Raw genomic sequence first — 60,948 nt, forward strand, 5'->3', positions numbered from 1 at the left:
ATATGTTGAACATTTTATATCAATGCTGGAGTGAGAATAAGCAGTTATTTTTTGGCCTTTATGAAGAATATTATTTGGTACATACTGAAATATTTGTTGAGATAAGTGAAACAGTTTGATCTTGAAAAATCAATTAATCATATCGTTGTCTTTAATGAGTTATTTAGTACCTCGAAATGAGTCTTGTGGTTGAACAATGAAGAGTCAATAAACATGCATTATTAGTAGGGAAGTAACTAACAAATGTTTAAAACTTGACTCCTAAGGACTTGAGGATTTTAGTTGGGCAAGTCAACAACACTGGTATCGAATTCCCGTTATTGGGAAAAAGGTGCACCAAGGTCATGAAAGCATACTTAGAGGATATGTTTTGGTGTTGAGAACAGAAAGACATCTTAGGCAAAATCCCGGACAAATGGATTAGATAGAAGAGAGGGGATATTATGACATCAATACGGGGAATGGGAATGAATTTAATGTACTTAATAATTTTTAATTAGTTATTGCAAGACAATCATGCATGTGTACTTTAAAGTATTGTTTTTAAATGGTACAACAGGATAAACTTCGCTAAAATGGTTGGAAAAATCATTTAGTCCTTATATTTTATATTTTCCTCATATTAGAGTATCCTAATGTTCCTACATGTATATGTCTATATCACCACTAATTTCCTATAGAGATAAGTCTAGAAATTGTTAAATATTTAAATATCTAAATGTGATATAACTAAAAAATCTGTAAAATGATATATGACTTGAAATGTGACATGACTCATTTGAGATATCAAAGGCTCACAAAATAGCGATGTGAAGAGAGAGGGATACGGCATTCTACCTTGACAGTGGCAGTAGTGTATCATAGACGTAGGACCGGTAAGGAGCCTTGGTAGTGATAACTATTAGATATAAGAAGCTAGAAACTAATCTAGCCTCCAAGCACCAGACATGTGATGTTCACTCAGTAGAAAGTAAACTTATGGGATACACCCTACCTCAATCATTCAAGATGCAACACAGGTTAGAAGGATTAGTGATTAGAGAGTTTTGGTGATATTCAAATAAGGGATACACCTTCCGGATGAGATGAGACAATAAATCCTTAATGAGGATGATTATGATGCGCATTCTGATTCATCTTACCATCGCTCTCCCACATCATTGTACACTTTCTCAATTATAAATTCAGATATCAGGCACCAAACCTTGATACGGTGTTTTGATACTAATAAGCATAAATAAATCTAAAGCTTTCATTACACGGTCAAATTATATGTTGAACCAAAACAAAAAATCATAGGTAATAATAAAACTTCCTGTTTTTTTATTTCTAATATCAACATGGTCTGAAATGTGGTCTACACAGGCAACATTGGGCGACATAAAATGTTGAAACATCTTATTAATTGTTGGTCTCTACATAAAATGGTAAAACTTATAATATCAAAAGCTAGGTACATGTACCTATATTTTGATGTTATAATTTTGAGCATCAAAATTCCTATGTATGTGTTTTGATGAATGTTCGAAGTATATTATGCCAACCCTTATTTAAAGGTTTTAGATTAATTTAGACATGTTAATGCATATAAATAATTATTTAAATGAGTATAATCAAGTTTATATGGCTCAAATATGCAACTTAAGCATGCATTGAATCACTGACTACCTTCCTCTATAAAAGACATAATGTTCGACCATCTGCTCAAGGGGGCAAATCATTGACTTAGACCTCGATATCCTATGAAAAAGTTGATAACCGGGTCATGTGTCAATCGTCACATGATAACATGCAAATAAGAGCTAATAAAGGGCTAAATTCATCATATTTTTGGGCTTTTAATGCTTAAAAACATTAATTTTTAGTGCATGTTGTCATGATTTTAGGTTAAAAGAAGAATTTTATTAAATTTCAAGTTAAGCAACACTTTGGACGAATAGTTAGGTCAACTAATACATTTTAAACATTTTTAAAATTATGTTTATAAGAAAATAAATATTTTAATTGATCTATTACTATAAATAAAAAGAAAGTAGAAATAAATTTTATTTTAGAAGTTAATAAAGCATCTTTTTTGCATTAATAAATGTTTTTTACAATTTATTCCAGTTAATTTTGAGTACAAATTGTTTTTTTGGTTGAAACTGGCCCTTATTGGGCCAGTTTAAGCAATAATGGTGTTGTTAAGTGGCGCAGGGTGTACGAGAACCCACAGACCAACCAGAAGGCGCATTCGCGCACTACATGGAGCCATGGGAAGCACAAAATGGACCAATCACGAAGCTCCATGCGAACTGCGTACAAAGTAAAAAATACAAATTTAGTAACAGAATCAAAAGAACATGTTCTTCTGATCCGGCAGCGATAAAAAGGGAAAAACACAAATTGAAAAGGCATTCTAGATTTTTAAGCTCAAGGAAAGAATGATTAGATTCTTGAAGAATCAAGAATCAACTTGGAGCGATTTGGAGCTTGATTTGGGCAGTAATTTTGCAGATCCATCGCCGCATCCTCCCCCAAATTCAAGCCAAAATTCATGGGAAACTTGGGTGTTCGTTGGGGGTAATTAGCCCAGATCGATTCACTGATCATTCCTGGTATTTCTAGGCTTGTTTTGAATGCATTTTACACTTGATTTGGTGTTCAGTTTTAGCAATTTTATAGTTTTGTTCATGTTCGAAGTTTATTCCTAATTCTGATTTAATCTTTTTAATTCTGAAATTTACCTCATTTTCGAATCAAAATATTCATTAAGTTTCGATTAACCATTTTGATGACAATTGGCCTTTAAATCACTCATTTTAGTCCTTTATTTCTTAAATTAGCAAATCGTAGTCACGATTTGCTAATTTAAGATATCTTTGCCATTTCGAAATAAATTAGGATGAAATAAAAAAATATCTTTGCCATTACGTGTTTATATATGTCGTTATTAGGGGTTTTTCGAACTTATTCAATAAAATTTGTTTATCCCTTAGTGCTTAAGTAAGGGATCAAACCCTAGGGAGGCGATGGTGAAATTCATTTTTTATCGAATTAGGGATTAGCATTCTAAATTTAACAAATATAAATTCTTTTTACTCGAGTGATAGAAGAGGCGTGTAACTTGTAACTATTCTTCTAAATTTTTCAATTCAAACTATCTCAATTAATCTGAGATTTAATTTCTAAAATTTTTATCAATGAGAATCAGATTTATGATTAGTTAGCAATTCTTGATAAGAATTACTAACTAATCCTCTAACGAGATTGTCTATGTGTCCAGTTGATCTTAGATTTTTAGGATGTTAGCATTAAAAAACCTAGATCAAAAGTTGCCCCTTTATCATGCTTCATTTATTTTACCCAAAGACTTAATTCATTCTGAATTATGTTTTTAGGTTATCTAGTTAATTGGAAATTGTTAGGGAAGTTATTACTCCTAATTGCTTGATTAATTTTTTTTCAAATCTAATCTTATTTTCTCACGGATTTGAAATGATAACCAGGTCATGTGTCAATCGTCACATATTCATGTGAATCAGGCACCATCTGGCTTGGAAACATGATGGCCAACATGAACTTGTCTACCTACCTTCGATATTTAGAAATTATTTATTTATTTATTTTATAAAGCTTAAATATGGGTGAAAAAATAAATCTTTATAAATATTTTTATAATGTGATTTTAGATTTCTAAAATATTTGTTATAAAAATTTTTGATGTCAATTCAATGAAGAAAATGTAATTATTGGATTTATCTTTTATGATTTATGAAGTGAATGACAAAGTTGTAAGTTTGCCAATTCAAAATTGAAGCAGTTATTGTGTGTTATTTCTCTCTCAGATTAAAATTTTCATTTCTTTATTTTTTGAAAATTAGAGACTTAACCCTTTCACTTTTGAAGCCTCTATAAGCTGATCTAGCTGTATTTTAAAATTACCTTCTCCCTCTCTTGGTGAAAATTATACCACAAAGAGGTAGCTTCATATTCGGGCCCTCTACTGAAATTTACATGCTATTTTTTAGAGGTCTTTTAACTCCAAGTTAGCATCTAAAATAATCATATATCCATAGGAGTTGTAATCATATATTTTTCTGAAGGTCTGAATAAGTCAGAAGGAAAATTAGTGTGCCTTATAATTCACACTATCAATTACCTTAGTTGGAATATTATTATTGGAAGATTTTGGTTAACTTTTTTAATTGTTAATGAGATTGAAATTTATAAGCATATTACATTCACTATAATGAATATATTATAATGATGAACAAATGGAATGTGTGATTAGATTTCTGGCCACATAATTCCACCAATATCATGATTAGGTACTCGTAAACCGTACTGAAAACATGTGTTTATTGATAACCACAAACATACACATTGATGTTGCAGCCATTAGTGTGGAGATACTAGATAGATAGTGGGTGTTCTTCAGAAAAAATAGTTCACTTAATTGATATGTATGAATCCCTGAATGGTGCATGATAACACCCTAAATTCAGGCTTTATTTCATGCTATTAGCACAATTTTATGCATTTAAAAAACTTAAAATGGGTTTGTTATCATATAATTTCATAAATTTAATGTTTCCAAGTGATTTCTGATTTTTCCCTAATTTTCTGTTAATTTTATGAATTGTTTGGGATTTATTTGAGCTTGAAATAATTATTTTTAAATTAAAATGGCAGGTTAAAAATTTAATTTCGAGCTTAATTATTATGGGGTTGAAATACTAAATTTTCTAGAATTGTCTGGAAATTTCTAGAATTTATTTAGGATTTAATTGGATTTTTTAGATTTATTTAAGTGAGAAATGAACTTTTAGAGAGGAAAAGGATAAATTTATAATGAGAAAATGAGTTTTCAAGCAATTTTTACTCTTCTAGGGGCTTTTCGTAATTACGAGTTGCAATTATATACTTAAAACAGCTCTTGGTAGTGGCATAGACACATTACGTAACTTTGGCAGGGACTTATGAGAAAATATGCATGGTATTTTTGTGATTTCGAGAAAAAGTCAGAGGAGAGAAAATGCGCAAGGTCCATATTCACAATTACTTTTGGGCGACGTTCAGGAGCAATTCCAGGATTTCGAAAAGACTTTTCTGCAAAAAAAGAGAATTCAAAATGCGCCCGCCAATGAGAGGGTGACACATCATGGCGTGTTAAAAAAAAAAGAATAAATAAATATTTAAATCCAATGGCTTAAATTGGTTTTAAATTCATTTATTAATAACTTTTGATCCTGAAGTCCGATTGAGATGATCCCTTCTTTCTATCTGTATGGTTGGATCATTCAGATCGAGCTTACATTGATAGGTAAACATTAATTACTAAACGGGGGTAAATGGTGATTTTGACCATGTAACCTAAGTATAAAAGCTAAATTTTGAGAGGGGGAGCTCATTCTTGATGGTTCTCTATCACAGCTGTAAGACAGAGAGGAGCTCCACCTTGGATCGACTTGTTTGGCACCTTTTCCTTGATTGTATTTGAATTTTTTGGTGTATTTTGGAAGTTATTAGTTGAATCTCCTAATCGTTCTTCTTAATTTCTGTCTGAACTTCTAAATGGCTTGGCTTGAGTGGCATGTACAAGCCCTGACTAGGATTGAGAGGAGTAATTGAGAGATTTAACTGGTTATTCAAGTGCATTTCAAGAAAACTATAAAAAAACAACATAAAAAGAATTAACTTTCTAGGAAATTGAATTTCCCATTCCAATCTTCAGTAGAGTAGTTTTTTTTTCCTGAATTATCAAATCTACAGAATCAACCAAAACAAATCAAAATCTTCTCAATCTCTCTAATTGAACTCTTTGATCCTTTCAAATGGATCAATTAATTCAAATTAGAGCCCCTTATTTCTTCTACTCATCTCATCTCTTCTACCCCCTTTCTATATTTCTCCTCTAATTAGGGTAATTTGATCTCTGTTGAGATTAAATTAACCCCAATTAGTTTCAAATTATTGAAGAAGAACGTCAAATTGATTCCTTACTAGCTTCCCTTGGACGATAATCGTACTTACCACTACACATCCTAAGTACAATGTTTATAAATTTTATTGTATAAGCTAAAATTGACAATGACAAGGGTTTAAAATTGCATACAATTTACCCCTATTTTTAGCTTATCAGTTCTGTACAAAACTGTCAATCAGATTGGTTCACATCAAGGTTAAGTGATCCTACGACTTAACACCAAAGACATCTTGCCAATGGGGATCTTCTTGTTCATTGCGTTCAGGTTCAAACAAGAAATTCACTAAGATGATTGATTGGTCAAGATGATTGGATGGTCTGACTTCAATATAAAAGGAGACAACTCAATAAAAATATTTTCGTGAAGTACTTGGCCAAGGTTGTGGAATATCAAAGAAGAGTTCCCCATATATTGCAAATGCATTAGTACTAATTCAAACAAACATCTAAGGTTTAACAGTTGACCATATAATACCATTAATTTTAATAGGTTCATATGATGATATTTACATGTTTATCTTGATTTAAATGATTATATTTGTCTTTTATCAAGCATAAAATGATTCAATCTATTTTTACAAGGATATTTTGAAATTTGAGAATTTCAGATTTTTTTTAGATTCTTCTAACATTATATTGTCTAAGAGAATTTTTTTATCTGAGTATGATTTTTCCTCTATTTGTTCACATTATATTCATTAACATTTGAATTTTATTATTCAGAAAATATAATTATTTATAACTTTCTTCTTCTATTTAATTTTATATGAATTTCTTTAAGTATTTTTAGGTTAATCCTTGATAGCACCGCGGGGCATGATCTGAACCATTAACAAGTAATGCATCAAGGTTTTCGCCATTGATTAAACCAGTAATCATTGTCAAAAAGTGCAATCATAGCATCATAAATCACAATACCATAGTGTCAAATGTTTACTAATGGTTTATTTAATCGCAGTGATGATGTGGCCCTATAAATATGTTGTGATTAAGTTTTTCATAAGTGCAGTCTATAGATCGATGAGAGCCATTTCAATAATATTCTTTTTATTCTTTTTGTATTCACCTTAAAAAGTGAACAACCATGGTGCACCCATGTGTTGCAAAAAACATAATGCCATGCTTACATGTGGCACATCAATGTCTTAAACGCACTAAAACTTGAAAAGCACGTTGACATGGTAGGTGTTGATGCACAACCACATCACTCAGATTTTTTTATCATTTTTTATAATTTATAATATAGCATTATTCTTGTTATTTTGTCTTTTCCTTATAGACACACGAGGCATAATGTGAGTTGTTGATGGAGAATGACACAAGACAATCATGGAAAAACATTGTATTTAATTATGTGGCAAAGATAAAACCCTAAAAACCCCATGTCAGCAACCCTAAAAACCCTCACTATCTGATGATCGAGAATACCAATTTATCTGAAATTTTGAGGGCACATTTGTCCTTTTATCCATCTATCCGTATATTGGGACTTATAAATTTACCCCCGATCTTTGTAAAATAATCTCCAAACTTGCTTCCTCCTAGAGAGATTGACTAAAAGATAGCGAGGGTTTTGAAGATCCATCAAGGCTATATTGGTGGTTTTAGTGCTTGGAGAAAGGCATTATGGATCTAGGGAGGCTCATCTGCATCAAAAAATTACGTTGATCCCAGCAAAACGTTGGTATCAAAGGTTAGTCTCTTGTATTACATTGCCATTCATCATCACATCCCTAATGTAGAAAATCTTATCACCTCTATTCCAATCCATCATCGTCATTCATCACCATCACACATCAACTAGATCATCACAATCATGACCATTTCCCTATCATCCATAAAAAGCACAAAACCCTATATCACTAATTTCCTCACCTGTACTTCTTACTCAAATTCTACACCAGTTATGTTCCTTAATATTTTCACCTACCTTACATCCTCATTTCCATTCATTAGAATTTGCCTCATCATGCCTAGTTCTCCTTTTAGGTGTCATGTGTTCATGAAATATGTAGTATCATCCTCCTTGTCTCTTTGTCTTTATCACATCATTGCCTCCTCTGGTGTACATATCCATTCTCATCGTATCCAAATCACTATCTAAAGATAAACCCTAAGATATGTTCCCTATGGACGCAAGCCACACTCACTCAGTATCTACAACTATTACATGAGTATCAGTTTATAACTTTAATTGATTAACCTCATAACCAGCAACAACCTAATTCTAACTCTAATTTGGAGTTTATTACATTTCCCCAGGCGATTTGATGGACTAGACATATATAGTAAATGATGACAAAAATCTTCTAGGAGTGACGAAATAATTTGTGAGGTCCTTGGGGCTACAATTTTGATGCATGAAAACTTATTTTTAATAGCGGAAGCATTAGATCATATTGGGGAACATTTTAGCACTTAACTTGCTACTAGGAAGAGTTTCTTCAGGCTGACCAATTGCTCAGCCTCCACTGATATCCACACGATTAGAAGGATGCTAGATCTCCTCTCCTTGTTTACCACTCCTTTATTGAACAAACTTATTAATTATTTCAACATATAGATTAATTAATAGATGATGGATTTAACCCAATTGATAGGTTAAGTTTCCAGCACATGGGGTGCCAAACTACACTCGATCTCTAGAAGATGATTGTCTGTCACCTGTTACTATACATGTATAATCCTTAATCCATGTGAGACTCACGTATGACTTATGGTATGGTTAATTGTCAAACCCTAATCCGTTATTTGGTTAGTAATGATCTGTAACAGGGATCATTGGAGAAAATCTTCTTCAATATCCTCCCAACCTTGGCCAGTGGTTTATATGCATCATCTTCTTTGAATCAATATCCCCTTATATTAAGGGTGGATGATCCCTTCTTGACCACACAACCATCTTCGTGGACTTATTGCAATATTCGAGCTAAAACTTGTTTGAATCCAATGACTGGAGACTCATAAAGTTAAAATATATCCATCCATCCACGAGATGTCCTTGGTATTGTCAACAGATCACTTATACAACAATGACACGAATCAACATGATTTATGTTTAGGTATAATACCATTCTGGGATTCCTACATATCTATTCATTGCACTCTTTTTCCAAAGAGCACCCACTATTTGTCCTCAGTGTTTCCACACTAATTGCCACAGGATCAACCACACTGATTATGTAAGTAGGATCATATAATGCAATTCTGTCAGTAAAATTCAATGCACATCTCGATAATCCATTGAATAGAAATATTTAAAATACGTGTTTAAAGACAAATGATCAATATATTATGATGTCATCGTAATTCACTAAATCATTGAAGGTATTCATAAACTTCATTATAAACTTCACACTTGAATAATAATGAAATAATGTTTTATTCATTGAACTTAAGTAAATCATGGTGGTGTGATTTGGCTTGGTGGCCACATATTATCCATCATAAACTTCTTTGTACCTTCTAAGATAGGAGGTGTAGGGGATTAAATTAAATGATGATATGGGTAATTAATTTAAAAGGCCAATAGAAGTTGTCAGGTCAATAGATTCCTTACATAGACTAATACATGGAAGGGTAACACGCCAATGATATTTTGGACGTTGGAAGTTACACTTGATGTTTAGGGCTTTTTATGAAATATTCCCACATCTTATATGTGAGGCAAAGCCATAAACAAAATTTATTAATGCCAGAGGTCTTCAAGTTCCCTATCCTTCGTCTCACTTATTCACTTGGATTCTCTCTATTGTCGATGCGATCAGATATTGTTACTACAACATTGGAGCAATAATTGGGCTCGCTAAAATGATATTAAGGGATTCAACATGATGGGCATCATGTGGATATGCCTAGAGGTTATACATATGAACAACTCAACATGTATTTCTCCAAGAGCCATGATATCTTGCATCTGATATGTGCACTTGTGGTTTCATCATAAATTGTAAATTGATGTTATGATTCTATTTTACAGTCTTTGCCTTCATGAACCATTTAGATTTCATCACAATCAAGGTTCTATCACTGAAAAGACAGAGAATGAGGATATTCAATTTTATGAGGATCATGATAAATCATTTCAGGAACCAAAGGATGGAGGATTGGTGTAATGTAACTTGGTCATAATTTAATTTAGTTGAAAGATATTCTCACATTATTTTGATTTATTGAGCAAATTATTTTGGATTGTTGATCATGGTGAAGATTACGCCTTAAGGCATTTTAATAAAATATTTTATTATCTTTTTTGATGATTTTTTCAAAGTAATGCATGTTTTAATAGGGCTTGTGATCAAGCACAATAAGTCCTTAGTCAACTAGTTGACTGGTTGTAACTGAAGACCAAATAGCTTTTTTAGTTTTATTAAATGGCTACAAAGTTTGACCATAAAGTGAACAAGTGCAATCACATATTTAGGATTTGAATTTTCTATGACATGAAGTTAAACATATGATATAACACTATTCAAACAATTTTTGTGGATTTAATGACTTTGTCCAATTTCTGATTACTACCTTCAGAATTTAAGGCTGAATTTATTGATGATTTAATCAATATTAAATACATTAAGTTATTATTATCCAATGGTGACATCTTTAGTAAAATGATGTAGTAAACGTAACTAAAATTTCCAGGTTTTTTAAGGCTGAGGTTTCTAACAGGACAACTAGTTTTTACTCTAAACACTTGTGGTTTTTTGAAAATATGGCAAAATAGTACAGAAAAAAATTTTAATTAGATGATAACTCTTTCATATTTTCCAATCATAATCAATACATACGACTGTTGGACTATAAGTTCATATATACAGTTTCGAGCCCTAACTTGTAAGCCCTTTCTCCCTGCTCTTTGCAAATCAGACTCCAAAAGCTCAAGATATCTTTCGCTCCCTGAAGAAATTTTGAAGCATTTTTCCAGAAGTTTTGTAAGCGAATATGAGTTACTAACATAAATTCAAGTCCATAGAATTTTGAATCATATTTTTTTATTGCAAGATGATTCAAGATTCAAAGAAAATAAAGCTGGCCTCAAAAATTTTCTCGTCCTGGACTCTTGTGTTAATTTTGCCATATATAATAGAACTTTTAAGTTGATTTTGAGTTTTTTCCACTTATAACCAGTTTTTAACATTATAATGAATCTATTGAACTCGGAATCACATTTTTTGTTTGAATTTTGAAATAGTAAGAGGGGTTTTAACTTAGATGGGGAGGAATCGGGCAACTGATTAAGAATGTGGTAAGGTTGATCTCTGGAGATTGATCCAATTCAAATCTGAATATTTTGTCAGCAATAACAGTTGTTGCTAACCATGTTACAAATCCATACGAGGTAAATCATGCCATTTTTTTCAGGAATGAAGAAGATATTTTAGGTTTAACCACCAAAGTTCTAACATGAATCAATGGATTACATCCAAAGAGAAACATGGAGGAGAAGAGGACAAGAGGAAAGAGCAACCACAAACAGGGAGGTATTGCTTGAGGGAATTCATAATCACATTCACTAATTTTTATCTCTGAGTTAACAAATTTCTGATCAAATATTGTTCTTATTATATCTTTGCGGTCAGTTAGGTTTAGACTTTAGGGTCATAAGACGAAGGCTTTGGGGGCCAAAGTAGAGAAGGTTTCAAGATCTAGGTTGAAGCAGGTCAAGCTCCGTCACTCCGTGGAAGACTTTGGGAGCCAAAGTAGAGAATACTTGAAGGGCTAAGTTGAAGTAGGTCAGGCGCCATTGCTCTCTGGAAGACTTTGGGGGTTGACGAAAACAGAGGTTCGCATACTTTTTCCCATCTGGTATCCTTGTTTACCCTATTTCCAAGTGATTTTCCCAGGGCATTTACACAAACACGGGTAGGGCATATCATCACCTCATAACATATAACCCCCAACATCTTTAAGGATTAGCCTAAGGTGTCTAGAAAAAATAACTGTCTCCCATTTCCTCTTCTTCATTTCCTAATTTGAAAATTCATAGGTTACTTAACAAATAAAAAGAAAAGATAACTAGAGAACCTAATTCACACCCCCCCCCCGGCCCCCCTTACGTAATTCCTTTGCCACTTGAACTAACCCATGGCACAGAACACCACATTATCAAGTAGTACAATGACTCAGGAATTAAATGCTTTGTTATGAAATTGAGTAAACATCATAATAAACAAGTGACTTTTTTAACCTCGCTCATTTTTGTGAAGAAAAATCATGGAAGGATTATAAGCTATCTTATTTTGGTTTTCTATTGATTTCAATTTCAATTTAGCAATGGAAGAGATTTTGTCTTTTTTATATCGACGCGTTATTATAATTTATACTAGTTAAGAAATAATTATATTTTGTATTTGAATTTTCCATATAGATAAATATTGCTTTTTCAAAGTCAGCATATTCTTATGATTTAACCATTTTTTAATGGGCATTAAATAGGTCTTTTGTATCCATTAGTCTCATAAAATTGCTTTCAACTTTTATCTTAGTTAAACACCTCTTCATATAATGTTGCAACAAATTTATGGGCCTAAAAACTCAAATTTTAGTTATGTTTATTTCAGATACGATTTATGTATTTTTTATCATTAGGCCTTATGCAAGATGCGTGTATCTCTGAAGGTTCGGATCACCTGCTAGAAAATATCATAAATAAGGGAACTTTTCTTCTAAAATTAAAGTAAAATATAATATTTTTACCAGTGAATTGGAGTAATTTCGTTTTACCATTGAAATTTTATTTATATGATGGAACCCATATAGTAGGTATCATCAATTAACTTCACTGAATATTGGGAATTATCCGTTACTTATAAAGTTAAATTGTAAAAAGCACTTAGATAATTTGAAGTGAAATTACACAAAGATGATACTATGCATGAAGTTTGGATGAATTCAAATGTCATTTGTAGCCACTTTATGGTTTGCCTGTGTAGAAACTACAAAACTAAAAGGCTTCATATCCATTAAAAGAAGATGAAACGTTCCCTCTTTCTCCCCCATGTTGATTCGATCTTTTTGATACCTCTTGGATCGATCTTATTAGGAAAAAGAAGAGAGAGCATGATTAGGGGAAGAGAGATGTAATTTCTGCGGTCAACTATTTTGATAGATGGTTACGACTGAATTTATCTAAAAGACGTAATAATATTGGTATTTAGAGACATTTTGAACTATTGAGGTGAAAACCACGTAGTTTTAGTGCACATAGGATTTGGGTTTAGTGTAGAACCAATTTCATTTCTTTTACAAATCTTCAAAATACAAATGCAAAGTCAAGATAGCATATATATTCAATGAATCAAGGGGCTCAACTTTAAAGTCTTCATTTTTATTGGATTAAAGGCATTAATTCTCAAGGTCAAAAACACCATCAATTTTCAAGGCCCCCCCGGCACTCGCGGCTCAGGTAATCGCTCAAACTATTAAAGGGTGGTCCAAAGAGTGACCAAATCTAAGGTTGGACAGGACGCCTTGGGACCAAATCGATGGTGGTATAGGACGATGACGGACATGGATCATGATTCATGACAGGACTCAAGCCATGGATGGGGATGGTGACGACACGGCGTCATCCGAAACCTGAGAGCCGTTGACGCTTAAGTCCTGAACCCTAATCCGACGACATGTTATCTCCTCCTAGTATCCCGTCTTCCGGTCCCCGCAAACGGGACTTCAGAATTTCTTGGCATCCAACCCTGTTCAGCCGTTCATTTTTAGAGAATAATGCATACATATAACTGTCTTACTGTGACATGTTATGTCCTTGTAATGTCCCTTCTTCTGGGGAAGGCAACAGATAAACGGTCCCTTGAAATAACACCTGAGAATTTCTTGGTATCCATCATTTTTCAGCCCGTCAATGTTTCGAGAATAAGGCATGCATAGAACTTTCTTACGGTGACAGATATCATCACACATTGAATTTACACGGACTGCACACGCGCAGCGTAAAACCTTATTAATAATGATGATAAGTCTCGCAAGCGGCTTGCCCCGGCGATCATCTACGGTGATCATCGACGGATTTACTCAAAATGTCGCGGATCTAGTGAAAATTTTGTTCTAGTAAATGCGCAAAAAATTTATGGCAATTAAATCAAACGAATTGTCAAAACAATTTATGGCCACTAAATGATGTAGTTGGAACAGTCCAGTTTTCTTACCACCTTACAGATAGCCGTCTCTCTTGCTTATGTTGCCCATCGACTCAGTCTCTTTGGCGAGGGATTTGAGCTTCTTACGCAATTATGAAGTGGGACCAATTTTCCTTTATTATATGAGCAACAATTTATGGCAACTAAGTCTTGTGGGCGAACGACTTTTGGCGTTGCAGTACATCTTTCTTGGCGTCTCCCCATATCGCCCTCTCTCTTGACATGGTTGACCCTGTCTGATGTGACGACGATTGTGACTTGCCTCTTCTCGTGAATGAAACATGGGCAAACAATCTTTCTCTAATCAATGGGCAAACAATAAATTTCAACAACTTGCCAAACAATAAATATCAACAACTGGGAACACGATTTATGGCAAGGAAGTGAGGGAGTTGTTGTAGTTCAGTTCCATTGTGATAAGATTGAGCCCCTAGATCCTCCTCACTAGAGATGAGACTTGCATTCATAAAAGATGGGGAGAAGTTAGGTAGGATAACGCGTTAACTTCAGTGGTTCAGAGGAACCTTTGAATTGCGTAGAGTACATTAAAAGTTTCTCCATGGCACAATGACATGGACGACTATTGTTTAGCTGTTATTTTATACTTAAAAACTCGTAAAGCTGACGTTTAGATTGTCGTGGCTAGCAAGTATTTAACATCTTCTTTCCCCACAAATTGCCAAAAATTTATATCTCTTAGTTGCCGCCGGCGTCTAATAAATGCATTCATTTCCTTTTTGGGAAATGATTCACTCTATTTATCTTTATTTATCGTCCGTCACATTGACATATATTATGTTTGGGAATAAGTGAAGAGTACGGTCATTCGTTGGATGTGGAATGCCATGGTAAACGGAAATCAGACCCCGCACATGACGAGGTACGCTAACGATCTTTCCCGACCAATCAAAAATTGGAATATAATAAGAAACATAATAGACTGGTTAGCTCCAATCTTTGACAAAGTGAACAATTGTAACCTATATAGCGACTTCTATGGTATGAGATTGGTAGAGTAGGCCGCATGCAGCATTGAGAGAGAAAAGAGAGCGAGCAGGAGAAAGGGAGAGAGAGAGAGAGAGAGCGAGCAAGAGAAAGAGAGAGAGAGAGCGACCAAGAGAAAGAGAGAGAGAGAGAGCAAGAAAAAGAGGGAGAGCGAGCAAGAGAAAGAGGGAGAGCGAGCAAGAGAGAGAGAGAGAGCCACAGAGAGAGAGAGATTTGGCCTTTGTACCATGGAAGTACAGAGAGAGCGCAAGGCTGCTTTTGCCTTCTACAACGAGCCTGTTTCACCGACTGGCCGAATTTATCTCCGACAAGAAATGGAGCTGTCTATCGATTGCTTTGTAAAATTTCAGAACCCCATCGACGTCTTCGCCGTGAAGCAAGCTCTCAAGTTCCTCGCCCAAACCTGCCCTCGACTACGCTCGGTGGTTAGAACGTCGTCACATAAACTGACTAATCCTTGATTTCCGATGGTATAAATCCCGTCATCTTTGCATTAAAATGCAGGTAGCAGAAAAGCATGGACGACCGCGCTGGAGGGAACTCCCACAGATAAACATCGATAATCTCGTGATTATCGTGCCCGAGCAAGATCAGTTTTATGTTAAGCAGCAATCAGTGATCCAGACAGATCTTCTTGAAAAGGAGAATAATAACGTTTACATCAACAAGTACATAGAAGCGCTGCCTCCAATGGCGGGGTTGAGTCGTAGTTTGCCTCTCTGGGAGGTTCACGTACTGCCTCGGCGTCAGCGTTGTCTTGTGCTACGTTTCCATCACGCTCTCGGTGACTGTGTATCACTCTTGGCGCTCGTTCTCTCTTGCTGTGACCCCCATGTCGAAGAACTTGCTGTATCTGAGGATAAGCCCAAGAGAGAAAGCCCTTGTTTTCGAGTTCCACTCGGGAAAGTCGCAAGAAGTACGTGGCGAGCGTTGAAGAGCGTACGCTACACGCTGCCCTTCGTGATAGACCTTTCAGCTCGCCCATTTTTTGGGAAAGCTAATGAGATGTTAGTCGTCCAACAAGCTATGGAAATTACCCCCAGAAAGCTGGCTTCAATCGTGTTAAGCCTGGATGACTTCAAGACTGTAAAAGACAAGCTCAACGCGGTAAACCTTCTTGAAGATTTCGAATGCGAAGTTGTGTATTAATTGCTCTTCTATGTATATTATGTTTCTGTATATTGTTTCGTAGACGGTCAATGATGTATTCGTAGGCATTGTGTCGCATGGGATTTTGAAGTATATGCGGTCCATGCTGTCGAATGGTCAGTATTTGTTAGTTTATGAATCATAATGAAGGATGTTTTTATTTTTTCCGGAAGTTTAGAATAAATCTTTTTCATGTGAACAGAGGCTTCGGAGGACACTACCGTAACCGGGTTAGTCGCGGTTAATATCAGAGGAGAAGGATCAAAGGTTTTCTGCTCCATCGTTTCTTTACTTCTTTGGGTTAGGATTTTTAGGTTGCTATTAAATAATCTAGAAGTGTTTGTTTTCGTTTTGCCGGAAATTACTTCACTTTGATTTGGGAGAAAATTTACTAACCATCATACCTTGACAGGATATCCTGAAATCTTTACGTGAAGGGAAAAAAATCGATTGGGGAAATAGGGTCGGGTACTTCACGCTGCCAATCCAACTGAAAAGCATGGATAATCCTCTGAACTACGTTAGGAAAGCTAAGGGCACTCTTACTAAAAAGAAGATATCGTACGAAGCCCAGTTTTCATATAAAATCAGCGATCTAATAACCAACCTCTTTGGCACAAAGGTAATTCCAAATGTACTTCGTTGAGACTAATTGCTAGCCCTTTCAAACGGGAAATCTGACAGTTTTTTTTTCTGAAATGGCTGATTTTTCCTTCTGGCGTACAGACCATGGCGTTGCTCGACAACAGGTTACGCCACAAGACGAACATATTCTTTTCGAATATCGTAGGTCCTTCGCGTCCCACCAGACTTGCCAAAAACCTTATCACTGATATTGGAGTAACGCTAAGCAGTTTATCTGCGGTGGGTAGGATAATCAAGGCCCTCTTCCTTTTTCTGGATGATTCGAGGAATTTTAATATTGATTTCTCTTTTAATGCGGGGGTGCAGGCAATCAACGTCCATCTGATATCCTACGATGGGAAAGCTTTCTTACAATTCCTTGTGGCGGAAGCCATCATTCCAGACCCCGAGCTCCTGTGCGTCCATGTTCGGGAGGCCCTTGCAGAGATGGTTGCTAGGGCTTTGAATGCGGAGGATTGTACAGTTTAGAAAATTGTCGTCCAATAGAATATCTTTCATTTTCCGTGCAACCCTTCACATAGGAACGACAGATGGTATTGGGAGAGGGACCGCTGTTAAGAGTGGGGGTGATGGGAAGTGCTTAACCGTTCTTTTTTCTCTCTTTCCTCTCTCTATTATGTGACTTTTCTTCCCATCTCTCTCACCTTCTTTTCTATCTCTCCTCACTCAACTCCTTTATTTGACTTTTCTTCTCCGCTCATTCTCTTTCTTCTATGCCTTCTATCATCCTTTTTAACCGCCTATAATTATTGACTATTCCACCTTTCTTTTTCTCTCTAATTTTCTCTCTTTCTCTTTTCTCTCATAACTTCCAATTTGACTTTTCTCCTAACCTCTCCCCCTCACCTTTCTCCACTACTTTCTCTACGTGGAACCACCCTTCTCTATACCATTTCTCTTCAACCACCATTCCGAATTTGACAGTTTATTTTCATTGTAACTGCATGTTTCCTTCCCTTTCAAAGGGCCATGAGCCTGCTTGTATGAACATCTTTTGCTGAAGAATTATTGTGAAGTTATTTTGTGAGAAAATAGTGATTCTTGGTGATTTCCTTTGGGGATAACGGCAGCGGGCAACAGATCGACAATGGAACGAGCTCGTAGCTTGTGTACTTCAACATTGTCAACTCCTCTTGGGTTTCTTCTTCCTCTTTCTCCATACTTCCCTATCAATAACTTACCTATCCACTTATCCCCACCATTCCCCATCATTGAACACTTTCCTTCAAATTAACCCACCATCTTCACCTAGTTCAACCATCCTTTTTCTTTATTTCACCAATTCCCACACCATGTCCCATCCAACTCCTCCAACCTCACACTTCACCTCCACTCCTTTCATCTTACCCATCAACCTTCTCTTGTGCCGATCAATGCACACATTTCCTTTTTATCCGTATTTCCACACCTTCCCTTCTCACTGTTTGCATCACTTGTGGAGCTGCAGTTCAACGTAACTCAAGGCCATTCAACATCAAGATACTCAAGCTATTGGCTCCCATCTCTCAAGTACCTTGAGACACCTTAACTTTTGAGATATATATGGTTCATGATAATTATTAATTTGCTCAAGTGAGAGTTGCTAGAATTTTCGTGTTACGCTTTAGACGACCATTTCAAATACTATATGCCCATTAGTTATCACGTTATTGTATTACCAAAGCGCCTTGTAGAGCCCCCACTCTATTTACGTAATCCCTTCCTATAGGATTATACCGACTTCAGATCACCCTCAAATAATCATAATTACCAACATATTTGTGTTATTTTACTAAATTCATGAATCTACTTTCGTGTCCCGCATCAAGTGGTATCAGAGCCGAAAGGTCTTGCTTCCTTGTTTGACTATTTTTCTCTGTCAAAAAAAAATACTTTATTGTTTGTTTCGATAGTATATATATAAATTGTACGTGCTTCTTTGTTTTACCTCATTATGACTAATCGATCGGGTCTAGATTATTCTCAAAATGATAAAGAATCCAATACTTCCATAGAAGAGTCTATCCCTTCTTGGGCAAAAGTGATTTTAGATGGCCTTAAAGATGTCACACAACTTTTAACTTCTTTAGAAAATAGTAGGCCTAAGACTCCTCCTCCACCCATAGAACATCCTAGGAATCCAACCCATGATTTTCCTAGAAACCTTCATGGTCAAACTCCAAACTTAGACAACCAAATATATGCTTTTGGGAGGAATCAAACCCAACACTCCGATAATGATTATAAGCACTTCAAAATAGATATTCCCACCTTTGAAGGTTCTACTAATCCAAAAGAATATCTGAATCGGGAATCTCAAATGAATAGCTATTTCTCATGGGTAGATATATCGGAGGCTCGTAAAGTTAGACTTGTGGAATTGAAGTCAGTTGGTCCAGCTAAAATATTATGGAGTAACCTTGTACGCCTTTTAGATAGCCGATTTCAGGAACCCATTGGTACTTGGGAGGAAGTAAAAACTAAATTAAGAGAAAAATATGTCCCTTCGAACTACCAAGATTGTCTTGTTGATCAATGGCAACGAATTCAACAAGGAAATCGTAGTGCCTTAGAATATGTGACTGAATACCTCACCTTGTCAAGGTTTCGAACCAGACTACGCGATGACATACGACGAGAAGTTATCTTAAGGAATGTTAGAACATTAGAAGAAGCATACCGAACATCCATGGACTTAGATACTTTCTTCTCTTCATCCTCGTCTATGTATCCTAAGAGAATCACCTATCCACAAGGTTCCTCAAACAGTGTTCCAGCTATCACTCATCCAAAATCACGTTGCTATCCACAATCTTCTTTTCCTCTACCTTTGAGAACATCTCCCTATGTTCCTCCAAATAGGAAAGGAAATTCAGAAAATCTTCCAGTAAATAGTCGAACAACATGCTTAAGTGTGGGAAACCAGGTCATATTTCACCCAATTGTCCTACACTAGCATTACTTATTGAGGAAAGTGGTTTGTCAATGGGAAATGAACCTCTAGATGACAATATGGAAGAGGAAGAGTATGAGGTTGACCCAGCTGTTATAGAATTTGAAGATCCAGAACAACACATCCATGTAATGCAACGGATCTTAACCCAAACATCACATGAAGATCCTCTTAGAACATCAATATTTGTCACCATTGTCAAAGTAGGTCCCTCATATTGCAAGGTCATAGAAGATAGTGGAATGATAACACCCTAAATTTAGTCTTTATTTCATTCTATTATCACAATTTTATGCATTTAAAGAGTTTAAAATGGGGTTGTTATCATATATTTACATAAATTTAATGTTTCCAAGTGATTTCTGATTTTTCCCTAATTTTCTGTTAATTTTATGAATTTCTGAGATTTATTTGAGCTTGAAATAATTATTTTTAAATGAAAATGGCAGGTTTAAAATTTAATTTCGAGCTTAATTATTATGGGGATGAAATACTGAATTTTCTAGAATTTTATGGAAATTTCTAGAATTTATTTAGGATTTAATTTGATTTTTTGAGAGGAAAAGGATATATTTATAATGAAAAAATGAGTTTTAAAGCAATTTCTACTCTTCTAGGGGCTTTTTGAAAATTTCAGTTGCAACTATGCCCTCAAAAACAGCTCTCGGTCCTGTATGCAGGCGTAAATCTATTATTTAAATAGTTACAGGGTTTTATTGCAATTATTTACCATTTTTTAATGGTTTTTATGATAAATCAGAGGAGAGAGAATGCGCAAGGGGCATATACACAATTATTTTTGGGTGGCGTTCAACAGAAATTCCAAGCTTTCTAAAGGACTTTTCCGCAAAAAGTAGAATTCAAAATGCACCCGCCAATGAGAGGACGACGTCATGGCGTGTTAAAAAAGATATGAATAAATAAATGAATTTAAATCCAATGGCTTAAATTGGTTTAAAATTCATTTATTAATAACTTTGGATCCTGAAGTTCAATTGAGATGATTTTTTATGGATTTTCTTGTCTTGATCCCCTCTTTCTATCTGTACGATTGGATCATTCAGATCAAGCCTACATTGATAGATAAAAGTTAATTACTAAACGGGGGTAAAATCATGATTTTGACCATGTAACCTAAGTATAAAAGCTAAATTTTGAGAGGGGGAGCTCATTTTTGATGGTGCTCTATCACAGCTGCAAGACAGAGAGGAGCTCCAACTTGGATCAACCTGTTTGGTATTTTTTCCTTCTTTGTATTTAAATTTTTGGTGTATTTTGGATGTTGTTAGTTGAATCTCCTAATTGTTTTTCTTGATTCTTGTCTGAACTTCTAAATCGCTTGGCTTGAGCGGCATGTGCAAGCCCGGACTAGGATTGAGAGGAGAAAGTGAGAGATTTATAGCTATTCCAAATGCATATCAAGAAAACTATAAAAAAAACTTATAAAAAATGGTTAACTTTCTAGGAGATTAAATTTCCCGTTTCATTATCTAATAGAGTAGTTATTCCTGAATTATCAAACCTACAGAACCAACCCAAAAAAATCTAAATTTTGCTTCTTAATCTCTCTAATTGAATTATTTGATCCTTTCAATTAGATCAATTAATTCAATTTAGAGCCCCTTATTTCTTCTATTCCTCTCATCTATTCTACCCCCCCTTTCTAACGTCCTTGTCTAATTAGGTTGATTTGATATTCATTGAAGATCAAATTAACTCTAATTAGGGTTGAATTACTCAAGCAAGGCATCAAATTGGATTCCTTACTAGCTTCCCATGGACGATACCTCTACTTATCATTATACATCTTAAGTTAGGTTTTATAAATTTTATTGTATAAGCTAAAATTAACAACGTCAAGTGGTTTAAAAATTACAAAATTCACCCCTATTTTTGGCTTATCATGGAAGTAGTGTGAATGCAATATCTCATGCTGCTGTAGAAAATCTTGATCTTAAAATTGCAAGTAATCCTTTGAAGCACCATCACACCAGATCATTCATAGAGCACCATCACACCAGTTCATGTGAATAGAAAAATAAAACCTGCACCCAATTATAGCTTATACTCATCATATAGGAATCAAACTTTTTGTATTACTTCCTCGAAGATTTATTTTGTCTGTATATTAACTTCCGCAATTCGCAGCTCATATCAGCTGCCTATCCTTTGAAATCCTCATGTTAATGCAATGTCGATGCTCTCCGTAAAATCCTCAAGTATTAAAATATCATTTTTACATCCAACTGCTATATAGAGCTGTTGGATTAAAATATCACTATGTATAGAAATGGCCAAAAAAATGGAACCATTGTATATCTCATTACCGGTGTGAACACTTCATTGATATCATCTACGTCCCTCTAACCAAACCTGTTTGAAACAAGACTTCTTTTGTACCATGCCTAGCCCACATTTGTCGATGATTACGGATTCAATTTTCTTACTACAGTGATTATCAATTTGAGAATAGATAAAGATGATAAAATAATAGGTGAGACAGTGATATCGAGTAAAAGGTTGTCATTTTTTATAATTCAAACTTACAATCAGCAAAGAAAAGAGGAAATGAAGGTATAAGTATGTGAAGTGTCACATGAATGAGATAGAGAATGTATCGGATACTATAATATGTTCGAGTGAGTGAACGGTATGATGATGGAAAGACGATATTATGGGGACATAAGGAGATGATGTGATAGTGAAAATATGATAATTTGCTCTAATTATCAGCATGATAAGAAGACCTATTTGCCTCTAGCACATCAGCAATATACCAAATAAGGCCAAAATAAGGCTTGACTAGAAGCTAAGTTGTTTAGGAATAGTGGAACAGTGGTGTTGAGTTGCTCTACCATTTCACATTTATTTAGTCAGTTCTATTTGTTGACAGGGATTGGGAAGGGGTATAACACAGCATTATAGTCAACTTTACATGGTAGAAAGCATCAATTCGAGCCTGATTATCCCTATACCCAATGTGAGTTTTCCTATTTTGACTTTTTCCCCTAGAGTGATCGAACAAGAATGAATAAGAGGCTCGTGGGATTGATGTGATAGGGTAGGGATGGCTAAACTTTTGGGAGAAAATTCCTGGCTTATATGAAGTGCCTGCATACAAATTATGCCTTGGAATGAAAGGCAATTCTGAATCAGCATTGTCTACGAACAAGGAAGCTAAAAGTAATGCAAGTGTGAATCTCACGGAGAGTTCGATCCGGGCTTAAGATAAATGCTGGTGGCATACTTGACACATGAAAGGTAGACAGGAAGTGGTGTTTCCAGTGGCGGGCGGATGAGTGATGTGTAATAACCTGCCCTTGGAAGGGGAACAAAACTGGAAATCGTTATTAATACACCGTAGGCTAAGGAGCAAAAGGAGGAATCATATGCAAAAATGGTAGAGATCACACATTCCCTTCACTCTCACCATGCAATAAAAAACCCTAATCTTCATGGTACCCATGCCAAAAATCTCGCAGATAGTATTGTTTCCAATAGAAACCATTGACATTCAACTCATGTAAGAGTCAAACTAGCCAGCATGCAGACACATATGATGAGAACTCCCAAATTTTTTCTACCTTTGTGACCAAGTCTAAATAGACTTCACCTTCATGATTGTATATGTTAGCCAAACTGAACTCTCCACCCGCTGCCTTACCACCTGAGTTTCAGATAATCCCTCTTCAAGTTCCCATTGTGTGGAACTTATGGCATCCTTGGTTTTTCACCCAATTTCCCCTAGGCTTAAACCAATCCTTCTTTTCTCTAGACTTTCACCTCTACTTTCTACAACCTTCTTCTTTCTTTCACTGGATGAAAATTTTTTTTGACTTTGGCCAACATCAGATGCAAAGCATCTCCAGTCAAACTCCAACAAAATAAAATTGCCTCATCAAGACTCCTTCCAATGAAGCATATTCCTCACAAGAATTCTGTACTTGGGCAAAAAAAATCAGCACGATTAATGACTCTCTCCTTAGAAAAGTCATCTCCAAACTTCTGCAATTCGACATGAAGACTAGGGAAATGATCAATATGATCATACCTGCTGAGCCAGCAATTGGGGTTAATTAATATCTTTTAAGGCATCTAAATTATGCCACAATATTTATGATATTTGTAAAAGCATAGAGTGAGGCTGAATTCCCACAAATCAATGATTGAAAAAGAAATTTCTATTTTTATGATTTCTTTTATATTTTAAAGTACAAAATATATCTCTTAATGTAACCCAATTTATCAAAATTTAAATATTTACCTTGGTCAATGTTTTGAAAATACAGGGTAATAGTATGGTGGGTTTTTTTAGTGTGAATGTAGTTAGAGGAGTTTGACCACCACACATTGCAGTAGAGATAGCTGCGGATACACACCAAAAAGCATCAGAGTAAGGCAAGTGATGTGGATTTTATTACCAATGGTAGCGATGGAGATGGAGGCAGATACACACAGACAAGTAGAGGGTTTGGAGATGGCATGCATGATAATGAAAACTTAAGCTATCGGCGACAATAAACTCAGAAACAGGAGGAAGATGTGGGTCCAAGAAAACAAACATTATGCTAACGTGATTATCACATGCCCAAAGGGCTGAGTGGTGCTTTGTCTTCATGCGTCTTGATCAGATTATTGATCTGTCAATCCTTCACACTTAGAACACATGACCAACCAAAAAAACATTTTGAATGTGAATAACTTATTATAATTAGGATTAAAATATAAGCGTCATTTCTATTATATGGGAGTCTATTTATATATCTGAGATGGTGGATAAATCAAGGAGGTAAATGGAACTGCCCTAAAATTTTCAGAGAAAACTCCTAGGTCGTTAGAAATCTTCATTTAAAGTGGAAGAAATCTGAGGTATTGATAAAGGGATTTTTAGAAGTAAAATTATACACATTTTAGAGTCATTATATGCATCATTTTATTTATAATATCTCTATTTTACTATAAATTTGCTTTCTATGCATTACGTCATGAAAATCCTCAATATGGCCATTTTTATTACAAAAAACCTGTTTTGTGCATGAAAGCCATTTTTTGTTTTCTCGTTTGAAAATTTCCTTATGGCCTTCAAAATAAAAAAATATATAAGAAAAGGTTTGGAGTGCTCAGACCCAAGGGGACAAAAGTCACCAGCACTCACGCCAGTCGCCAGCCAACAAGCGCACTGCACTCAAGTCAACCAGCAGCCGACGAGCACCGCCGCATGAACAGCCCCAGCAGTCATCAAGGATGGCACCAAGGCCATAGGTTCTGAAAGGTCTAAAGAGACACCGTAAGCAAGAGAAGTATGTCATCTGAATTCAAGGTAAGATATGTGTAGTAGTTTTTATAGCGTGCTATATTCTAAAACTTTTCAATATGGGACATATCCAGTTCTTTCCTTAAGTTTTGTGCCGGGGCGGGCCAAGAAATAACAATTGACCACAGCCAAAGGGGACGCGATCTTTTAAAATTTACAAAGAATTTATGACCAGGCTATAAGCCCGTGCCATTTTGGGCTTATTTTAAAGAGGTGGATATGATCTCATTCATCCGATCTTCTTAATGAAGATCGAACAGTGGGATCTATCCCATCTTATTTAATATGTCTTCTTTATATTTTTTAGGTCCTCCTATTGGCTGTCGCAACTAACGCAGATGAGGGACCACCTGAACTAGCGAATTGGAGCTGACTAAGTTGACCGAGAAGCTGACGAGGCTCACTGATATTTTATGAGACGGTTTCACCGATTAGAATGGGTTCATGATTACGATTTATTCGCAGTCGTTGACCTAGAATGAAGACAAATCTGATGGTCAAGGGGTAATCTCATCTTTTTTGGTCCCTGGTTGTCCTCCTTGTCGATCGGCCAGTGGAGGCAGATGACGAAGGGACCACTGGCCATTCCAACGGCCTGCCGGAGATCGTTGGATCATGCCTCACCCCTTGAGCGGTTGAGAAGACCCCTCTTGGCCCCATAAAGGGAAGTTAGGGGCTCTAATTTGTGGACTTTCTCATCACAGGAAGAAGGGGGACGGCGAGAAGCTCTTAAAGGTGACCTAGGAGTTTGTGGGGGCGTCGTGACATGCTTCAGCAGCTTAAAGGACTGTCAAAAATATCCCGAAGGGTCAGAGCATCATCGAGTCGCACCCAAACGGAGGAGAAGAGCAAGAGAACCCATAAACTGAAGCTCGGCGGCGGCGGCCAGTGCTGCAGCTTTCGCTCTTTGACTCAGGGCATTCAGTGAGTTCTAACTGTTGTAGATCAAAGCCCCCAATGCATCATCTTTATTATTTGTAAACAATTATTGAGACTTTTATAGGAATCAACTGTTCGTTTCGATCAAATCTTATACATCAATTTTATTTTGGCATTCCATCGAACACCTTGTGTGTTCTAGGAGTACTTGTAAGTTTCTCGTTTATCAACCTTCTGAATATCCAAGTATATACATATGTATCATCCACAGAGGGCAACGACAGATGGCAGTTTGATCTTCGAGACGCTCTTGTGGGAGAAAATCCTTTGGAATGACTGCTTGTCAGTGCATTAACACAATAGACGAATCTGCGAAGATCGAGAACATCCTGCCACATCGGCCGTAGATCATTACACCAAGGAATGAACTCAATAACCTATGCCTAGATCGCTTTTTGAGGGACAGCACCAGCAATGCACGCATAGTTCACCCACAGAAGATCGTTCCCTGTGTTGAAAGAGGATGGTCAGGTTTGGTAAATTTATTGGCAGTCAGGGGAGAAAAGGGGGTTGATTATGGTTGGATGCGTGCTCAGTCTTGAAAAGTTTTAAGGGACTTCCATAGCAAAGGGACTGAGGAATTGAATTCACAGCCGGAGAGCAGACATGGTTGCACTGTTCTGTTCGTTTTAAATGAACAAAACATTTGCACAAAAGAACCGCACACGGCCTTGTTCTTTGTTCTGTTCTTTTTTTTTTCAAAAACGAACACAATTCACACATTTGCACTAATTCGCACATTCGCACAAAACTAGAAAAAAATTCGCACAAAGCGAACAAGAGAACCGCACGTGGGTCTGTGTGATGTTCTGTTCGAATTTGTTTTTGTTTTGTTCGGAAGGACGAACAGAACGAAAAATTCACACAAATTCGCACAAAAAGAACAGAACGACCATGTCTACCGGAGAGGAGGTTGGAGTGGAAAGAGAAGATGGAGTTTTGGAGGCCACTGAAAGAGGATGGTCAGGTTTGGTAATTTGAGTGGCAGTCAGGGGAGGGAAGGGGGGGTTGGTGGGGGTCAGCTGCGGGCTTCGTCTTGGGGAGCTTGGCGGGTCTGCCGTTGCCAAAGGTGGAGGGAGGGGGGAAACAGGGAGCTCGATAGAGAGCCAAAGGGAGGGAAAGGGGGAGTTCTCGGCCATAAGGTGGCATGGCGGCGCTGCCGCTTAGACCCAGCGGCGGGCATGGCATGGAGAGGAACCGCTGCAGATGGCCAAGGAGGAAGGATAGATCGAGCTTCCGCTTGAATCGCGTGGCGGCGGCGTCGGCGGCAGCGTCGACGGCATTGTTGCAGCCCCTGGAAGCTGGGACCTCATGGTTATGCCGGCCCTCGTACGTCGTTAACACTGACTTGGGGTCGTCCGCTGCCCTCTCTACGTGCTTCCTCACCCCGCAGCCCAGGCTGGTGCACTTGTAGTAGCTTCTGAAAAGGATGACCGGTAATTCAGTTAGTAAATTGAAATAATGCATGTTAGCATTAATTGAAATAATGCATGTTGGCATTACCTGAATCCGCACCTTGGGTTGGGGTTTCTCTTCACCACCTTCTGACCGTACTTTCTCCAGCGGTGACCGTACTTTCTCTGTTTGAACGACCACTCTCGGCTCTCGGAGTCCCCCCAAACTGGAGCCGCCCTTCTCGATGTCCTCGTCCTCTTTCCTTATCCCATCGTCTTTGTCTAGAAAGGGAAGGGCAGCCGAGAGTTCCTCACCGTCGTCCTCAGGGAAATCCCAGAGCTGCTCCTCGGCCACGGAGAGCGGATCGTCGAGACGGTCGGAGACGGAGTTGGCGGGGGCAGGCATGGTCTCGGGGTGGCCGTGCTTTCCATTGTAGAAAATTGCTGTGATAAATCCATGACGATCCCTCACCTCCAGCTTCTTCACCTGACACTCGGGGAAGGTGAATTTGTAGGAACTGCGTGGGTACTTGCATCCTCTCACTGATTTCTAGCCATACTTCCTCCAGTGGAAGTGGTCGTCGGAGGGCCTCTCCGCCGGGGGGAAGCCGCTCGGCCTGACGACCCCTCCGCCTGTCCCCGCGACAGATGGACTTATTGCCTCCTCCGTCCGCCGACATCGTCTGAGAGAGAGAATTCGGCTCAAATCACAAGGCTATCTACCAGTTATCGATCCTCATTGTCAGAACCATTTCTGTAATATTTATTCCTCACAGAAATTCCCGTTGTTTCTGCCTCCGTTAAATTTTGCAGAACTAAACAATAGACCTGGGTCTGTCGAATTTCGAAATATCACCCGTAAAAGTCTGCCATTTGATCTTCGAAATTCTTTCTGCGGTTCCGCTGAAATTACGGTGTCCTCGCCGTGCCGCAATTAAAAATGCGACGACGGAGGAGAAGGGAGCGGAATCCACGCGTGACAGATGACAGTGAGGTACGGGACGGATAACGAGACGTCATCCGTCCGCGAATCTGGAGTGCAAAATGAAGAACAATGAATGCAGCAAAGACGACAAGGTCGGGAAATTCAGAAGAGATCAAAAGTCCAAAGTCTGGATCGGCGAAGCAGACGATCTCGCAAGAACCTGCGAGTGTAGAGGGAAACGCGAGTCGCCGATCGTGATCGTCGGGCCGTTGAAACCGCCGCTCATCGCCGGAGAAGACAAGGCTTGGTGATATGGAATCGGCGCGGCGGCGGTCGGAAGCGGCGCGATCCAGTCGCCGGCGGCGGAGGAAGAGTCGCCGAAGCAACAGGAGGATGACGTCATCCAGGAGTCGTCTTCTGCGGCCATTTCCGACGGTGGCGAAGCTTCGCAGGCGATGGCGAGGAGGAGAAAATGGCGGAGACGACGAACTGCCTCCGCCTGCTCTTCCGCAATGGCAAGTCTTTTTATACGGTCGCTTACTCCACACTATCGGCGAGACAGTTGCTTCTATCTGATCTTTGATCCTGTCGATCGGGTCGGACCGGATCTGGACCTTTACTGCGACGGGACGACAATTCGGTACGATATCCGTTCAAGGGTAGGGACGAGACTCGGGACGAAAATTCGTCCCGGGGACCACTGGACGCGACGGCTTTCGTCCTGCGGGAGGAAAAAACCCTCCGTCTGGAGGTCTTGGACGGAGGAATATGGACGAAAGACTGCCGGATTCACATCCGACGGTTGAGATGTAGCCTCGTGGCCTCGCCATGACAATTTGCATCAAACTGACGTGGCTCAGAAATAATTGTATTATTTGGATTCTCTCTCCTCCATATTTCCCTAAAAAATATAGAAAAATCTATATTAATATATTAAAAATATCAAACAGTTTTTTTTCTTCCGAGACGAGAGACGGGACGGTTTTTTCCCCGGACGGGATGAAAAATTGCTTCGGTAGGACTGGATGGGATGGTTTTCGTATAGTCTGACAAAAATCCGTCGCGTCCTTCGTTCCTACGCTGAATCCGGATGTCGGATGGGACAAATTTCGTCCCGTCCCATTCATCGTCCACATCCGGGATGACCTGGAACTATACCTCTACATTAGTTACTTTGACTTTTTTTCAACGTTCAATTCCTTCGACCTTTAATGAGGCAAATAACTGGTAGACTGTGCTTTCATAATATTTAATATGTATTATTTCAAAATTTTGAAATTTGTATTTTAAAATTTGTACTTTAAAATAAAATTTTATTTATTTCAAAATAAAAAAAAATTAGTGGTTTAATTATTTCAAAAAATTTGTATTTTAGATATAATAACGTGGGTTGCCAGCCTCTCTCTCACCCCATCCTAAATGGTGAGGTCTTATGTTTGGAGACTGGCCCCCCACAAAATAATGGTTTTTAAGTGAGAAAACATCGATGAATTACTGAATATAAATGGATTCTGTACTAGATCTGATCAATAGGTGACTGTATACCCAACCTGATCAATTGGTTATTGGATCGTAAATCTGATCAGTGATTGATGATGATGTGTTCTTGATCAAACACACAAATTGGGCCCAAACATGGATCCCTAAACCAAGCAAGGGAAGGAAAGAAAGTAGAATATGCACACAGAGGGAGATTATAACACTCTATGATCAATTTTCTCCTCTCTGCTATTCATGGTTATATTTACTTCTGATTTTTTAAACTGTTTATCCCTATTAATTTCTTACTAACCCTGCATAGAGTATTCTTCGTAGATGTCACACATTATTTAATTATGAAGGAAAATAGATGTCATGTGTTATATTTCATTACAAAAAATCTTGATTGTAAGATATAATTATAATATTACATTGATATTTTCTTATTATCTAAAAATTCGAACTGACCAATCCTGACTAGAGATGATCTATGTGGTACGGCGTGTGATTTTTAGGCAATAATGGTGTGTTGTAAAATTTTGAACCACACACTGATAAACTCAAAATTATGGTGTTAATTTGAGATAATCAATTATATTTTATAAACCTTTACTCTTAAAATAATTTGACAAGTCAGTCATGAGCAGGGGCCGTCTCCTCAGTGAACGGATGTTAGGGTTTCAGTACACTTTAAATGATAATTTAAGAGGGATGAGAGGAGATATGTGTAAAATAGGAGATTGTGATGCAACGAATGTGAGGTGGCGAGAGGATGATAATAATTATATAATAAAGATGATATGAATAATAATATGAGGAATATGGAGGAGGATTTGGATCAATCATATAGAAGTAAGAGAGTGAGATAGATGAAGATGTGAAGGGATGATGGAAGTAGAAGATTAATAAGTTAGGATTGGCAAATGGACGTGAGCACAAGTGGATGGATGATAATGAAATAGAACAGTGGAAGAATAATTGATGATAATCGAACTAAGAATGTGATGGAAGAATGGATGGATGTTTGTGACACGCAGAAGAGGATGATGGATAAAAATATGAGGGTCTATTTATAACGCAAACTATATGGATATTAATATATGTATTTAATATGTTTTTATATTAACTATCTAGTAGATACTATACTTATATAAGCTATCTTCTGCTACCATAGGCAACCCCATACTCAAACATATATATTACTTTTCCAATTATCCTCTCTTAATATCTCCATAACCATACAGCTAATCAATTATCAAACTTTCTCTTAAAGCTTAGACACTTTGGATATATAAATAGGTATTTATCTATTCTCTTAGTCTGCATCTTAATAAATATATAATTCCTTGTTCCTCATATCTAAGATATACATAGTATTAATTAAGTCAACCCCTAGCATCTACTCACAGAACTTTATTTTTTTATATATTATTGAACTTATCTACTTATTCCCTGATATTAACATTACTCATAACTCTCACTTCATCTCTCCTTATTTATTATATATATTGATCTTATTCTTCCTCTACTTACTAACTTCTTATAATTTCTATCCTTGTTATTAATATTATTGCTTATTAAATATAACTCACTTATTAATTACATCCCTAGAGGCCAGTCCCTGTGGAGGCGATCTTACTCTAACTATATGTTTGAGTGAGATTTATACTTTTATCAAATTTATTTCATTGTGAGTGAATTGAAATTTACAATGACATTAAAAATGTACATGCAATTTGCCTCCATCAGCTATCCAATTTTCTATCCTTTTATTTTCTCTCTCATCATGGATCCCTGTGGTGGATTGCCAATATACCAAAAAAATTTTGAATGATCAAAAAGTCAAATTTCCTCAAAATATTTAAATAAATTGGAATTATAATTAATGACTTGTAAAATTATTTTCTGCATGAATATAATGTCAATAAATAATTAATTAAATATACCAAAAGTTGATAAATACCACAATTCATTTCCAAAAATATAATAAATTTGTAAAATATTTAATTAAATTCAAGTATATATTTTTACTTGTAATTATTTTCACTCTTAATTTATGCCAGATAATTATATAAAGTACCATAAACTTGGAAAATTCATAATTCATCATGAAAATTAAATAATACCCTATAAATATTTCAATAAATATACACATACTTTGTGATTTTAAAAATATTTTCATATGAAATTAATGTCAAACAGTTGTGCTAAAATTCAATGTAATTGAATAAAAAAATTCAAATTGATTGTAAAAACGTAATAGATCATTTTAAGCCTTGTTAGTATGCATTTATCATGATTTAAATGAAAATAAAGACATTAAACTACAATCAAAACTAGCATTTAATATTTTATTAGCATTACCCTCAACCATCCATGGCACAATTAGTGTCTTAAACAAACCATTTCTAGTAGATTTTCCCCCACATATTTTTATCAAATTCATGGACATTTAGGCAGGATCTTAAAGACAAAAACATGATATCTCAAACACAAATAATACTGGAGACCTTCATTTGCATCCATTTCTAATTTCCATAAGTTATACCTCTGGATTTTGAATAATCTAGTGTGTCAATCTACCTTTCATATTCTTCCTATCACCAACTGAAGTGGAACAAACTTCTCAATTTCTCAAAATCATATCAAGAAACTAAGTCAATATTTTTTAAGCCTAACACGTGCAAAAAATACGTAGCTCTAAAACCAGTTGTGGGAAAACATTTCTCTTTGAAGACTATTTGGACATTAATGAATCCATAAGATAATAATGGCGAGGACGCCAATACTTCAGCATAGAACGCGTCACCATGGTCAACCGGAGTCAACACGCCCGCTATGGACCACGGTCAACTGGAGTCAACCGAAGTCAACACGCCGCAACCGTCGACAAGCACGTCTCCACCCACGCACGTCCCTACGCGCATCATGACACGACGCCAGAGGCAGATCCACAACTGCCCTTTGGCGTGACACGGCGCACGTCTTTATTTTATCGTCTTTATTTTCTTGTCATTTTCTCTTTCCTCCAAGGCCTATATATAGGCCATTGTTTTCAAGAAACATTAGGCAGTCATTAATTCAAGAATTGAGTTTTGTTAACTCTTCTTGGAGGACTGCCCAGCCACCTCTACCCTTTTTAACCCTAGTCGTCGTCGCCGCCGCCGCCGCTGTTGCCGCCGCTGCCTCGCGACGTCGGCCTCCCACCTCCCCTCCATTCTCTCTCTCTCTCTCTCTTCGTTCGCCCAGCCTTGGCCGCCCAAGCAGCCCCGCCAGGGCCGCTCAGGCAGCCCCGACCAGGCCGCCCTAGGCAGCCCCGCCAAGGCCGCCCAGACAACCCCGCCGAGGCCGCCTAGGCAGCCCCGCCAAGGCAGCCCCGACTAGGCTGCCCAGGCAGCCCCGACCAAGCCGCCCAGGCCGCCCCGCCAGAGCCGCCCAGGCAGCCCCGCCAGAGCCGCCCAAGGCAACCCCGCTACCGCCCTAGGCAGCCCCACCAAGGCCGCCCAAGGCAGCCTCGTCAGGGCACCAGGCAGCCCCGCCAGGGCCGCCCTAGACAGCCCCGCCAAGGCCGCCCAAGGCAGCCCCACCAAGGCCACCAGGCAGCCCCGCTAGGGCCGCCCAGGCAGCCCCGCCAAGGCCACCCAGGCAGCCCTCGCCAGAGCCACCCAAGAGCGCCCAAGCCGCCCAAACTGGGCCGCCCGAGACCGCGTTCAGGCTGCCCCTGTCCGGACGCCGTCGGCGCTTCAAGCCGCGCGCGCTGCGCACACTCGGGTGCGCGCGCACTGCTCCGCGCGCTCCGTGCGCTGCGCGTACCCTTCGCGCGCTTCGCGCGCGCGGGTGTTCGCCCACGCTTGACTCTGCGCCCACTGCACTCAACCAGGGCCGTTCAACGCCCGGAACGTCCAGCCTCGTCCTCATCCACTGGGCCGCTCAACGCCCGGATTCGTCCAGTCGCATCACGATCAGAATTTCCCGCTCCCTCTTCACGCACTACGGTGCAGAGGTACGCTTGAACCCTCTGGTGTCGAAGTGTTCTCCGTCCAGTGTTTTCTCGGGAAGTTTCCACCGTCGTCGGAATTTGAATTGGTTTTGAGTTTCTGCTTCTTCTACCTCCCTTTCGAGTGTTTCCTCGCGACGCGAATCCGACGCATTGATTTCGGTGCTTAGGCATCGTCGCGGTGGGGGAAGACAGAACTCCCGCCCTCGATAAGGGTCGGAGCTGCACCACCAGATTTTTCATCGGTTTTAAAGTCCGGATCTGACCGTGTGGATTTCTGTGGATTGTTTTATCCCTCCTTGTAAACCCAATTCCCTTCGTCAACCTGTCCGTCGTCCTTTCCCCTTTGTCATCCCTCACACATCCATCCTACCCTTACCCATATACCCAGTCGTTCTGCCCTTCCTCGTCTACCCCGTAGTCGTCCTACGTCAGATAACGAGTATCAACAAATAAGTGCAAGAAGAATAACCAATTCATCATCATCAGGTTCATCACACCGCCGAATTGTCACCATTAAGCAAGCACATTTTGCTCTAGTTGCGAGAGATAGAAAGAGATAAAAGATGTATATAGAGAGATATATTTATATAAAGAGCGAGAGACTCGATTTTCTAGAATAAGTTTTGAACAAATATGTAATAATTTTGACAAAATAAGAAGAAAAATGGCCTTCAAATTGGTTCAAAATTAAGACCTTAGTGGCCCCCAAGATCCTAGAAACTAGGCACTATCATGTTGCCTAATAACTGAAATAGAAGTAATTTCTTGGTCAACCCCTCAATCATGTGGTACCAGGCTGGGGTTTGACACATTCCAACAATTTTGACCTCATATTTAATATTTGATGTGTAGTTATGGGTTACATATGTTCAGAACCAGAAATTAACTTGTCATGGCATGGGTTAAAAATAAAATGAAAAAACTAAAAATCTATCAATAAAAAGTCCAATAATTAAATATTATTCTGGAAGGTTGAATGAATTTCATTGTCATATTTAGTCTTTCTCTATTATCCATGAATCAAAATAAACAAAATGAAATTCCATGCAACCAGAAAATAGTGAGAAACCATTACCTCTTCTATTCCAAGTGATATATTTCTTATTTATCATTTGGTGATATATCTTATTTCAGATGTGGAAAATGTATTTTTTAACACGATAATAGAAGGTCAAACAGAGACTGAGGTGATGTCTGACATCCGCCTATTTCATTACGCTTTTGAATTATCTTAACCCTTTATGCCTTCGAGGCAAGCAATGATTACGGAAATTTTCTCTGATTTTTATTTATGGCCTTCTAAGAAAACAAAATTTTATCAAAAATATCTAGGATTTTTAGGAAATTCATTAATTGACACTTTTTTGGATATAAATGTCCTTTATGCATTGAGTTCACAGTAAAACTATATTGTCACAGATGAGGATGACTTTTGATTGACAAATATTGAGAAAATTGAGATATTGATATACTGAAAGAGATAGAGATATAATCTCAAATGAGATTGATAGATTGAGAAACATAATATATATAGAGAGGGAAATATGCTACCAATAATTTGAGACAAAATGTTATATTAAGTACACTGATATTTTCTATATATACATATATTGTGAGGTTAAAATAGATTTATAATAATAGTATCGAAGCTAATTGGTAATTTTGACATAATAAAGATATAGTTTGATTGAATTGATTTGAAAGAGAGAATGAGTGATATGACTTAGATTTGAAGAAATTTGTTACGATTGAAGTGAGCCATAGCACATTTAGTAGAGCTAATTTTTAGGGCAAGAAATTCATAAATACTGAGATAAATATCAATGCATAGAGCTGTAGGGTAAGAGATGCGAGAGATAATTCCAGTATACTTATTTCATACTTCCTCTTTGGTTTCTCGGTTTATTTTATTATAACTTTTATACTTCAAAATAACCCCGATATTTGTATTGTACCTCCTTTAGTGGTTCTTCTTGACTGTGGTTTTTCATCCTTGTCATTTGTTTTACCCTTAGTTTATTATATGATATTAAAAAACACCACCAAGTTTCTAGGAAAGATAAGAATGATGAGTAAAAAATTACATGCAAGTAAGGAACAGAATAGAACCCTCGGAAATAGAGACAAACAGGTACAGAAATGTATAACATAGTGTTGAATCCAAATGATAAAAATCTCTCCACTAGAAAAGTGTTTCAGTAAGAGGAGCAACTGAGCCAACATAATAGTGTTTCAGTGCCTTATTGAATGATTTTTTTCTTTTAATTTCATTTTGGTTTTTGCAGAACTACATAAAAACCTAGTATGGGGAACTTCTGAATGGCTCCTATGATCCTTAATATTATTCACAATGCCTGCACCCAACATATAGGAAAGACGATCATAACTATTGTGAGTAAATAAGTTTTAATCATCTTATATCGCTATTCTTGAAATGCCAGATATTTCTACAAGATTGAAAGACAATAAGAAGTTCATCAATGGATGTTCGCTTTAAAGGGATAATGGACGATATATTTATTTCAAGGAAAAGAGAGGAAAAATATTACAGAGAAAAAAATAATTTAAATATACTATTTAGGTTGAATATGAATAAAAAAATAGCGATGGAAATGGCATGTGAGCTAACTGGTATAGTTCAACAAATTAGTTCAGGCCAACTACTATCAATACATGTTAAAGATGTTCAAAAATGCAACTTTTTTGCACCTAGGTCCATATGATAGAGTACTTGAAAAATTGTTCTCATAGCCCTTTTTTCCCCTTACAGAATGTTAATACTTATCATGAATGCCATGTCATATTAAAAGAGGATATAATATTTTATTTTCACGTAGGTCATCTCTGAGATACTAGTATTTTAGCACAACTCATAAGAAAGTTATGTCAAATGTTGAATAACATAATTGACCAAAGGCTGCATCAATATTTGACCAAAACATAGCTTGAGGCATCAAAAGGTACACCTTCACCAAGGTACTAATTTTGACGTACACCTTGCAAAAATGTTCCGGATTCTTACATAATGTGCCCACAATAAATCATAATGTGCTCATGTGTTTTTAGGTTAGATAAGCGGAAATCAAAAAAAGACTACAGTTTGAGCTGTAACCTCTAATCCACTCAATTGAACAGGTAAAATAAATACTGAACACTCGAACTATATGCCATCGCATTATTTTAATCATAAATATTTATCAAATTAATTGCCTGTTCTTCAAAAAATACTGAAACAACTTCCCATGGTCGTCTTCCTCCTCTTCTGCCTTTTTCTCGGAGCGATGCTCTCTCTGCCCTGTCGATGGAGCTCTGGCCGGCTCTCGGCGACCTGGCCGCCGTCGCCGGCGCGCTCCGCCGCTGCGGCCGGTGCCGCGCCGCCGATCGCGGCGGCGCTCTCCACGGCCTTCTCTCCAAGAAAGGCCTCCTTTTCAACAACACCTTCCTCTGCAATGCTCTCATCGCCATGTACGGCGACCTCGGCTCCTTCTCAAACGCGCAGGCCCTGTTCGACGAAATGCCTCACAGAAACGTCGCCTCCTGGACGAGCTCCATAGCCATCCACAACGCCAGCGGCAACCCTTTCAAAGCTCTTCGCGCCTTCTCCTCCATGCTCTCCTCTTCCACTCCCAACCCCTTCACCTTCTCCGCCGCCTTGAAAGCCGCCGCCATGGCCGGAGACCTCCGGCTCGGCCGCCAGCTCCACGCCCATCTCCTTCCTCTCAACCTCCTCCTCTCCGACGCGCCATTGCTCAACTCTCTTCTCTCCCTCTACCTCAGTTGCAAGCTCTTCCGCGAAGCCCGGACACTGTTCGACGAGATTCCTTCGCCCGAGATTTCTTCTTACAATGTTTTGATCAGCGGCTACTTCAGCAGCGATCGAACGAGAGAAGCGGAGGCGGTCTTCTTCGACATCGCGAGGCCCGACGCCGTCTCCTTCAACGCGATCATCTCCGGGTTTGCGAAGAAGGGGATGAATTTCAAGGCGCTGGAGTGGTTTCAATCGATGAACAGGCGGGGGTTCTCGATCGATCAATTCACCTTCCCTTGCGTTCTCAAGGTCTGCTGCGGTTTGGGCGATGCGAGAACAGGGAGGCAGGTCCACGGCCGAATGATCAAATCCGGGATCCGATCTTCGTTCTGCGGATCGTCTCTGATCTTCATGTACTCCGCCTGCGTCGGGATCGAAGAAGCTGAGAAATGTTTTGAAGAATTTGCGGATCTGAAGGATTCCTTGGCGATCGCCAACGCCATGGTCTCCGGGCTCGTTCTGAACGGGCACTCGAGCTCCGGGCTCCGCCTGGTTTCACGGCTTCATCGGAGAGGCTTCGTCCTCGACGAGCACACTCTCTCCGCCGCCGCCATGGCCTGCGCGGGGACGCGAGATGGAAGATCAGGGAGGCAGATCCACGGATTGATCGTCGCGAGCGGGCTTCTGGCAGATCCGGCGACGGCGACGGCGGTGGTGAAAATCTACGCGAGATCCGACGGTCTGGAAGCGGCGGTGGCGGCGTTCGATCGGATTCCGTGCAGAGACGCCATCGCTTGGGGAGCTTTGATCGAGGCGGCGGTGGAGCAGGGATCGAACGAGCTAGGGTTTGCGATCTTGAAGAAGATGATGAAGGAGAAATCCCAATTCGAGGAACCGGCTTCGCCGGACGAGTTCATCCTGTCGAGATTGCTCAGTTCCTGCGCGGCCGCGGCGGATCTGGAAGGAGGGAGGCAGCTCCATTGCGGCTGCGTGAAGCTAGGGTTCGCGGGGGAGGAAGCCACGGCGACGTCGCTGGTGGACATGTACGCCAAAAGCGGCGACGTGGACGCCGCGATCGCCGTGTTCAGGGCGGCGGATTGCGCGGAGACGGCGGCGTGGACGGCGGTGATCGGCGGATGCGCGGTGAACGGGAGGTCGAGGGAAGCGCTAGGGTTTCTGCGGGAGATGGAGGAGGCCGGGGTAGAGATGAACGGGAGGACCATCACGGGGGCGCTCGCCGCCTGCCGCCATGGCGGGCTGCTCCGCGAGGCTTGCGCGATCTTCGGCGCGGCGGCGGGGGCGGCGGCGGCGGCGGAGCACCACCACCAGATGGCGGACATTCTCTGCCGCGCCGGTCGCGCGAGAGATGCCTGCCGCGTGCTGGAGGTTGAAGACGATGCCACGTCGGATGTTTTGGTTGGTGGGGTCGGCGCGCTTTCCACGTGGCAGGACGGGAGGTGTGCCACGTCGGATCACGTGACTGTCTCTAATGGGCTTGCGAGGTTGGGCCGGTGGGACGAGCTGGCCCGGGTGAGGGAGGCCGCCAGGAGAACTGGCGCGCGCAAGGAGCCCGGAGTCAGCTGGATTGAGATTAAAACATGAATTGACTTTTCAACTATCGTGTATACAATTTACAAAATTATTGTTTTTTTTACTGGAAAAAAGGCCCTGCATATTAGTTTTATTCTTTTTTTGAATTAAGAATCTAGTATGAATCGCCTCTTTTGGGAGTTTGGAATTGTGTCCATTTTTATTTATTTATTTTTTTCTAAAACAAGTCACGTTGAGTGGCCCTTTAAACCCCACATGTATGATATATTACAGGTTTTTTGTTTTGTGTAACTTGTAATGTTGTTTAAGCTTTTATGTTACCGATAGAATGTGAGATGCTTGAGTTCATTTTTTTTACTTATGGCCTTTGTAGGAAGAGCTTGTTTGGAGATCAGATTCACTGAGCCGGTTGGTGTATTTGACTGGGTAGATTTGACCTGGATGGTCAATCTAATCAAACCGTTAGAGATGATATATATAATCATATCATATATGCTGTGTAAATTATGTTGGTATAAATATTTTTGTGATATCAATCACTGTTAACATTTTAAATGTCTCTTATGAATTAATGTAATTCAATAATATCCAAATATTTAAACATGATATGAAAATGAAATATTATTACTATTTTAACAGTGTACGTTATCATTTCATTCTAGTAGGGTAGAGATATCAGACATTCTGAATGAATTAACGCAAAAGACTTGATCATCGCTTCATGATAAAAGTTGACTACATCAAGCAGTCGACCCTCATGCATTTTAATCAAATGAGATGAAATGATCAAAATGCAAAGCAGCGATCAAAAGTTTCGTGAAATACAAACCTAGATATATGTATTTCAAAATGTAAGGCAGCCGCTTCATTTTTAGCCAATGATTATCAAGAGTTATGCTCAAAACATTGTAACAGTCCATATCAGCTTCTTTAGCTAGTTACATCATTTTTTCAACTTGAACATCTAATCCAAATATTCTAGAATAACTATGTAACCTTAGTTTTCAAAAAAGGCACTAGATCCATCATTATATTATCTTAACATTCCTATCCCCAACCTTAAGTTATACCTCGACTTTTTAACTCAATCATAGCATGATAGCTTGAAGGAATCTTGACAAAGACCTCACTGGCTTTCATGCCTAGCATAGTAAACTCATCTGAGAAAAAATATTTCTCATTGAGCATTTTTGTATGTTCCATAACTCTACGATGCCACCACACCAACCCATCAGCTAATTGGAGCTAGGATATAAGTATCCATATCTATCTTACCCTAAATCTTCTCATAAAAAATATTTGGAGATAATGTTAATAACCATAGGAGATAATTGTTCATTAGGGAAATAATTTTTAATGAGATAATCTGATGAAGGACCATCCCGTTGAACACGCCCCGACTCATCATCAGCCTCATTGCCGAGCCGATGTGAAGAATCCAAACTTTCACCACCAGGTTTGAAAACTGCATCCGCGTCATGTTGTTTTCTTGTTTTCATGTTGTTTTACTGTCTTACTGAGACCCTTCACGGTTTTACGGGGTCTGTCTCACGTCGATTATTTTATTTTGTCATCCTAGACTGCAGGGGAGGCCACACTTCATGTGTAGAGCCTTTCCCCGACGGAGCTTGTGTCTTTTCTTTTACCTTTTTTTTGTTACACCTTTGAGGGAGGGAGAAGCCATGAAGGACTTCTTTCCCCTTGAAGGTCCCTTTAGAGGTGGGGAAGCCTACTAAGCTTTTTTCCCTCCCCCCCCCCTAAAGGAGCATTAGGGTACCCGTAATTTCTTCCACCCCCCCCCCCCCCCCCCCTCTTCTCATTCACTATAAAAGAGAGGGGAGGCATCGACTGATGGCCTCAGACCTGTTTTGAGAAGAAAAAAAGAATAGTTATGTTTGTTCTCGTTGAATGGTTTCCGTCACAGCAAAACCCTAGTGCCCCCGCTTGCTCTCCTCCACCTTCCTCTTCGGAGGTGTGAACTTCCATTAAAAGTGTGAGGGTGAAGGCCTTTCTAGCATTCTTTGACTATCCGTAAGAAGGAAAAGGGTAGACCCGGGAGCAAACCTCCTCCGGCTCTATTCGCTGACGCTTGCGCGAAGGGCTGAGACTTCGGTTGTGGGGACTACTGCCTCCCCTGACATCTCTAAAGTTTTCTATTTACTTTCTCTGTCAACGATGAGGCTGAGTTGCACTGTCAGCTGATAACGACGCCACCCCTCGTCAACCCACTAGTTACCGCGAACGCTCAAAGCCGGCAGTCCCCATTATCTTATGGCGAACAAAGGACAGCCTCTCCCAATCATCCCTCTTGTCAAACGAGCGCGCGCCCTGGTCACTCCCAATCTTTTGAGTGGAAAGGTCAAGACGGGCCCATACTGCTGCGGGACGTGCAATCCACGCATAGCTGACTCCATGCGACATGGACGTCCACGTGCTCCACTGGATAACTGAATATCGACCGATCACGGGGAACGCTAGCTCCTGCCCCCTCCCTAGTTACTTTGAACGCCCAGACTCTTCTTCGGATCACCTACGCAGTCTATCGTGAGAAAAAGAGATCACCGACTTCTCTGAGTTGGTGATACCGACTACCCTAGTATTCTCACCGGCCTGTTGGTCAGCTTTTGACTTTGTGGTTAGTTGTTTACACTGGGATGTCGTGAATCGCATTCTCTGTCTGTGTGAGCGGACGACTGCACTCCCGATACACACTACTGTGATCCTTGGCAGCTGAAAAACCACTCGTCCAAGGTGTCCTGGTCCTCCCATGACGAATGGAACGCAACTTATCTCGAGTACCTTGATTGGCGGCCGATACTACTGCTCTCGGTGCCCACCTCTCCAGGCAGGAAGCTCCACCCTGCTGAATTGGACCACACTTCGTCGACATAGCCCGATGGGCACGCCCGGCGCCGCACGGTCCCGTCGGACCCTCAAGGTCACATTCGTTTCCCTTTTTATTTTTGCAGTATCATTATCTCTTCTACTACTGGCCTATGACTGCTCCTCTGTCCTGTGAGATCTGTTCTTAGCCACACAGGATTAGCCACCGTCTTATAGTAGGTTCGTTCTTGACGGTGTTGGACTAGTTCGTTGATTACGACGGTACGAACGCTGTTGGATGGTAACTCATCCCCCACGCCCATGGCCCTCAAGCTGAGCTCACGGATCATTGGGAGCCTGGACAAGGCTTGACACTCCTCGATGTCACCGCCTGAACCACATCTCGGATCAGTCGGTCGCTATGTTTTCTCGTTGAGATTTACAAATTAACTTTGCATGCATATTATCATGTTGTTGACGTCTCCATCTAGTTCAAACCCTGTGGTGTGACGTGACGGGCCGACTCGATCGTATTACATCATAATCATTCCCCCAATTTCATGAATAACCATAGGAGATCAAGAGTACCTCCTCTTTGTCGAGATATAATAAAATATATATATAACATATTTTTCCTTTCAATAAAATATATTTTTTCTTTTGTTGAGGAGTGCAAATACGCTTCAAGAAGTTATCATATCATGATGTAATCTTTATGGCATATGCCAATGGAATGGTGATTTTAACATGCTTGAGGTTTAAAGCAGCTTGTCATTGCCTTCCAGAAGTTTGATTTTGGGCTTTCCAAAAAACCCAAGAGTAAGGCATATGCGACTTGAACATGTGGAGTCTGGTATTTTCCTAGTACACCTATTCTAGATTAGTTCTTAGTCTCAAGTCTATAAGTTTCACTTCATCTAGAGTCCAGAAAGCCTTTGGAGGCTCACTGTCCTTGTCTTAGTATTCATTGTGGTTTGCTTCTCTCACCCCCACCACTGTATGTCTTTCAGTAGTTTTCCATTTCGCAAGCCTAAGATGGCATATAGTTCTTTGAACTCAATGTAAAAATTTTCACATCATGGTGTTTATCTTGTAAATAGTTGATATTTCTCAGATTTTTAGTTACTTAAGATGGAAGTCGGATGCCAAACTTGAAAGTCTTCCTCTAGCTGAAGTCTAATTTATACCTTGAGCTAGCTGAGAGAGAATTATTTACTCTGTAAAGTCACAATCTCATCTCATAAAGTTCATTCTCCATTTTCTCCATAATTTGAGCACATACCATACATCTTAAATTGATTCAAGATGGGTAATGAGGTGTTACAACTTCAGTATATGGTATTGGCTGATGTGGGTAAAATTTCCTCTCGTTGGGTTATCAAGCTTTGCACTGTGATTGAAAAACCATTTTTGAATGCAGTGGCACAGTTGATCAATTCATAATTCATATATAAAACAAACTAAACTTATATTATTTTATCAAAAACTTGTTCCACCCTTGACTTGATCATTGGCAGAGCATCTTAAAGCCATTCATGTACTTGGCTTCTAGAATACTCCATGTGATCAAGGTACAGTTTGATCTCCTCTTCTTTTCCAAGTATTCTTGAAGATTTAGTTGGTGTGTTTACCATCAAGGCCTTCTAGTAGAATGATGACAGTAAAAGAAAGAAGAAATGGGTACACATAGGTACGCATGTCATGGTGATAGACCCAAAATGTGGCATGTAAACACACACTTTTAAGGTCATTTTGGGATCATTTCATGTGTATTATATTAAATTTTACAAGAATTTTTCATTTCATCCACTAAATAGAGTAAGTGATTAAAATTGTGTTTTAATGTCATTTTTATGCATATTCTACATACTCAAGAATTTCATAGTAAGAATATAGTTAAGGCATTGTTAATGTTCTAATGTTCTATTTAGTATGGTATCTATGCAATTGCAGGGGTACAGTCAATATTGAAGTTGAAGAAAGAAATAGAGAAAATTATTGAAGAAGAAGAATTAATAATGATGAAAAAATAATTAATAATAATAATAAATGGTTTATTGAGCCAGCCAGTGCCAACCAGGTGGATTAGCACCCAAGCATGCCACAGGCAGGCGACCGTGTGACGCTCAAGCTCGCCCGCAGCTAGCAAAGGGCAGCGCAGCACCCAGCAAACAGGCCCAGCCCTAGCCTTGCAAGGAACATAGGAAGCAAGAAACACAATGTCCCATTCAGGCCCAAATAGATAAGTTTGTTTGAGTACACAAGAGAGGTACAATGATTTAATTCAATGAAGAAGAGTGAGCAAAATTTATACAGTGTCTCCGTTTTTAAAACTTTCCATTATGGGATTTGAATCACATTATCTATTTTAGAATTGCAGCGGACCGAGCCACTGAACAACCAATTGGTTGGGCCGCGATCTAAAGAAAACAAAAAGTAAATTGATACCGGGCTTCGAGCAAACCCAGCCCGAAGCCGGTGTCTTTTAGGGCTTATTTTGAAAGACAGAAGATCTCATCCGTCCGATCGTCTTTAAGAAGATCGGACAGTGATATATGGCAGTCTTATTTAATATATTTTCTGTCTTTTTTCCAAGATTCCTATTGGCTACCAGGGATGACGCAGATTGTGGGACCATTCAGTAGACGAATCAGAAGAAGGCAAGGCTGACGAGGCACTGCCGTGGGCAACTGACAGGGCAGGAGCGGGGTGCACCGTTTAATCTTGGTCCATGGCTGCGATTTAATCGCAGGCGTTGGACCCAAATGAGCCCCATCAAATGGCCAGGGGCAGTTTGGTCCAATTCCGCCCATTAATCTTGGTCAACGCCGCCAGTCGGAGGCCATTTGCAGCCAAGGGGGGACCGTTGGGCCATCCAACGGCCTAGGAGGACCCCCAGGGCCCTCCCTCCATCGAACAGCTTGGGAGGTCCCTCCCAAGCCATTAAAGGGGGCCAAATCATGCATCTTTCGACCACAAGCCTCAAAGAAGCGGGGATCCCTTCCGGCAGCGTCGAGAGTAGCAGGAGGGTCGTGATAACCTCCTGCCAGCTCAAGAAGCTCCAGGCGGCATCAGGAGAAGCCAGAGCATCCCTGTATTTGCGCCTGGACAGAGGAGAAGAACGAGGGAACTCCTAAACCAAAGTTCGACGGCGGAGATCAGCGCAGCCACTCTCCTCTTAAAATTAGGGTGATTTAGGTATGTTTATGAATCTCTACGGTTGAATTGTACATTTTCTTTCCATATGGATGCATAACTTCATTCATATTTAGATACTGATCAAGATTTTTTTCATGTTTTCTTCATCGCAGCCTCTCCAAGGCATTTTATCAAACATCCAACGTGCATTGTATAATTGTTACGATTTCATAAGCTCATACTTCTTTACATTATAAAAAATATGCATCTACTCTACTCTGACTTATCACGGGCATTTTGTCAGACACTTCACAGGTGTTCGACAGAAATATCCTGTTATCTTTGTTTTCCAGTACAAATAAATCTATATAATAACTAAATGACTCTCTTATTTCGACCCTCCTTTTGGGAATTTGGTCGAGCACCTTTAAGGTGTTCGACTAAATCACCTTTTACTTCAGAAATTGATTGTAAAATACATCTTAAAAATGTATAAAAATATATTAAATATATGTTAACTATATAATGAACAATATACCTCTATAAGCTACCTTCTACCACTATAGGCAACCTTATATTAATATAAATAATGTTTAATTACTACCAATATCCCCTTTTCCCTTCCTTAATATCTCTATATCTTTGTAGATACTTAATCATATGATAATTAGATACTTATGCTCTCCCTATATATCTTCTTAGTATATATAAATACTTCTCTAGCTTACCTATTTATTCTTAATTAAATAATTTTTCTTTATACATCTAGCTTCTTCTTGGTCTTGTTCTTTACTCTTATTAAACTAATTACTCTTATTAAGTACCTTCTACTTATTCACTAATTATATTACTCTCATCCTTAACTATAATATACAATATCTTAGTTCTTTATTATTCTTAGTATCTATATAATATATATACATATAATATAGGATACTCTCTCCTCTGTATGTCTTTTATTCACCTATTATTTTATCTACTTACCACTAGTTATTTCTTCTTATTCTTATTACCTTTAGTATTATTATTATACCTATTGACTAAAAACTCAATTATTAAAACTATCTCTAAAGGCCAGTCCCTGTGGGACAACCTCACTCCAACTATACAGTTGAGTGAGTTATACATTTATCAAATTTGTTTGATAGTAAGCAAATTAAATTTACAATGACAATTCAAATTTATTACGCAATTTGCCTCCATCACATGGGTACCTAAAATTGGTGTCCCCTTATAAATATGTATTTAAGAAATTTTCATAAAATCCTTATAAATGAAGTATATCTACCAACATCTTTTAATCTTATGTGTGTAACCTCTAGGACCATGTATGAATCTAGGTAATAACTTTAATGGCCCAACAACATTTATTGACCAACATTATTAATTAAATATACTGACATATAGAATAATTGATAAAGGATCAATTTAACCCAATCAATAGGTCAAGTTTTCAGCCCATGGGGTTCCAAGCTCTACCTCTTTCTATAGAAGATTCACAATAGTATTAGAAATTTGGCATGGAACCTTTACCATTATTGGTAGCCTTACACATATAATCCTTTGATCGTGCGAGGCTCTTCAATGGCTTAGGCAATGGTTAGTTGTCAAACCCTAATGCTTAGTTTAATTAGTATTGATGCCTAATGGGGATCATTTGAGAATCTCTACTACATTTGCCAAGGGTTTGATGCATCTTCTTTCTCAAGTCATTCTCCTCTAATCTCCTCTATTATCGAGGCCACTCAATCATCTTTGTGTACTTCATACTATGTGCAAGTTGAGACATGTTTGAATCCCATGGTTAGATACTTGTACATATTAGCTTAAACATATTCATCCATACACAAGATGTCTTGGTGTCTTAAGTCAATAGACCACCTATAGAACCATGACATGAACATTTAGGTATAATACCATTTTGGGATTCATACGGATCACTTCAATGAACTCTTTCTCTAAGAAGGACCCACCTTCTATCCTTAGTGTATTCAGACTGATGACAACACGATCAACTTTACATATTGTCTAAATAGGATTAAATGTTTTTATTATATTTGTACAACTCAATGCCCATCTCGAGTATCCAATGAAACATATTTTTTTTATAACCAACCTGACGATTAGTGATTTTTGTATTATTATCTCATCATAATTCACCAAGTCAGTCTAAGCGTACAGGAACTTCATAAAAAACATCACACGAGAAAAATAATGAAATATCTATTTAAATAAAATTAGATATTAATGGAAGTATGATTGACTTGGCGGTCACATAATATCCAACACCTCTATTAATAGTCATCAGATGGGGCAGGTCATTGCAGCTAATGCAATATATAGTACAGTAGAACTATCATGGGCTCCTTTTATTCCCTTGATGATGCATCATGGATTACTAGGTAGTTTTAAAGAAATGGGAACCATTATTGAATAAATATATGCAACACATCATGATGCAACACATTATAGTTAAATTTTAACTATTGGTTTGGTGATTTGAATTTAGAGTAATGATTCAAAAGGTGACCAAATGAGACTACTCACTAGAATATATTTTTGAAATCAAACATACTGACCTGGAAACCCAAAAAACATGACCCTCAACCATATGTTCGTTTGAGATTTGTATACTCACCCATATTCTCATTGGGTTGAGAAACCCATCCACAAGTCTACTAAAATCCATATCAACCAAATCCTAAGAATACCCAAACATAGTAGACCTGAGGGAGTCTTGGTAGGCAAGGGGCAAGAAGATAAAGAGGTGAAGGAGGTGATATCAATCAAGTTAACTCACCAATATAAAAATATTCCTTCAACTAAAACAACACAAATAATAAATAGAGATTCGCTAACAATGATTTGTCTAAATCATACTGTCAAAGCATACTCATTTTGAAATTTTCTCATGCATATATAGAAAATAAAAAATGTAAAATCTTTTGGACATACTGCTTCTCTATACACAGGTGGATCAATTCTGTGGTACATGATAAGAAGGTCTGGGGAGAGGGGTATGGAGGAGGAGAGTGGAGGGGAGAGGGTAGGTAAAAGAGGTTAACCTATTAAGTTTATTCATCCATACAGAGATAACCTCATTGCCTAAATAACACAAATAACAAAAAATATTCTCTTGTGGTGGTTTGTGCAAATTATCATTTTCATCTATTTAGCAACTTATAAAAAGTTATGTATTTATTTCATTGGTTAAAAATTGTATTTATATTTTATACTACACTATGGTTTATATTTATAAAATACAAACATATTTATCCAGAAAAAAATTACAATCTGTAGTGCAAATTTCATTAGTGCCTAAGAGTAATAGTCCAATGGAATAATTTGATTTTGACATCCTTGAGGTTGATTCATATGCAGTCATCCATATTTTCTTACATGGGTAGACTCATGCAAGATTTCAGAAACCCAAGTAATGGAGAAGAGAATGGAATTTTTTTTGTTTATGCTAGTTCTAGGATAGCAAAGTTGGCAAAGCCAGAATACATTTATCTTGTAAAGACTGAATGGTACAATGTCATGCCACAATGTTGGGAAGAGGCATTTAAACGATCTGAAGAAAATGAAGGATATATGTACCCCCCAAAATCTACCATATTGTTTTAGGAATATTCAACAAATGATACACTAAAAAGTGATGATGCTTCAGTGGCACTCTTTGAGCTTCCAATAAAGATTTCAACTGTGATGTTTCTAGGAGAATTCAACTATAACAATAAGTGGTTAAAGAAGAGGAACGATAGAGGAGAGAGAGAAGAAGAAGAACAAGAAGTGAACATCACTAAAGAGATCACTATTCCTAAAAAATACCAACATACATGTAGTGTCATATTATAAAAAAGTATAGTATGTTTTAATGACCCTATTTAGATTAAATTCGAATTGTCTACATTTTTCCTTATTAAATCATGGTCATCTACATTTCATCATATCTATGTTTTTAACTCATATTGAATCCTGACAGGTAAGTCTCTCAACGTGAATAGGTCACATGTTCATTAATGTAAATATATATGTTTGACAATCCAAACGCACATTCCACCCATTCAATGTTGATTCATATGATATATTCATGTAATGCATGTGTGATGCTTACAATGAAGTGCATGAATACATGGTTTGAAAAAATTATTTATGATGATTTCATGATATCAACATCACTAGTTTTGAAATGTGTGTTCTAAATATTCCTATTTAATTAATGCTCAAGAAGGAGATAATTTTTTTATAGAATAACAATACCTAGTCCCACTCATATAATAAATGGTATGTAATGTAGCCATTAATGTGGAGACATTAATGATACATAGTGGGAAATCTTTAGGCAATTAGTTCACTGAATTGGTATGTATGAATTATGGTGATATTTTTAATATTGTTGTAAATTTAATTCTCCTGAATCAAATAATTTTTTAGTTATATAAGCTCCTTCAAATATGTATAGTGGGAGTGAGGTTGTCTCCACCATGGATTCCCCTCTCCTTTAGAGAGGGACCTAATGTTGAGTTAGGATTGGGAAAAATAAGATTATGAGTTATATACTAAGAGAAAATAAACAAAGGGATAAAGTGCAGGGAAATGTCAAGGATTGATTGGGAATGGAAGGAAGTGAAGGTAGATACAATTTAAGATGACATGTAATAATAATTAATTGTAGATATTTAGATATTGTAAGTAGGGAGTGAAATTTACTTAAATTACTATAATGAAGGAAGACCTTAAGATAAGTAGTGGAGTTTTTTTTTATTTTTTAATGAAGATATGAGATAAATAAGGGGAAGAGAGGGTAGTAAAAATACTATGATTATTAAGTGATTTAGTTAGTTTTTTATTTATTTTAATTAAAAGTAAGTTATAAATGATATAGGAGATAGATATAGTAATGAGGGATATTAAGATTTAGATACATGGTGAATCAGGAATTTTATTTAAATGAAATATAAGAGGAAGAATGGAGAGGAACGGGGATGAGAATATTAATGAGAATAAAAAATATAATATTTTATTATATATATTAATTGGGTGAGGTGCTTATTGATATAGGATAGCAGTGTAAGAATTTGTGAGATAAGAGAGAATATATTTTTTAGAAGGTTTTAACAAGATAGAGAGGAAGAGAATAAGAGAAGATAGAGAGGATTATTAAGAGTAATAAAGAAGTGAATATTTACATACTTATTAATGGGTTATGGGGCCTTGATCTAGATGAAAAACCAGCAACAATTCAAAGCATAAGTCTTAAAATGGAATTGTAACACCACCATTAAAACATGAATCGAAACACCTAGGCATGAATCACCTCTGTGATTTCTTCGATCCTCGATTGAGTTACGTCAAGCTGCTCATGTATGCAGCCTCTACATTTATACACTTAAAGTTTATTCTGACGTCCAAAAGAACATTTGTGTATGGCCCTCTTGGCCCATATATCAGTGTAGTTAACATATCTAGTGGCCCAGTAACCTTTACTTGGCCTTCCAAATTATTTAATTATTTCATATAGATTCATTAGTGATGGATTGATTTAACCCAATTAATAGGTTGAGTCCCCCACTTATGGGGTGTCAAGCTACACCTCGTGCTCTATAAGATAAAAAGGAGTGTGTATAAACTCTTGCAAGGAATGTATCCATCATCAGTTACAGTGTTTGTATAATCCCTTATCCACTTGACATTCCTAGGATGACTTAGGGTATGGTCAACTTTCAAACCCTAATTGGCTAAGGACTTCATCACATTATCTTCCTCGAGTTGTTCCATATTATATAGTGGCTTGAGAATCCCATCTTGACCATTCAATTCTCTTCGTGAACTTATTGATCCATCCAAACTAAGACTTTTAAGAATTCCATGAAGAAGAACTTGTAGGTCATGTTCAACGTACTTTCGTCCATCTATAATGACTTTAGTGTCTTATGCCTATGGTTTCCTATGGATCATTTTATTGAAATATTTTTGATAAAGAGCAACCATTATTATTTTTAGTGTCTCCACGCTAATGGCTACTGAACTAGCCATACTCATCATTTGAGTAATAAAAGATAGTGAATTATATGTGAATACTTCGATGTCCTTATCCAGTATCATTTGAATAGGTGTATTTAGAACAGATGATTAAATATCAGTGATCTCTATATTATTATCTCATGATTATTCACTAAGTTGGATCATGTAGTTGTGGAATTTATCATAAACATGACACATGCACTATAATGAATATATTGATTTAATAAACATGGAACAAGATATGGAATGTGTGATTGGCTTTACGTCCACATCTGTGCTCATCACGAACCCCCAAAGGGAGTGGGAGTCAATTGAACATCTCCACCATTGGTAGGAATTTCACTTGCAGTTTGAATCCCAATTCTTGTAAACTTTGGATGATTGTGTTGGGTTAATTATGACCTTTTTATCCTAATAGGTGAGCAACCGTACTCCATCACAATAGTGACATATGGGTTAATGGCTCACACTTTGGCTAAGCATTGTACAAAGAAACTCCCAAGAGCCATGAGGATTGAAGAAATGGCCATGGTAATAGGCAAATCATGACATAGTAAGATGATTCTCCCAATTTAATTATTTGGTACTATAAATGCTTAAGAAAGTATAAAAAAGAGTCATTACGAGTGAAAATAACAGAGATAATTCTCCAAAGTTTTCACTAACGGTATACTTGGTGCAACCGAGCTTTAAGATCAAATCTTCAGACAAAAATCCAGTTATAAAAGGAGTTACAATTAGAAATAAGATGTCCATGAGCATCATGGCATTCGTAAAAAGTGAACAAGGAGGCAAACCCCCATCTTCCACATATCTTTGTCACCTAACATGACATTAGTCAATTCATGAAATAAAGTTTAGGTTATGTTTCCATAACATAATCATAATCAATCATCTGCTCTTATAGCAGCATTCCCCATCCAAGGCCATTGTGTGTTCTCCAAATCCCTTGCATCAGCTGCAGAACGCCATAGACCCCCTATTTGTTACTATTGTTAAAGTACTAGTCTGCTCTCTACTTCTAGTTTGTTATGCGCGTATACACTCAACTCGTAGCCCACTCCACTTGTTACCATTGAACGGTATAGCTAGGAGCAGAAGCAAGGAATGGAACCCTTAACCTCGTCCTTGTCAAGGCTATGATCTACATCAATCTATTTCTTCCAAATTTTCTTATGAAAGAAATAATTACTAAGCAATCTTGATAGAGACAAGTTATTCCCCATCATTTTTTCAGCGTGATGTTTCTACAAGGTTTTTATGTTTTCTCTCAGATGTTTCATTTTTTATGGGTGTGTGGAAAAAATACTAGATGAGCATTTTATTTTTTTCAAAGATGAATGAAGAGATTGATATTTGACATCCCAATCTAACTGAAAGTACTGAATTTTAGTGTTAATTGTTTTCCTATTTTTTTCGAATTCAATAAACTTGGGTTGTGAGTTACTTTTCATTTTAATATGATTGTGCCATGTATATTTACGAGAATCATTAAACATGTCATACTATAAAAACCAAGAATATGAAAAATTGGTAGTGTTTTCCAAAAATCAGAATGGATTATTTCAAGTAATTTACTCAAACTATGATAGGTTGGTGATAGCGAATGTTATGATACTTAAAAGTACTACATGATTCACACTAGTTTTTATTGAGGTATGTGAAAGGCATACCAAATTTCCTTGCTGTATGTTGAAGATTTTGAAATTGGGGATGGTCAAGTCATGTGTGCCATGTTTCTGATAAAGCCATTTCTCCATGGTATCTTGTGGGATTACATGGATGAGAATCCAGGTTGTGTTGGTTTTTTGTCCTTAAAAAGACAATGGGAGGAATGGATTTGAATATAACATCATTATCAAAAGTTAACGCGTGCATCGATAGTACATAATTAGTTAGTTCAAGAACGTGAAGAACATCTTTAAAACAGATATTTGTATCATAAGTAGACATTTTATAAGAACCAATAGATAAATATTCCAAGCCTATACCATTACGCAGCTGAAGATGATTATGTCATTGGGAATAAATGAAGATGTTTAGGCTACCATCTCGGAGCAAATGAAAAGTCTGTCGATTCCGATATGCTGTGAAATGTGTAAGATAAAATGCAGAAGCAAAGAAGATTTTGAATGTCACAAGCTTAATCCACATAGAAAGAACGTGGAGAAGAAGAAGGAACAAAAGTATCCCAGAATCGACCAAATCTGCACAAAAATCTCCCAAAAAAAGAGCCAGGATGGGTGACGATGCTTAATCCACCCTCTCAGACCCACCAAGAGGTTACGATCTCATATGAGGCGTGATGAATGATGAGTAGAAGAAAGAGGCCGGATGATTATCTTTATTCCCTCTTTTAATGACACGTAATGAGTTTTGAGATCATTATCGATGGGTCCACCATGCTGGTTTTGGGAAATCTTCATGCTATTAACCCTGTTTCTTCTTCAAATATGATGTGTTTCTTCAATTTTCAACATTTTTTTCATTATTTCCTGTGGGAAGCATTGATATATTTTCTTCTTTTATGTTTTACATCAACCTGATCCGATCCCGAACCCCATGATTTGGTATTCAATAGAGATTACGACCATCACGAAATGTTCATGTTCACCATAAAAGGGAGAGACATGTGATGTTTGGAACAGAGAGGACCCATTAAAGAAAAACTCCTCTCCCTTTCTGTCTTGAGAGACAGATAATATAAACACGCGGGATCATTTGCAAACGCTGGGTCCCCATTCAGCGGGACATTTATTAATTTCGTCCTCCCGCTTCACCGCACTCGTGCTTCCTCACGCCCTATTCCAAACCGGAGAGAGGGGTAAAGTAAGAACTGAATTGTTACCGGGGTGTAAATACATCACATTTTGGGCAGTACGATCGCTATTCACGCTTCCATTTCAAATTTTCCAAAACAGCGGTTCGGGGACCCCATCATTCAAGCACCATTAAAAGCAGCTTCACTCACGCCTGCTTCACCTTCTCCAATCTTCACCATCTTCGCCGTAAAGGGTAAAAGGAAAAGCTTGTCCTTCGTCTTCTTCTTCATCCTCGTAATGGCAGAGACGAAGAGATCAGTCAAGAAGACGCAAGCAAAGAAGAAGAAGAAGGAGAGACCGGAGAAGTTTTCGCCGTGGGAGAACTTGTGGGGGATCCTCAACTGCAAGCGCCGTCTTGGAGACGTCAGCCGAGAGCGGCGAAGGAGAGTCGTCATCGTCTGTCTCAATTCTCAGAGCAAGCCCACGAAAGCCTCTAAAGAAGCTGCCAAGACCCCTCCCACTTCTTCCCTGTCCCCTTCTCGTTCTTCTCCTTCTTCTTCCTCGCTGAGAACTGGTTCGTCTTCTTCTTCCTCCTCGCGTGGGCTTCACCTGAGCCGGTTCACAGGCTGCTATGAGTGCCAGACTGCAGCCGACCCTATACAATGGATCCATAGAAGCCGCTCTCTCCGAACTATCTCGCCATGCCCGGACTGCGGTGAGCTCTTCTTCAGGCCCGAGAGCCTCGAACAGCACCAGATCGAGAAGCACGCAGGTGACCCGTGTTAACAATTTTAAGTTTCATTTTTCCTTTTTATTTTGGGTTTATTTATAATGACCCTTGTCTCACTATTCTTCCTTCCTTTTTCTTTCTTTATTTTGGGTTTCATACATTGACCCGCGTCCCTCAATTCTTCATTAGTTTTCTCTTTTCATTTTGGGAACTCTACAGTCAACCACGTCCCACAATTCTTTCTTACCTTTTCTTTCTTTAGTTTGGGTCTTTTACAGTAACCCTCGCCCTACAATTCTCAGTTTTTTGTATATGTTGTTTTGGGTATTTTACAATGACCCTCGTCCTACAATTCTTCCTTCGTTTTTTTTAGTATTTTGATCTGACCCTCGTCCCACAGTCCTTTCATAATATTTCTTTCCTTAATTTCTTTTTTATTTACCCACAACCGTCAATTTTTCCTTTGCTTTTCTTTATTTGTTTTGGGTTTTTTCCAGTGATGGAGATGAAGCCAGGGGACAGCAGCAGAGACATCGTGGAGATCATCTTCCACTCGAGTTGGTTAAAGGAGGCGCGGCTCTGCGAGATAGAGAGGATCCTCAAGATCAACAACACGAAAAGAACGATCGGCAGATTTGAAGAACACAGAAGTCTGGTGAAGAGCAAGGCGGGGAAGCTATCGAAGAAGCACCCGCGCTGCGCCGCCGACGGGAACGAGCAGTTAAGGTTTTACTCCGTCACCGTCGCCTGCGACCTCGGCAGCGCCGGCGCCACCGCGTTATGCACATCGTCGGCGCCGCCTTGCGGCGTATGCAGCATCATCAGAGATGGGTTTAAGGTTAATGAGCAGGAGGGGATTGCCACCATGGCTACCAGTGGGAAGGCGCATAACGTGGCAGCAGGTGGTAGGGCCATGCTGGTTTGCCGCGTGATTGCTGGCCGCGTGAAGAAGCAGCAGGAAGGTTCGCTAGAGGAGTATGACTCCGTTTCAGGGGACTGTTCCGCCATGGACGAGCTCGTCGTCTTCAATCCTAGGGCCATCCTTCCGTGTTTCGTGGTCATTTACAGGAGCTTCTAGGGTTTCTTGTTGAGTTTGGATTTCCTAAATGACAATAACATATAATATTGTAGATTTAAAGCTATCATATGATCTCACTAAAGTGAGTCAATTATGTTAAGACATCATAGGATGTTCGGCTATCATGGGGTTACGATATTTCAAATAAGAGTGAGGATTTGATGTGTAGAGACTAAGTCAATTCTACATAAAATGATGGGATAATTTAGGATGGGCTTTGTAAGGGGCCAGTCCTTGAGTCACGAGTCAAGGTTTTCTTTTTGAGTTCCCTTTGCTTCTAGGACAGGCGTTCTTAGACTTGATGATTCAAAAGACTATTTATCAATGTAGAAGACTTTCAATGGTGCAAGGTATGTATTCTTAACTCTATAATTAATTTAATTTAAACAATATATATTCTTAAAGTAAAGTCATTCGCCAGCAAGAAGGTTCTTAATGTTTCTGCGATAAGACGAACCAGGAAGGTATGCAGTTCTTATTCCGTCACGGATGAGCTCCCTTCTTCAAGCAGAAGGCCAGCATGTCGTGTTTCCTGGTCATATAGTGGAGTTTATATTCTTCTCCTCTGTCACTGTGAGTTTCTGTTGAGAGAAAGTGACTGGTCCGCATCTTTCTCTCTCTGTTTGTGTCTATCCCTCCCACATCATACGCATGAGTCATGACACTATTTAACTGTACTGTAGCAGAGCTATTGATGGCGGCGGTCATCCTCTTATGTCCACTAGGATTTCTCCATCCCGTATTTCTATTTCTACGAGCGGGGGACCATGCGAGGTAGCAAAGAAGGCTTTGTCTTTTAATCGATTTGCGACGAGTACGTCCTGCTGTGGGGATTCGGTGGATGGATTTTTCCTCTCATCACTTCATTCACTTCGCCATCTCAACCATTCTTCTCATCTTCTTTCTCAGAATGTTTGGTTTCCTCGACTGCAGATGGACCTAGATGACTCTTTTCCAAAGATATCAAGATCCATGAATAAGAAAGAGATAAAGACATTGACGATGGAGGGATGCTGAGAGGTGCAAAACAGATGGTATCAAATGACAGTAAATAGATAAAAGGTAGATCTATCGCTAGATGATTGTTACAAAAAAAGATAAGTAGGTTAGTAGGTGAATGCTACAGGAATTGATTATTGGATACTAGCTGAGTAGATATAGCGCAACGCCTGGTGGGTAACAAATTTTACTGATTCCTCCGATGTGAACTCTCTCTCTCTAGAGGTATGCCTTTTTCACAACATTTTTAACCATTCAACTGTTAGACGGGGTGCTTATTGGTTGTTGGATACGATTTCTTCATAGAACATCTCAGTCATCTTTGGGACTTTATTAAATATTTGATACTTTGTTCATAATTGGTAGATCTATCACTAGATGACTGTTACAAAAATAGGTTAGTAAGTAGATGCTAGAGGAATTGATTGGTAGATAATGGCAGGGTAGATATAGGGTAAGGTGAGGTGGGTAACAAAAGCTTCTCTCTCTCTCCCCTCTCTCTCTCTCTCTCTCTCTCTCTCTCTCTCTCTCTCTCTCTCTCTCTCTCTCTCTCTCTCTCTCTCTCTCTCTCTCTCTCTCTCTCTCTCTCTCTCTCTCTCTCTCTCTCTCTCTTTCTTTCTCTCTCTCTCTATCTCTATATCTATCTCTCTCTCCCTCTATCTCTCCCTCTCTCTATCTCCCTCTCCCTCTCTTTCTCTCTCCCTCCCTCTCCTTCTCTCTCCCTCTCTCTCTCTATCTCCCTTTCTCTCCCTCTCACTAGAGGTGTGCCTCTTACAGACAGGGTGCTTATTAATTTGTTGGATATGATTGCTTAATAGAGTATCTTGGTCATATATGGGAATTTATCAGATATTTCATATTTAATTCAAAGTATCTCAGCCACCTATGGGAATTGGTTGTAATTCTTTTTTTTTTACTTACATAATTAATGCAATTCAGTTTGCAATAAAGTCTCAAAAGTGAGAATATGTAGACTATTTACTATTATCGGACCCCAAATTCAATGAATATATTCTTAAATAGTATCTTTGAAGACCTTTACGTCCTGTGGTGACCTAGGAAAGCATTAGTAGAGTTATATGAGGGGACATGTAATAATTCGTCTCCCTCCATTATTTATATTTTAGTAATTAAACAGTATTAAGCAATAATTTATCTCCCTACATGGTTGTTCTCAAATTATATTGAGGAACAAAGTGAAACTTGGCAAACAACTTAAATATCAGTTTTGGTTTTCTATCATATTCATTACACTTTATATTCACTTATCTTGAAAGTATTATTTTATTACTCCTCTAGTATTAATACACTTAAAATCATAGAAAGTTACACAAAACTATACATGATCATTTCAATCAAACAGTACCTATTTATATTTAAATAGGATTACGAACCAAAAGTAACTCCGTTAATTTTTACATAATAATTCAAGGACACATTTTCTAGCACCCAATAAAATTTTTGAGGCATATTGTTTCGTTTATTTGACATTGTCTGTATTCACTGTGAAATTATTAGTGGCAATCATAACTGAACCAAAATTAAGCAAATATTATGTTAATTCAGTTATTTGGATACCTCATATCCTCGGTTCTATGTCTAATATACATACATGAAATACTATTCATATTTACATATGTATCATTTTTCGATACGATATGACTAATAATACCGAATCCAGGCAGAATTGGAATATACACCTCTGAATGACCGAAGAACTGAAAGAGATACTGGTATAATATAGGGTCTTCCCCTCCAGCAGGATTCATTATTATTGTGAATCTCTTTTTAACATATATTTTCTCTATTTTCTATCAAGTTATTGGCCTTATTTTTTCTCTTAATTTATACATGTTTTTTCTAGTTATATTTCTGACAGTCGGCTTCTAGCTTTTGACCAAAAATGAGATTGATGGTCTAATTTGATCATTTATCAGACAGATCTACATATGACCCAGCCATTGATCATGCCTAGTTGATTAATTGACTATGAAAGTCATCCTTATTGAATAAATTAATTATATTGATTAATCCATCCAATGCTCAAACAAGATAAAATGGAGTTTTAATTAACTTTTAAAATAAATGACAACATAATGAGCAAATCACCTTTTCCCAGATCAAATATATGACTTTAAAATTTGTCAAGTGAGTTGTGATGAGACATTCAAGTACACGGCCCCTAGACATAACCGTGTGATCCGCAGCACGCCAGGTCTCATCTTATTCATCTTGGTGAGCCGTATTTTTTACCCAAAAGCATTGTCTTGTGATTCTGATCACATCAGATGGTAAGGGTAACCAAGGAGATGAAGGAAAATAAGGACGGACGCCTAAAAAACTTTTCTTTGATGGATTTTGGTTAGGGGTCTCTCCTATTTATGCTTAATGGGAGTTCTGTTATAAAACCCTTAAATTTGAAGTATATGGTATGATGTCCAATAAACTATTTCCATGTGACCCTATAGGCCAATGTATCAGTATCGTTACTAACTATAATGGTCGGATAATATTATTTTTCAAGCTTATCCACAAATGCATGTTAAGTAATCAATGATCAATTGAAACCAATCAACATGTGGCCAGCATGTGGGTGGCCAAACTACATCTTGTCTTCTAGAATATGTAAATTAGTAAAACTCTCTCATTGAAATTAGTAATCCCTTAGTTATTATGCATATATGATCCCCATCTACTTGATTTTCCTAGAATGAATTAGGTATTGTTAACTGTAAATCCCTAATCGGTCATCCTAGTTAGTATTGATGTGTTGGGAATTCATCCTCCAACTGACATTCCACTATCTTCGCCGAGGACTTCATCTCGTTGTCTTCATTCAGTTCTCTCCTCCTTTACAGAGGGTATAAAATCACACCTTGACTTTTGATGCCCTTCATGAGTATCATTTTAATAGGAATTTTTACAACACACATTTAAATACCACTGATGTTCATAACATGATCTCATTATATTTCACTTTGTCATACTATGTGCTCATGGGATTCATATAATCATTGTATGTGCATTGGGGATTATATATATACCAATGAATGTTTAACCAGATATGAAATTTATGGTTTACTTTTGGGATACAAATATTTACATAATACTGATGGTCCTAGTAGATAGAGATTGTGAAAAAAAACTCTCACTTTCTTCAATACCTTCTCTCATGTTGTGTTTGTTTATCTCTTTATTTCTCTCACTCCCAAAAATTATAGATATAAATATATATATATATGTGTAGTTTATGTCTATGCAAATATTTCTATCTTATTTTTTACTCTATCTTCCTTATCACATCTTTATTTAGCCCTCTTGTTATATTCATCGCCTTTATAGTTATTTTTTTGTCTCACTATCAATGACAAGGATTTAATTGCATCTCTAAATCCCTACTCTCTCCCTCTACATGTATAATTCTCTTCAATAAATCATTATGTTACACTCATACTGTCACACTCTCTATCCCATCCTTGTTTGGTGAACAGTCTTATTTATTACAGGCGAAGCCTTCCACCTTCATTTTTATCTTATCGTCCCTATTTCAACCTCTCCGCAAATCACCATGCCTAATATCTACAAAGAATGATTAAATGATGATAATATAACATTAAACGGGATCATTATACGTATCATGTATTTTTTTGTGTGCATCACTTATGCGTAATTTTCATGAAAAATGAATAATGTTGGACTAGGTCCGCTTGCCTTTCACAATGTCAAGGAGTAAGCCTCTATAGTTTTATTGAGCTTTAGCGAATCTATAGCATAGTTGAAATTTTAAATGAATATTTTAGGAAGAATTGAAGAGGAGGAGGATCTCAAAAGCCTTTAGGAATAGAAAATAAGTATAATATAAGCTTTAAGGTGTGAAAATCCCACTCAAGTCAACCAGGCCAGGTCACATCTGCTAATGAGATGACCAAGTAATTATCCAAGAGAAACATGTTGACTAGAACTGCAATGTTACAATGCCTTGAAAATTTGGAGCCTATTTTCACTTTCAGATATCCATGGCATGAATCTGAAGTTTGTAGTCATCTTTGCCATCCATTTTGGGGGATTGAATATAAGGAAGATGTACATTGATTCTATTGCACCATAAATATCATAGTCCTTGTATTAAAGAACCTCCTCTAAATCTTGCCATAGTAGAGGTTATCTAAAGAAGGCAGTGAGCTCATTG

The 60,948-nt window shown here is 38.1% G+C and overlaps 4 protein-coding genes across 4 annotated transcripts; 3 read left to right on the top strand and 1 right to left on the bottom strand.

Moving 5' to 3' along the window:
* The first annotated feature begins 15,116 nt into the window (after positions 1–15,116).
* On the top strand, positions 15,117–17,422 carry LOC144716222 (wax ester synthase/diacylglycerol acyltransferase 2-like). Its single transcript, XM_078591315.1, has 7 exons — positions 15,117–15,551; positions 15,631–16,233; positions 16,319–16,391; positions 16,478–16,542; positions 16,688–16,897; positions 17,002–17,139; positions 17,227–17,422. The coding sequence occupies exons 1-7, from the start codon at positions 15,354–15,356 to the stop codon at positions 17,386–17,388; spliced, it is 1,449 nt and encodes a 482-aa protein (XP_078447441.1). The 5' UTR covers positions 15,117–15,353; the 3' UTR covers positions 17,389–17,422.
* Positions 17,423–26,763: 9,341 nt separating this feature from the next.
* On the bottom strand, positions 26,764–29,124 carry LOC144716125 (uncharacterized). The gene is made up of 3 exons (XM_078591178.1): positions 28,645–29,124; positions 27,609–28,182; positions 26,764–27,525 (listed from the first exon to the last, which is right to left on the bottom strand). Exons 2-3 carry the CDS (start codon positions 27,903–27,905, stop codon positions 27,421–27,423), a joined length of 402 nt encoding a protein of 133 aa, XP_078447304.1. The 5' UTR covers positions 27,906–28,182; positions 28,645–29,124; the 3' UTR covers positions 26,764–27,420.
* Positions 29,125–37,204: 8,080 nt separating this feature from the next.
* LOC144716055 (pentatricopeptide repeat-containing protein At4g08210-like) lies at positions 37,205–39,253 on the top strand. The gene has a single exon (XM_078591069.1). The coding sequence runs from the start codon at positions 37,205–37,207 to the stop codon at positions 39,251–39,253; it is 2,049 nt and encodes a 682-aa protein (XP_078447195.1).
* Positions 39,254–54,061: 14,808 nt separating this feature from the next.
* Positions 54,062–55,862, top strand: LOC144716238 (uncharacterized). Its single transcript, XM_078591336.1, has 2 exons — positions 54,062–54,724; positions 55,180–55,862. Exons 1-2 carry the CDS (start codon positions 54,250–54,252, stop codon positions 55,758–55,760), a joined length of 1,056 nt encoding a protein of 351 aa, XP_078447462.1. The 5' UTR covers positions 54,062–54,249; the 3' UTR covers positions 55,761–55,862.
* The last annotated feature ends 5,086 nt before the right edge of the window (positions 55,863–60,948 follow it).

The sequence above is a fragment of the Wolffia australiana genome, chromosome 20 (genome assembly GCF_029677425.1).
Source record: "Wolffia australiana isolate 7733 chromosome 20, ASM2967742v1".
Lineage (NCBI taxonomy): Eukaryota > Viridiplantae > Streptophyta > Magnoliopsida > Alismatales > Araceae > Wolffia > Wolffia australiana.

Excerpts from the sequence above, each read along its gene's own strand:
- LOC144716222 (XM_078591315.1), top strand. The coding sequence starts at position 15,354 with ATGGAAGTACAGAGAGAGCGCAAGGCTGCTTTTGCCTTCTACAACGAG. Across the intron at positions 15,552-15,630 it reads GCCCTCGACTACGCTCGGTG|GTAGCAGAAAAGCATGGACG; the intron begins GTTAGAACGTCG and ends ATTAAAATGCAG. Across the intron at positions 17,140-17,226 it reads CGCTAAGCAGTTTATCTGCG|GCAATCAACGTCCATCTGAT; the intron begins GTGGGTAGGATA and ends GCGGGGGTGCAG.
- LOC144716125 (XM_078591178.1), bottom strand. The coding sequence starts at position 27,905 with ATGCCTGCCCCCGCCAACTCCGTCTCCGACCGTCTCGACGATCCGCTC. Across the intron at positions 27,526-27,608 it reads AACCCAAGGTGCGGATTCAG|AAGCTACTACAAGTGCACCA; the intron begins GTAATGCCAACA and ends CATCCTTTTCAG.
- LOC144716055 (XM_078591069.1), top strand. The coding sequence starts at position 37,205 with ATGGAGCTCTGGCCGGCTCTCGGCGACCTGGCCGCCGTCGCCGGCGCG.
- LOC144716238 (XM_078591336.1), top strand. The coding sequence starts at position 54,250 with ATGGCAGAGACGAAGAGATCAGTCAAGAAGACGCAAGCAAAGAAGAAG. Across the intron at positions 54,725-55,179 it reads CCAGATCGAGAAGCACGCAG|TGATGGAGATGAAGCCAGGG; the intron begins GTGACCCGTGTT and ends GGTTTTTTCCAG.